At 41.7% G+C, this 70,586-nt stretch overlaps 5 protein-coding genes across 10 annotated transcripts in view; 4 read left to right on the forward strand and 1 right to left on the reverse strand.

Moving 5' to 3' along the window:
* LOC109513952 (alpha-protein kinase 3-like) overlaps positions 1-8,271 on the forward strand; it is a 12,188-nt gene extending 3,917 nt beyond the window's left edge. For both annotated transcript variants that reach the window (XM_019866704.1, XM_019866703.1), the window contains 9 exons: positions 2,095-4,264; positions 4,902-5,049; positions 5,126-5,253; positions 5,342-5,377; positions 5,451-5,725; positions 5,803-5,891; positions 6,260-6,477; positions 6,800-6,848; positions 6,953-8,271. In XM_019866704.1, the coding sequence (XP_019722263.1) occupies positions 2,095-4,264; positions 4,902-5,049; positions 5,126-5,253; positions 5,342-5,377; positions 5,451-5,725; positions 5,803-5,891; positions 6,260-6,477; positions 6,800-6,848; positions 6,953-7,250 (3,411 nt within the window). In that variant the 3' untranslated portion in view covers positions 7,251-8,271. The remainder of the gene's footprint in view (positions 1-2,094; positions 4,265-4,901; positions 5,050-5,125; positions 5,254-5,341; positions 5,378-5,450; positions 5,726-5,802; positions 5,892-6,259; positions 6,478-6,799; positions 6,849-6,952) is intronic.
* A 5,593-nt stretch (positions 8,272-13,864) lies between these two features.
* On the forward strand, positions 13,865-18,076 carry sec11a (SEC11 homolog A, signal peptidase complex subunit). Its single transcript, XM_019866814.1, has 6 exons — positions 13,865-14,053; positions 15,014-15,123; positions 16,086-16,235; positions 16,325-16,444; positions 17,561-17,618; positions 17,698-18,076. The coding sequence occupies exons 1-6, from the start codon at positions 14,003-14,005 to the stop codon at positions 17,746-17,748; spliced, it is 540 nt and encodes a 179-aa protein (XP_019722373.1). The 5' UTR covers positions 13,865-14,002; the 3' UTR covers positions 17,749-18,076.
* A 2,104-nt stretch (positions 18,077-20,180) lies between these two features.
* On the forward strand, positions 20,181-23,153 carry nmbb (neuromedin Bb). Of its 2 annotated transcripts, XM_019866549.1 has the most exons (4): positions 20,181-20,330; positions 20,812-20,897; positions 21,716-21,903; positions 22,423-23,153. In XM_019866549.1, exons 1-4 carry the CDS (start codon positions 20,212-20,214, stop codon positions 22,471-22,473), a joined length of 444 nt encoding a protein of 147 aa, XP_019722108.1. In that variant the 5' UTR covers positions 20,181-20,211; the 3' UTR covers positions 22,474-23,153. The 2 variants fall into 2 exon arrangements, with proteins under 2 accessions (XP_019722108.1, XP_019722109.1); XM_019866550.1 differs by lacking the exon at positions 20,181-20,330 and having other exon boundaries at positions 20,357-20,897.
* Positions 23,154-25,439: 2,286 nt separating this feature from the next.
* LOC109513965 (tetraspanin-3) lies at positions 25,440-29,447 on the forward strand. Its single transcript, XM_019866733.1, has 7 exons — positions 25,440-25,622; positions 27,208-27,399; positions 27,472-27,546; positions 27,724-27,825; positions 28,508-28,660; positions 28,803-28,886; positions 28,975-29,447. The coding sequence occupies exons 1-7, from the start codon at positions 25,560-25,562 to the stop codon at positions 29,065-29,067; spliced, it is 762 nt and encodes a 253-aa protein (XP_019722292.1). The 5' UTR covers positions 25,440-25,559; the 3' UTR covers positions 29,068-29,447.
* Positions 29,448-30,824: 1,377 nt separating this feature from the next.
* On the reverse strand, positions 30,825-37,641 carry LOC109513963 (proline-serine-threonine phosphatase-interacting protein 1-like). Of its 4 annotated transcripts, XM_019866729.1 has the most exons (14): positions 37,455-37,641; positions 36,655-36,755; positions 35,725-35,799; positions 35,600-35,634; positions 35,296-35,402; positions 35,147-35,209; positions 34,477-34,569; positions 33,608-33,653; positions 33,368-33,447; positions 33,106-33,204; positions 32,851-32,947; positions 32,227-32,406; positions 32,044-32,129; positions 30,825-31,758 (listed from the first exon to the last, which is right to left on the reverse strand). In XM_019866729.1, the coding sequence occupies exons 1-14, from the start codon at positions 37,485-37,487 to the stop codon at positions 31,627-31,629; spliced, it is 1,227 nt and encodes a 408-aa protein (XP_019722288.1). In that variant the 5' UTR covers positions 37,488-37,641; the 3' UTR covers positions 30,825-31,626. The 4 variants fall into 4 exon arrangements, with proteins under 4 accessions (XP_019722288.1, XP_019722290.1, XP_019722289.1 ...); XM_019866731.1 differs by lacking the exon at positions 36,655-36,755; XM_019866730.1 differs by lacking the exon at positions 36,655-36,755 and having other exon boundaries at positions 35,725-35,813.
* Between the last annotated feature and the right edge of the window lie 32,945 nt (positions 37,642-70,586).

A 70,586-nucleotide genomic window follows, 5' to 3' on the forward strand; every position in this document is an offset into this window, starting at 1 on the left:
AAGTCATTGGTAGTCCTATAATGACTCAAATTATTCAACCAATCAGTTTTGTATAGCTACACCGTTGCAGGGAGAAGGTACCTCTTATTGTTGACTACACCGGACTGTTTGCTAGACGATTACGCTCACATTCACACCATGACTGATTTCCATTTACCATTATCAGTGTCATGACTTAAAGCAAGAGGATAAATTCCTGTACAGATACTTGTTTTTTTGTTTTTGATTTTTTTTTTTTTTTTTTTATGGTGCAAGTTCACTGTTTACTGGAAGCAGTAGGAAGTTAATAGGTGAGACAGGACTGTACTATTTCACTTTTAAAGTGGTGTGGCGAAATCCCAAAGTGACAAAAAGAAATGGTGCCAAGTCAAAATAAGATCCCAAAACGCACATTTAGCCTGATTCAGACCGAAATGTAATGGATTCTCTATTGGTGTGTGCGTGCCGTCTCTGGAGAAGTCCGGTGTTAGCTTCTTGCATCATTCTTCTACCTAACCAACTAAATGTGTACTTGGAGAAGGGCAAGTGCTTATGCAACCGTGTGCACATTGACTGACATCAGTGAGACAAGACGCAGCTCAACTCAAGTGCCTCTCAAAATGATTGACATGCCATTGTAACCGCACGTTAACGCAAAACAGACATATAGCTTGTGAATAGACCTGAGCTTTTCTAGATGAGATAGAGGGGCAGGTGGTAAAACATGCTATACATTAGTCAGCATTTAAAACAAATAATTGTTTTAGAATACTCTTAAAGGCTCAATTTTTGCCGCACGAAATGAGTGAAGTGAACATTATTAGCCTTGCTTATCGTATCTGCTTTTTATTATGGAATGTCATGTGACTCAGGGAACCTCTTGCTAATTATAAAAGGGAGTACAGCTCATGTTCGGGCGTGATGTGGATTTGACACTGTCTCTACCACAAATCAGAGAGCTGTTACGCTGTACTCATCACCCTGTTGTAACTTAACAGGAACGGGTTTCAAATGTTGCACAAGCAAGATGTTTTGTAATAATGTATCCAAATTCTGTATTTCCTCGATCAATGCTCTCATATAAAACGTGCGATTGTTTGCCACCACTGAGCTACCAGATGGAAAAGTTGCATTTGTGGATCATCTTCACTGTCTCCTCTTACTTTGCCAGCAATAGAATCCAACTGCTGGGCCTATTCTAAATCAGACTATATTTCCATTTCAGTGTTTCTATAAGTTGCTCCTATCACTAGGTCACTTGTGGCCTCTAGTAACACAGTTGAGGTTCACAAGCAGTCCACACAGGATGAGAAGGATTAAAAGTGTCATGTCAGTCTCGATATAATGGTTAAAATCTGAGAACTGCATGAAAAAAAAGATACTCTTCATGAGTATACAGTATCTTAAACAATAAATCTTGCAACCAGTTCAGGGTGTACCCCTCCTACTGCCCAAAGTCAGCTGGGATAGGCTCCAGCATGCTCGCGAGCCTTGTGAGGATAAGCGGTGGTAAGCGGCGTGCACCTTGAACTGGTTGCCAGCCAATCGCAGGGCACACATAAACGAACAATCATTCACACTCACAGTCACGCCAATGGACAATGTGTACATATCAGGGCCTCTTAAATCAGGCTGTCGCCTCTTCAAATAAGTGAGTTGAGTTGAGTAAACAAATGTGAGAATTGTGTTGAAAAAGAATCACATCACTAACAGAACAAACGAAAAGAAACATCTGCATGGTTTTACAGCCATGCAACAAGTGCCATTCTGATTAGCCATCACAGAAGACACATCTTAACTCATTCACTCCCAAAGACGTATTTAGATGTCTTTTCAGTCTGAAAATGGCCAGGCATTTTCAGACCCTTTCAGACTGTTTTCAAGTACAGTCAATATAAAATGAGGAGCTGGGATTAAATGTGTGGCATCTAAAAAGACATCTGAATACATCTTTGGGAGTGAATGAGAAATATTGTAGCTTTTGTACTAATGCTTGTTGCTGGTTACACTGTTGCTGTTGTTGGAATTACACGTTTACCCAAGTCCTGCACAGCCAGGGATAGAGTATCATTAGTATTTACAGCCTGGAAACATGTGCTTGTATTGTCTCCCAAGGTTACACAGGCCCCTACATGGATGAGAGGGAATGATGCACCTGTCAACCCGGAGGCTCCACCTGACCGGCGTTTGGCAGCAGCAGATGCACGACCGCAGCGGAAAATCCCACCGAAAGGAGCCGCTAAAACAGAGGACCCCCGCCTCCGTTTTGTCGCACCTATTGTCAAATCACCACAACACAGACGGCATCATTCCAAGGGATTAAAGGAAAGCCTTGCGGCCCCACAAAAATCGGAACCTCTTTCAATTGCCGAGAGACAAAGCCAACCTGATTTACTTGTAAAATGCGTTGAAGGGATCGGAGTACAAGGTTATAAAAAGGCAGATGAAAATAAGGTGAAGACGTCAAAAGAAAAGACTGTTGAATCTGTGACTGAAACCACTATTAGACCAAAGAGTCAACAACTACAACACACCAGAGATAAAGGCGCTGAAGTCCCGAAACCCATGGTTGTGTCTAATAAGGATAAAAAAACATCCAGTTTAAAACTCAACTCGGAATTACAGTCTAATAAACAAACTAAAGTTGTCATTGCTGACCCATCCAAAAAAACTCCCAGTTTAAATGGACAGCAACCCACAGACGTCCGAGAAATCCCCAAACCTTTGACCAGAGTCGTATCTGTTGCAGAACGTACGAAAGCCCAAATAAGGGCTCATGACACCGCGGTAACAAGTTGTGCTAAAGACATCCCTGCAGATTCCGTAGCACGTCCCACTGCAGCAGACAAACTTCAAAACCTTAGAAATGATGAAAGTAAAATTACAGCTCAAGAGAGAAAGACAGCACCTGATATCATACCCAGGAATCATGTTTTTAGAACTACTCCAAAGGAACATTTTATACAGGAAAGCCATCCAGAAAAGAATAAGATTGCTCCAAAGCCTCCGAGTCCTTGTCCTTCACCTGCCACTGATTCCCTCAGCATAGAATGCCCTCAGGATGTCATCGCCTTGCCCGATGCAGGTTCTTCAACGAACAATGGCTCTAATCCTGTGAATCCTAAAGAGATTGCAACTCAAGGGAGGAAGCCTGTCGATCAAACGTCTCCAAAGGAAAATCTTGTGAAGCAAAATCATCTTGGAAAGACAAGGACTTTCCCGGAGGATCCAAGTATTTGTCCTTTGTCTGTCATTGATCCCCTTAGCATGGAAGGCAAAATAGATGAGACAGACGTACCTGATGCAGGTTCTTTAAATAACTTCTCTTCTGTTCTTGGTAATCCTAGAGAGTTAGAAAATGAACTGAGAAAACAAGTACCTGGTAGCACATCTCCTCAACATGTTGGTGATCAAACCTCTCCAAATGACAATCTTGTAAAGCAAAGTCATCTGGGGAAGCGTAGTACTTTTCAGGAAGATTCTAGTCCCAGCCCTTCATCTGTTATTGATCCCCTCAGTATAAAATGCAATCAAGATGTTGCGGCTATTCCCCGCGCAGGTTCTTCAAAGACTTACCCTTCTGCTCCTGTAAATCCTAAGGGGGAAGCAACTCAAAGACCCACATCAAGAACCAAAAGTGATCCGATTCAAGGCAAAGAATTGGGACTTGATGAAAAGTTCATCCCAGACATTAAATTTGAGGGGATTAATGGAACCACTTCCCAAAGACTGATAATACAACACAGTCCAACCAGTTGTTCACAGAGGGCGTTGAGAATTTCCAGTACAAATGGTGACGATACACAAGAAGACAACCTTCGTATCTATGGGGGGTCAATGGATGAAGACATTCAAGGAATCGATATCTTACCAAATTCAAATCTCAAAGTCAGTCCTTTATTGCAGAAGGGAGAGTGTGATTCGTTGCTTACTCCTGCGACTCCACAAGAATTAGCCTCAGGGGCCCGTTGTAAGATCCTTTCATCCAAGGACAAACTGGAGGAGACCATCTTACCATCTGATCACCAACTTGAGAAGCAAGAGGTTTCTCCCCCAGACGGCACGCTTCCCACCAGTGCCGTGTCAATTGTTTCATCTCCAGACGGTTCCCAACGGTCACCTCTACTTCTTCAGCCCAAGGATGATAGCTCTTCTCCTGTAGAAAAACGTTCGCCACTGCTGGGAAGAAGGAATGTGACCGCTGAATCAAATGCTTCAAGCCAACCACCCAATGAATCCATCCAAAGTGATAAAACTGAGAAGGATAGACGGGACCCATGCAAAGGTAAAGCACCTTTCACATCCAAACTTTTTTTCTTTCCATGTAATCTCTATAGAGTTTTTCCTCATTATGGTTGCAGGTGAGCTGGAGTTGGGTTGTGGTGAGGTGGGATACACACTTGACTGGCCAACAGTCACTCAAAGAACCATTCACAACTATGGAAAATTTAAAGTTGTCAGTAGACCTAAAGTGCATGTTTTTAGAGTGAAGAAAGCCTGGGATGTGTTAACAAGTCATCCGTTGTTCTGCCCACCCATAAAAAGAGAGACGTTGTTGACTTATTGCTGCAATCATTTCAGCTTTTAACAGCCGATTTCCAAGTGGTACTATTCGGTTGAGTTCTGTATGGTATGAATTGTATTGCATTTAACCATGCAGGTTAATGGAACACTCTAAATTGTCTCGAGGTGTGATTGTGAGTGTGAATGGTTGTTTGTCTACGTGTGCCACATGATTGGCCGGCAACCAGTTCAGGGTGTACCCCGCCTCCTGCCCAAAGACAGCTGGGATAGGCTCCAGCATGCCTGCTACCCTCGTGAGGATAAGCAGATTAGAAAATGGATGAATGGATCGTTGTTCTGCGATCAGGAGCCTTATTACAGATACGAACGCGATTCTCATGGTCACGTCTTCATTTTAGCTCCACAGGTTATCCGTAAGATCCGCAGTGAAAGCTTTGCAGATGCCTCGGGGCACCTTAAACTGTGGTGCCAGTTCTTCAATATTCTCACCGACTCGACTATCACTTGGTACAGAAATCAATTGGAGATTGCCCGGATTACAAAAAGGTATGTTCCTAGAATTATTATTTTTTTTTAATAAAATACTGATTGTCCGTATTTGTTTTACCTATTTGTCTCTCAGTGCGGCAGATGAAAGCCAGGTCAATCTGGCTGTTGTTCAAGCATCAAGCAAAGACTCTGGAGTTTACAAATGCACAATCACAAATGACTATGGAAGTGACTCAACCGATTTTCTGCTTGGTCCAGACAGTATGTAGTTACTTGGCACATCAATATATGATGTGTAATTATTAACTTCGACAATACTAAGTGTGTTGTCTCTCCCAATTTGTTTCAGTCTTGGCAGGGATTTCTCTCCGTGAGGACCACAGTGGTAAGATCAGATGTTAACATTCAATACCACCAAAAGATGAATGTATTTCCAACTATTTTGTCCTGTCATCAAGTTGGGGAAGAGATAGAAATGGCGCCATTGGTGTTCAGCAAGGGCGTAGCCGACAGTGGTGTCTTGGGCAGCAAGTTGTTTGGTCGTGTGATGGTGCACAAATCCTGTATTGGCAAAGGCTGTGGCCGCAAGGTGTGGAGGGCTAAAGTCATCTATGGCCTGGAGCCTGTGTTTGAATCCGGTCATACGTGTATCATCAAAGCCCAACGCCACATCGCTTATGGCGGCAAGGAGGAGCACGGCCTCACAGACAGGAACCTGGACTTAGTCAAGCAGGTATGTCTCTCTTCCAAATGGAAATGTTGATGTTGTAGGTGATTCTAACCTGATATTTTCCATTGTTCTGCACACAGGACTGTAAAATTCAGAATCTGGCTCGTGAGTACTGCAAAATTTTCTCCGCAGAGGCAAGAGTTATCGAGAACTTTGGGCCTCCTCTCGAGTGAGTTTGACAATGGGCTCTTATACTTTAAATGCATAAGGCTTGGCACGGTGAGCTAGTGGTTAGCTCATGTGCCTCACAGTCAAGAGGTCCTGGGTCACACGTTTACATGTTCCCCCCATTACTGGAGAAAGGGAGTGTGGGTGTGCTAGTTATTAATCTAAATGTAAAAGGATTGCTTTTAGTCACATTTTCAGCAAGGAGGAGCTTTGATTGTTGAATGAAATTGTTGTCGTCGAACAATTAAAAAGTCAGCTTTCCATGGTATGACCCCTTACCCAACCGAAGTCAACCGCTCTGTTTGGTGGAAATGCGTGATGTCTTTGCTCATTATCACATTCGCTTCACGCTGATCCTTAACAAACCAGGATCATCCCTGTCTACTTGATGTACCGGCCAGCAAACACCATCCCTTATGCCACGGTGGAGGCTGACTTGGCTGGAGTCTATCAGAAATATGTACTGATGGATCATACGGGGAGGATCGAAATGAGAACCACCTCTGAGGTCGAGCTCAAGTGTTGTGCTCTGCAGCACTGGATCTTTCAATGGACCAATGGAAATCTGCTCATCACCCGGCTCGAAGGTAAACTGGGGATTCTTGAGTACCCAAATACAGCTTAAAGCGACTCGTTCTTGGGTGTGATTTGGCTGATGCTGCACAGGAGACAACCCGCAGCAAGAAATCCACTCAAAACACAAACCTATTAGTGTTTCCAAGTTTTCATATAGAAACTACTGCAATAGCATCAGGTCGAAGTTTACAAACACATTTAGTCATCACTGTTTTAGATTTTGAAGGTTGATTTGCACAATAAGTTGCCCCGCTATCTGGTCTGCCACAAAAAGCCTGACAAATGTAAATGAATCTTAGAGAAATGACAAAACTAACCTTTGCTCCTTTTCAGGGGTTGATACAAGGATCACCAACATTGGAATTACAGTCAAATATACAGGGTTGGTATATTGTTCGGGTTTTATTTCAGTGAATGATGTGTGTTAAATTCTTTTCCAGCTAATTTATCTTTTAGACTCACAATCATATTTTCATGTTGCTGCAGACATCAAGGTCTCCAAATGGAAGGCAAGCCTCAAATGTTTGAGGGTTTCGTCTCGCAGCACCAGTGTAACTACTTCTGTGGTCTGCTGGGCCTGAGGTCGCTCAAATTTTTGGACTCTCTAACGGCACCGGCCAAGCCCAAAGGCTCCAGAAGCCCATTGCTGCAGCGCAAGAGTCAAGCTCCTGGCTCCTGCAGCCCACAGGCTGGAAGGAGAGCAACCGGCAGCCCCCGGATGCTCAGAAAAGCTGAGCAAGACGCCGCAAAGAGCCCGAACACTGCTGTTGAAGTCTCATTTTGAAGCATGACAGATCACGACTTTACCAGACACCATTCCATGTCTTTATGTGGATTATTTTTTCAAGACTTAAGTCTCTTACATTTAAGTATTGCAGCGATTAAGTCAATTAATCAACTTGCTGGACTGCTTGACGATACATCAATCTTTTTCTTACCGAGAAATGATTGCATGCTTCCAACTTTATGCAAACAGCCTGAGGAAGCCCCAGACCTCAAGCCCACCCAACAATTTTGGGATGATCTAGAGCAGAGATTTTAATTTGTCGAAATAAAACATATTCCCAGATGATGTCCATATTTTCTTTATTTTTACTTCTTCAAGGTTTCCCAATACTTTTGCGTGGTTAATTTCTGAAATCCTGATATTTAATGTGTGAGAGACCCAACATTAGACCATGTATATGGACATTTTGTTCTTATAATGTTTTATTTTCATCCCTTAATTAAAAGTCAATTTTACAAAGAAGAAGACATACTATTATGGTTATTATTATTATTATTAGTAGTAGTAGTAGTAGTATTAGTAGTAGAATTCGTACTGGTAGTAGCAGCAGCTATGCTAGTTATCTGGTAACTCCACCGCAGTGAAAATGTCTTGCCAGCTCTTCTTGTCATTTCTACAATAGTAGGACTGATTTTAAAAATACTCGTCTCTCTCACTTTGAGCTAAGCACTGTTGCTGGTTGGCGTGAATTGTTTGTTATACTGATAGACGCTCTGTCTTCTTGATTTAGCTTGCTTCCTGATTGGATATCGTCACGTTTCACGTGACAACCACAGAGTCAGTGGCTTGAGGTCCTCTGTAGATTAAAACGACATTCATAAATATTGAACATGTTTACCATTATTAAGATCAAGTCAACTTTTTTACAGCTGGAAGCCAACCATGCGGGAATGTAAACATTGCGTTGTCACATGACACAGATGTACAGTGACACACACACTCATTGTATATTACTGCAGAACCGCGTCATGGTCAATGTAGCTGGTTGTAAAATAAAACAAAGCTGTATGTATAAAGAGAGGTTTTGCGAGTGTGTGTCATGTATTTTATGTTCAAAAAAATAGCATATTTTGTATTCATTCATTATCATGTTGGGAAAAACGTGAATTTTCCAGTTGTCTTATCACATCTTACCCTAGTTTTTTGTACATTTTACTTTTACCCACACTGAAGTTCCTCCTGGTTTTGTGTACTTAAATTCATATGAGGTGACTGGGGTTGAGATACTTAATGTAAATATTTATATATATTGCTCAAGCCTACCCCAGCTCTCTCAGGTGAAAGGTGGGATACACACCAGGGTCTGGTCGTCAGCCAGCTGCAATGCAGTAGGTAACTATTTATTACAGTAAAAAAGTTCAAAAAGCCAAATAAAGTTGAGTTGAGTTTCCAAAAAGCTACATTGCCTTATAACTCATGTGGAATTGAGTCAATATGTACACGTAGTAATCACAGTGAGCTTTACATGATCCAAGTACAGAGTCACAAACACTACAGTCAATACAAGAGCTAGTTCTTACTACTACTACTACGACTTGGTACACTGAAAAAAAATGGGGTGTTGCATTTTTTCAATTTTATTTTGTCAAGTGATTGCACAAAACAAAATCATCTGGATTCAGATACATTTTTTTCCAGTAGCCTATACATCTACTTAAAAATGTAGTCAGTGCTTCGTATCAGTGCCATTCTATTTTTTGTGTGTGTTTTCCATAGCATTTGAATTCAAACCTACAGGCCTGTTGGTGAGCAGAAGGTAAAAAAAAAAATATTCATTCATAAAAAGAAAAAGTGTAATATCATGTCAAGTGGAAGAGCTGAGACATATGCAAATCAGGAATATTTGATAGAAATGAGTCAGAATGAGATATTTTGCATATTGGGTTCCAGATGATAAAGATGCACCAACTTTGTGCCAGTGAGATGTCTTGGCTAAATTTGGAGATCGGCGTGTTGCGTGTTTGTTTACCATGCAAAAGGCTAACCTCATCATGATAATCACTTGTGATTCGTTGGTCATTAGTGAGTCATCCTTTATGTAAGAGCTCCAGTGTGACCACTGGATGTAATCTTGACCAAAAAGAAGTTCACTTGTTAATGATGTCCAGCCGCATGAGTGTCTCATCCTTTAAACATAACAGACTCACATTTGGCACATCAACAAGTTTAATTAGGTCTTTTATTTATGCTTTAGCTGAGTGTTATCTTGTGTCTACTAAAAGACGGACCTGTGTGTCTGACTGCATATGTGACTGAAACCCGATAAGACACTCCTGCCACCTACTGTTTGTTCAGTCATTTGACAAGATGAAAAAAAAATATTGGTGATGGGGCACAAATAAATAAATGTTTATGAAGGAATTAAAAAAACAAAACAAAGAAGTAATGTAACAACTATTGCAGGACAGAAAATTTCATTTAGATCTTTACATTTATTTTGGGGTACTGTTATTCTAACTACAACGGTTTGATTTGCCCTGTCCTTCAACGACATGTTTATCATCAGCTTTTGTAGCATCTAAAAAAAAAAAAAAACCCGCACATCACATACGATACAACCCCAATAATGAATATGTTGTTAAAGGAATACTCTTGACTGTCAATCAAAACTGAGCCCAATGCACATTTTTATGCGTATTTGATCCACAACTGTTTCCCATTCACTCAATTCACAAGATGTATCCGTATTTCCAGTGTCCAGTGTATTTAAACAAGTCCCATTAGTCTGAGTGGAACATTGTCAAACAATGAGACATTGAGACTCATTTTCCCGCATGTCATTACGTAGGAAGCTGTTAGCGAAGCGGAGGAAATTAAAGGGGAAAAAGTTGCTGTGGCACGAGCAGCTCTGGCGGAATGCAATAAAGACATCACTCGGGATAATCTGAAGATTTAGTCTCTATTATAAGAGCAGCAAATGAATGAATTGCCAGTCGTCAGATGAAGACATTCTATGTTTAACAAGGCCTAATGTGGATTCGATCAATCTGAGGTCATCATTTTACACATTTGACAAGTTATGAGGTGGCGAAAATACCCCGAGCTTATTTGCATGTCATTTGAGTCCTCTTTTTTTCAACAGATAACACCAGCAATAGATGCGGGAAGCAGATGTTCCGTTCACAAGATAGTGCCGACTCGTGTGCTATAACGTGAGTCCTCTCGCATTTTGCTGTCTCATTGACCTTAATTAGCACTGGCGCTAGACGTTAGCATTCAGGCGGACGATATGAAAAACATCACATGCGCCTATAAATGCCACAGCCGAGCTGGCATTTCAGCAGTTTTATCCGCAAAAAGTCGCCTTTGTCCACTCTGAATACAAGACAACTTGGAGGCGTAATCGCACATCATTGCCTCAAACGTGAGCGCGTAATCACTAACTGTCCATTCACACCCATGTGCGTGATGAACCTCTTTTAGACAACAGTCATTCACTTTTACATGTCGTAAAAAAAGATTAACATGCATTCATACACTTAGGGAACATTACTGAAATGTATGCTAGCCTCCAGAAGTATTTGAACTGTTTGTGCGTTGTATGTGCAATGGCTAACATTTGCCATCGGCATTCACCCACATAAGCAAAATACGAAAAAAAAGAAAACTTATTATTACAAATGATAGACATGTTTATTTTATTTTTTTGGGAGGGGGGGGGGGGTTCAGCTCGACAATGACCAAAACGTTTTCATAACCTTGCTATGTGCTCAGTGGAGGCTAGTGATGGAGTGCTTAAGCTAACATGACATACTGTAGATGAGATATGCGGCTCATGTGTTTCTTATGTGTATGAAACATGAGAGTCATTTTAACGTAGTGTAAGACATCACAAACCAACTGTGAAATTCTGTTCAGCGATGTGGCGTTCACACGTTCACATGCGGCGGCCCATTGCGGGGAGTCATAGGCGTTATGTCGTAAACGCATATGAAATTAGCTGCGATTAAAGCGCATGGATGCATGAATGAGACTTCAATGGAGATGTGTGATTTTAACTGTTTACAACTTCTGCCAAGGCTGAACAGTCCTATTTGGCGCCAATAGACATGTTACAGTATATCTTCATGGTTGCAACCCCCCCTGCTCCTTAATATGTCTAAAGTGTTTCATTTTTCAGTCATGGAATTCTTCCATTTTACATTTTGCTTTATTCTTTGTTCACACCCAAAATGGAAGGTTAAAAAAAATAGGGACGAAAAAAAGCCAAATTCTTGCAATTTGCAAAACACTAAAATCACCTTTATCCAGATCTGCATCAAATGTAAAAAATTCTTTCATGGACAGATTTGGAGCACACACAAAGAGAATGATGTAGATGTAACTCCTTTCAGTTGTAATAGTATGGCAATGATGCATAAAGTAAGACCTCCCTTGTAGTAAAGGAGAAATGTAAGTTCTATTATCAGATAATGATTTTGAACACAATAAATACTATAACAATGCACAAGCAAAAGAAAAGTTAAAAGCTGTACTCACAAATTAAATGTAATCATTCAATATTACGTGGGGGGGCACATATGGGTCTGAATCATAATTATTGCAAATGTGTCATATTCTTTGTCATGTGCTCTCTCAAGAGCATTTAATTGAAGATAACATGACTAATAGTACAGTAGTAAATAAATCAGGGAAGTGTGTTATTTTAATGACGTCACCTTTATGATTCGGAACAACCTTACAATTTTTCTATTGCATTGTCCTTCCATCCTTTCATTTTGTGTCGAGCTTCTCCTCACTTTACTGAGCAGGAGCAATATCCCAGCAGACCCTGGGTGAGAGGCGGGTCACACCCTGGACTGTTGCCAACCAATCGCAAGTCACATACAGCATTGGCAAACACCCGTTGTTGTCACTCACACATTCATGGACAATATTTACTCTTAATAACCCTAACATGCATGTTTTGGAATATACAGGAAATCCAGATTACCCGAAGAAGAAAAGCAACACAAGCACAGGGGAAACAAAAACTATTGCATTGTCGGTTAACAAATTCAAATGAAAAGATGTAATAGCTAAGTCATTAACTACTTTCTAATGAATTACTTAAAATATGTTTTTGCTATTAGATATAGCATGACACGTGTGTCATACGAGAGCAAGAAAAAAAATGCTGAATCGCCTCAGTGCAATAGAGGAATAAAATCAAAAGCGAGACCGATTAAAGTAACATAAAATCACGTGTATAAACACAAACGGGAGTGCGTGTGACATATTTGACAAACAATGAAAAAGAGCAGCATGATTCCAAACAATGACATTGTAGTCACCTCAAAACTCCCTCCAGGAAATTACGGGTTGTAGTGACTTCTGTGTACATAATTCACCACCAACTGCAAATGTGTGAATGCAATGTTCATATGCTTGTCAGAGAGTTCACGATTATTTGGTAACGGGGTAGAAATAATTGCAGTCCCTTTAAGGACCGCCATTTTAGTCTGCTTGTTTCTATGGAAACTTACTTTCGGCGGGCTTCGTTTGGCACGAGTGTTTTTTTTGTGGTGCAAATAAAAAAAAACACGACACACTCTCTCTCGGAGTGCGCACGTGAGAAATTGTCGCTTTCTTCGAGTTCTACAATTTCCACAGGGTACACCATGTCAACAAGAGAACATAACGTGCCCAACTACATTTGTTTTTCCTTTGGCTGATCAAATGTGTATTAAGGAACATTTATTTTGTGTTCTGTATTTATTACCCACTTTATTAAACTGACATCGACATCATTTCGCTATGGTTGCTTTCAGTGATGGGCAATGTTTGATTTATGATACCAGCTGGCTTATTATAATCAAACATCACAACCTTCGTTATGTTATCGGCTTTGGATCGGGAATGGTTGGGAGTAATATAAATCATTAACTGGTCAATAAGATTTTCTTCCTCAGAACCTTGAATTGTTTTTAAGAGTCAGGTGTACTTGTTAGATTTAGTTAAAGTTGGAGTATTTAAACTGAAAGTAATTCTTCAAAAAAGAAGTGCAAAGTGCTTGCTTCAAGCTGTTCACTGCCATTTCCAGTTAAAGTTTACTGTAAAAGTAAACATCAAACATAATTAACGTTTTGTATTAAACCAAGCCCATATGTTTGCTTTAAGAAAGTCTGCTATTTCAATGCTAACTGTCATGATGACAAAAGACACATTAAAAATTATGTGCCACGTTTGGACATATTTGGTTGGGGGGAGGGGGGCACATAGACCATATTATAGTCAAGAAAATGTTTGATTTGACTCCCCCCTTCAAAAGACTACAAAGTGTTTAGTAAATTAACAACTGTAATTTGTAGCCTTACCTGTAAAACCGAAACATAATAAATCTGATGTTCTTTAATGTAATGCTGCTTAATTTTTCACTTGTGATTGTTCAAAAATATACCATGGAAGAGGACCTTGAAAAATTAATTGCGTATGAAATGCCAATCGCAGTATTGAGGTGGGGAAATTGCAATTCGATTCCTGTGTTTTTCTAACGCGTTCACACAGCCGAGCTGTCTTTGAACCGAGCCTGTGGCAGCTTTTTCAGGTCTCCCCCTCCCCCATCTTGTTCCCGCCCTCGTATCCTGAAGTGACAACTCAACACAGCGTACGCGAGTAGGCGGGACTTCCGTTTGTCGCTAGCACCCGGAAGACGAAGACAGGATGCGAGTTTTTCCAGCGCCTGACGCCGCATCCATATGCTCGCCCCTTAAACACGTTTTCATGTGAATTTCGGTGGGGTTTTTTTTACGCTCTTTTCATTCTGCACGATGTTATCGTTTGATTTCCTCGACGACGTGCGTCGCATGAACAAGCGGCAGGTGGGTGGATTGGCTTCACTTTGATTCTTTGTGTAGGCAAGACTAAGAGACCCTCTGGGCTAACGGTCACTAGCCACCAACACACGAAAAAAAAAAAAAACTCGGTGCTCTTGATATCAAATAAACTGGACATTAAGTAGTGTGATGCTAACATGAAGTTGCCGAGCCGGTTTGAGGAACGGCCCGGTCGCGACTTCCTACAGCATTGTTGAAGCCTCGAAGTTGTCCTTGGTCTTCAGACTCGTCAAAATGTTTGTCATAAAGGAGAGGGGTTCACAAACTTTTAGGGTCCAGCATTTTTTTCTTTCAAAGGAAATAATTTTAACGCCAATTAAACACAACATGTGCAAGGCTAAATGTTATTTTGGATTTTTGTTAACATTTAGCCTAAAAATGCATGAACATTTTGATAGCTTTATTCATCGCGCATGTGATTTAGACTGTCAGAGCAACTGTATTCTCACACATGCACTCTTATTAAGAATTTCAGAATAACCAAGCAGCGGCATTGAGATGGATTTAAAAGAACACCAAAAGCTCAAAATTTCAAACTCTAATTAGTAATTATTCTCATTTCTGTAGTCCCCCAAGAAGGCAGCGTGATTATCTTTGTGTTGATTGATGAACATTTTTGCCATTTCAAACAATGGCACAGACCAAACCAGTAACTGAATCTTCATTTTGTGCCAGCTGACAGTTTCCACGTGAAGACATTTTGATGGACAGGCATACGAACAAATAAAAATACATGATGACAAACAGTTCACCACTGGCTCTGCTTCAACAAGACTGCTCGTATGCTATATTCTGATCTCGAGACATATGCACTGCATCACAGCCAACATGAATGTCATCAGAGACAAACTCGTTTACACAAGACCAATCAGTGCCTACAATTTAGCAATTTGTGTGCATTTCCACTGATCAAATAACGTTGAATGAAAAAAATGTGTGTTGCAGCTCTATTACCAAGTGCTGAACTTTGGCATGATCGTTTCCTCTGCTCTGATGATCTGGAAGGGTCTGATGGTGGTCACCGGCAGCGAAAGTCCCATTGTTGTCGTTCTCAGGTACGTCCGGAAAAGCACCCTCTCAGCTTTTCCCAATGGTCTGGAAAAAGCTTTTTGTCAAGGGAAGCACAGTGTCCTAGGGAGTTGCACGTCTGCCTGATACGTTAGCGGCTGGCTGTTTACTGGCTAGCCAGTCTGCGTTTTGAGTGCCTGGTTGTCAGTTGTGACTGTAGAAGCACTGAATGTGTGTGTGTGTGTGTGTGTGTGTGTGTGTGTGTGTGTGTGTGTGTGTGTTTACTTTTTTAGTGTTTGAAAAATTTTGCAAAAAATTGCAAATTTCCCCAGTGTGGGACAAATAAAGGTTATCTTAAAAGCGGTTGTGTCGATCCCTCACCAATTTTGGGGCCATTCCACCGGTAGGCTATTTTGAATTAGCATCACATGAGCATACCCAGAAAACAGATGAGCCGGGAAGTTTCTAATGCGAGCCCGAGGGCATTTTTGATGTTAGCTTCAGTCGACAGCGTGAAGCCTTTCTACGTAAAATATCAGCCTCCTTGGATAACTGAAAACATTGATCTGTCAGCTTAATTCTTATTCCATCCACGCAGTATTAATCAGAATACTTTTTCTACTAGTCATAATCACCATCAGGTGTTTTTCCAAATTGAGACATTTAGGAAAGGGTAAAAACAATGTGAATGGGGATTAGGATGATTTTTTTCACTTACTCTTAGCTTAAAACCCACGTATTAACCATGTTCCAATGCTGGTTTGACTGATCTCTCCTGGTATTTCTTATTATTTAGTTTACATAGTGGCTCACAAAAGCAGCAAGAAGAAGCAGTGGCATTCTTATGCCGATTCATGCTAATGCGGTTCCTGTTCTCTGTAAAACACTTGAAGGCAGACATTTGACAATGGGCCGGGAGTTCTGTCAAAAAGGAAGCTTTAACAGGACACACATGTCGTGAAGCTGTGAAAAGGATGATGTTAAACACTCTCTTTCCGGCTCATTTCAGTGGCAGTATGGAGCCAGCTTTCCACAGAGGAGACCTTCTCTTCCTCACCAACCGCGTGGAGGACCCCATCCGGGTGGGCGAGATCGTGGTCTTCAGGATAGAAGGCCGGGAGATCCCAATAGTACACAGAGTCTTAAAGATTCATGAAAAGTAAGACTGAATTCAGTTTGAAGTGTGGAATGCCAATTTTCCAATGCGGAAGATAGGGACCAAAATGGTGTCTGCGCTTCTGTTTCCAGGGAAAACGGAGACATTAAGTTCTTGACCAAAGGGGACAATAACGCTGTGGATGACCGAGGTCTATACAAGCAAGGTCAACACTGGTTGGAGAAAAAGGATGTCGTGGGACGAGCGCGGGGGTAACTAAAGCGCATGCGTGCACGTAAACACACACACGCACTTTGATCATTTGTTCCCAAGTGGCTCCGTAAATGGTCTCTGACAGTCTTTGATCAAAATGCACAAATGATAAAGAATTAAGGCACGACGCTCGCATATTCACCTGTGACGCTCGGATTCAAATCTCTTTATTTATGGCAACGCTATCTCCTGCAAATGCTGAGTATGACTTTGGTTGCTATGGCGACTGTTGCTATTTAGTGTTTCCGACTTTGTCACTATACTTAGTGACTTTTTAGAAACCCAGAGCGGCTATTTGACAAAATAAAATATATATATATTGTGGTATTATTGCAGACTCTAGACTGCAAATAAATGGTGCTTGTGCGCAGCCACCACTCGCTAATTTGTAACTCGTGGCACCTTCGTTCTTACTACCTTACTTGGTCGTTTGGCATCCTTGATAGTTGGGCAGACAGCAATGTTATATATTGTGAACAAGCAATTAAAAAGTTGGGGGAAAATGCATAATACATTTTCTTGTGCATATTCCTCATTCCTCGCCTTCACCTTCTCTTAACATTTTGTTTTTGTGCCATACAAAAGCAAAGAAAAAGCAAAATGGTCCTGTACATTGTACACTGTACATTTCATATCAGCACTTCACTGCAAGGTCAACCGCACAAAACGTCTTGAGTCCATCGCTAGATTTGGGGATTAAACGTCCGTGGTCTTCGACAGCTAATTTCCATTGAACAACCTTTGGGGTCAGGGTAGATTCATACTCTGCCTTCTTCATGTGTGTTTTCCATCATGTACAAGAGGGAAATCAAGGGACGCTGGGCACTGAACGTTTCCTTCACGTCATATGTTCACCTCTTGATGAGCCTGACCTTGCTTGCTCATTTTAGATAACCCTCTTATGAGGAATTTCCCAAAGCCTAGTGCACGATGCAAGGCCAAAAGTGATCTTGACCAAGTCAAGCGAGTATTATCATTGATTTATCAAGTGAGACTCCACGTTGAGCTAAAAAAAAGAAAAAACCTGCAGAACTGCAAAAAGACAACTTCCTTACATTACAAATGAATCAATGTGCTATGCTGTGGCGCTGAGTCAGCTGTTGTCTTTTCTCCAGGTTCGTGCCATACATTGGAATCGTCACCATCCTCATGAACGACTACCCCAAGTTCAAAGTAGGTTTGACCACTTTGTGGCCAACTTAATGTAGGGCTCCGTGAAACATTGTAACATGTCTGCCTTGTCCTTGCACAGTATGCCGTTCTCTTCATGCTGGGTCTCTTCGTGTTGATCCACCGGGAGTGAAATCTGCGTCCACGAATGAGAAAAAAAACAACAAAAAAATGAGTCATGATGCCTCCAGCGCAGCAAATGTGTTCCTTTCTGTCCATCTTTTCGTTTTGTACCATTTGTTGGAGCATTTTGTAGAAATGGGAATAGCTTTAAAATATTTTTGTGAGGGAACAAGGCTATTATTAATTATTATTTTCAAGCGGAGCATTCTTAAATAATTTAAGTTTAAGCACTGTTTTTTTTTCTTGTCTACTTACTGTCTTTGGGGAAAAAAAACAGATGTGAAGTATTTTATGACAACTTAATATGAACATTAATTAAATATGGAATCTGGTTACCATCCATATTGATGCATTTTTCTTGATTTTTAAAAAAACTTTTTTTTTTGTTCCTGTTTGTGGAATAGTTTAGAACTTGGTCAAGTGTTGTGATTGATTTTTAATATCTGGCATCGTTTTCTGGCACAGCTCCACAAATATTTTCCTTTTCTATGGCACATTTAGTAGAATTCCATACAACATATTGTGGCGTAATTAGAAAAAAAATGTTTTCCTTTCATTGAAGTGTCAAAAATATATATTTTGGAAATACTTTTTAAAATGTACCCTTGTGCTATTATTTTGTGGAAACATTTTTGCATTCTATGATGATGTACTGTACATGGTTTGAAGACTTGTCATATTTTTAAGCAGTGATGCTCACCTGGTTGCATTACAAACTTAATTCACGGTTTGAAAAAAAAAGAGTTGAACTCAAATTTAAAGGCAACAACCCGAAACATTTTAAGTAAAGCAATTAAACTAACGGTTAAAATGTTTTGCTCCCATGACAATTGACTTTGAAACCATTTCCGAACAAAAAAAGTACCGCTAGTTTGTAAAATGTCCCTTTTATTGAAGCCCATTTTATTTGTTTTCCATTTTTTGCCACATTACCCAGGGGTACAAAACTTTGACGCCAGAAAATCCGGATGTCGTCTCTACACCTGCATCTGCAGATGCTTGCCCCTCAACCCTAAAAAGGACCACCATACACGTTTAAAATAAAAATGAGGATAAGCAGTTCATCAAAACTGGCAACTTGTGGCCGAAGATGACCCGGTGATCCCCACAGTTTCCTAATTGAGCTGACATTCATCTGTGTGTGTGTGTGTGTGTGTGTGTGTGTGTGTGTGTGTGTGTGTGTGTGTGTGTGTGTGTGTCAGCATGTGCGTGAGAGAGAATGGCAAAGGTTATTCAAAAAGCAAGGCGCACAGCCGAAACATGCCGCTTTATCACCTCCAAAGTATCAAAGAGTCCATGCATGTCTTAACAGCTTCTCGTGTCCTTAGAACACCAGCGTGCGGATGAGAGCAGCGTGTTGCAACCACTCCGATGTCATGTGGCTCATTGTCGGAGCCAGTCAGGGACCCTGGCAACAAATGCTCATGCGGTATTGCTCAATATATCACTATTATTATATCTTATTATTATGCAAAAACATGGCAGATTCTGAATCGGCACCAAATATCTAGAAAGTTGCTCTTGGTATCTCTGATTAAACTAATCAGTAAAAGTTAATCGATTGGGTGTTGATTAATCGATGACATTTTGACACTTCTAGTTTTATCCAGACACTTGCTTTACTGATTGTATTGTGCAATTTTATTTTTCATTTTATTTTCATCGCTGGCACCACAGTGACTTTCACTGGGGGAAAGTTAGTTTGAAGTCTTGCCTGACAGTCAAAGGGTTCGAGGTTCGAATCTTAGCGCACATGTTCTCATCATGCTTTCCTCCTGGACCTGCGCTCTCTCCCTTGCCTTCCAAAAACATGCATGTTTTGTTCACAGATGACCGCCTAAATCAGCGGTCCCCAAACTTTTTCCTGTGAGGGCCGCATAAGCTTTGCTTCTGTGATGGGGGGGGGGGCGGGGTCAGTCTGGAACAGAAAAAGGGTGACCGCAAGAGTACGGAAATGTAAAAATGGATTGTTTTCCAGAAACCCACACAAAATGAAGCCGCCTCTTGACAGATGAGACTGACAGACGTTTCTTTGCGCTGAAAGAAACAAAAACAAAAACATCGTTTGTCCACTTTGGGTTAAATACCCCGCATTCTATTTTTCTCTTACCGAACCTTTTCGCCATGATCCCGTTCTCTGAGAGAGGGGCCGGTTTCGGATTTTTTTTTCTGGCGTTGCCAGATAACGGCACAGAAAGATGCACCAAATGTCACCTTATTGTATCTGTGTTTATGAAATAGTTACTAATTAATAGTTAATAATGAAAACGGTTCAGAACTAAGGAACATTTTATTGCAAAAGCCCAACTTTGTGATCAAAGACAAATCCACATCGATGAAAAATAAATCAAAATACTCTGTGGTATTTTCAGGGGGCCGGACCAAATGCGGAGGCGGGCCGGATCCGGCCCGCGGGCCGTAGTTTGGGGACCCCTGGCCTAAATTGTCCAGAGGTCTGAAAACATGAGTGTCGATGCTTGTCTGTGCAACCGGTCCAGTGTGTCCCGTTACTCTTGCTCAAAGTCAGCTGGCTGCGCACCTTCGCCAAACACAACCATGCTGTCACCCGCACAAAGTCAACAACTTCACCAGGTAATCGAGTAAATGTCACTTGATCAGAATATGCTAATCTCCAACAAAACTCAATGCAGCTCCGCTTACCTTGTGCAAAGCCACCGTTGTTGCCCAGCGGACTTATTTTCTGCTTATCTGTTTTCCAGGCTAGCACTGGCTAATTGAACTAAGAAAACATTTCTGAACTAATGAATCTGTCTCGAGTTGTGTCAATGTTGTGATTTTTATAAAAGTGTGGGCTAATAATTAACGATACTGTGTGTGTGTGTGTGTGTGTGTGTATAAATGATTCAGAACACACACAGTGAGTAAAGCGCATCATCAGTGGAGGGGGTGGGGCCTGGCCAGTATGGCCTATAAAAGTGGGAATGATGCTCCCTCAACCACACGCACTCACGCTCACACCGTGTTAGACGTGTACCATGAAGGGTCTGACAGTGAACTTGTGCTGGTGTGGCTTCTTGACTTCCCTTGTCGTCCTCTCTCTCGCTTCTGTCAGCACGGCAGTCAGCTTCGACCTCACCGAGCTGAGGAATAAAGTGTCCAAAATTAAGGTGAATCCCAGAGGGAACCTGTGGGCGACAGGTAAGAGCAATGGTTTATTAATTATGCAGTCACGAAGTTGATTTTGTATAACAGCCAAATCTCATGTAATGTTTCATATTAAGTCAATTCTTTTTTGAAACTCTTTTAACTCCTGTTCTGTACTATAGTTTTACCTGTCAAAGTTAACAAAAAAAATCTTATTGAATTGGCTTTTTATTGACTACTACTGATTTTCTTCAGTTATGAGCATATCCAATAGTCAAAACCTTATGTACTGTACTCATGTTTTACACATTTTACTTAACTTCCTTTTGAATTGACGATTTTTATGAAGCAATATTTTTACAATCCACAATTTTTACAATAACTATTTTTCTGTTGTCGTTCCCTCCCTTTGGAATGACCTTCCGTTAAACAATAGGCAAGCCCCTCGCTCCATCTCTGTCCATCTTTAGAACTTGTCTTAAAGCACATTTTTATTCTCTGGCTTTTGAATCGGCATTGTTTGCACATTTTATTGTGTTTACTGTTTTTCTGTTCTTAATTTGGTGTTTTACGCCAGGAACCACGTTTTTGTTTGGATTTGTGGTTGGTTTTGTTTCTTGTTATATCTTGTTTGCTTGTGGTTCATGTCTTTTTCTGTTTGGTTGGGTTTTTGTGTTCGCCAGTTTTCGTCAGCCCGGTTCCTTGTGTCTTCCAATCACCTTCCTCAGCCACTTGTGTCTCGTCGAGGCATTTCTCGTTTAGTATTTTTGATTCCATATGCCTTGTGTACCTTTTATTTTATATCGGCGGAAAAAAATACATACATAAATGTAGTTCAGCTGTCTAATGATAATGATTTGCGTTTTGTGAAGGGCATTTCATGGGCAAGAAGAGTGTGATGGAAACCCCGCTGCTGTCATCCACTGAGGCCCAGGGGGTGGGAGCCTTGGAGATCTCCCGGACACAGGGACACAGCGGCCTCAGCGAGCTTTTCCGGAACTTCCTCCATGCGGCCATGCAAGCGCAGGTGGACTCGCAAAAGAGCCGCTTGAAAACTGAGGTGAGGTCTGTTGCTCTAAATTATATGATAAAAGGATGCCGCATTTGAACATTTTTTTTTACCTAGAATTTTTGTATTTTCACCTAGAATTACTGTCGTTTTTCCTTTTAATTTTTCATTTTCTTTCAAATATTTTACATTTTATTCCTAGTATTTAGTATTTATTTTTTTTCATATTTTTTTCCGAGCATTTTATGTTTATTTAATTTTGTTTTCCCGATATTTTTGCTTCTGTTGTCCTAATATTTTGGTGTTGTTGTTATTTTTTGTACTCTCCCCTTCTAATCTTCTTCTAATATTTATATACAATATACATATGTTATATTTTTATGCTTCTTTTCTATTAATATTTTTTATTTGTCTATTTTTGTGTTTTTCCTACTCCCTCTGAGTAGGAAGGGAGTAGGAAAAATATTTTTGTGTATTTTTCATCAGCTAGATTTTTGAAAAAAATAAATATTGTAGTATTTTGTGTTTCAAAAGTGCTTGTATGTCCCTGTGCACGTGTGACTGTTACAGGAGGCGGAGATGCTAATGAGGATTTTGGAAATGTACACGCAGAGAAAGTGATCCACCTTGATCGCCATTAAGGGCAGTACATTGCTCACAATGATTGTAATTCACCCTCATTTTTGTGGCATTCACAATCATCAATTTTTTTTTGTTTTGTTTTTGCTGCAATATTTGGTCTTGTTTGCTTATTTGTAGTCAATAAAGTTCACAGTTTCACTGCTGTCACTCCACGCTGACATGCAGCAAATACAAGACCTGCGAAGATTGTGACATCATCCATTGGCTATTGTGTGAGCGATAAAGCTTCTTCCATTTTTCTGCAAAAACACATCCACAATAGAACTTGTATAAATGTGGGCAGATTATATGAATCATGTTTCCACTTGCCTGAAAATGTTGTATGAAATCAATATGGACTTTTAAATGCTTGGTTAAAAAAAGCAATCTGCCCTCACGATCAATAATAGGGAAGGAGCTTACCTTCTAGTTTTAGGCTGAGCAACAAACACTATGTATAACATTATAAAGGGTGGAGCTCGTGCTTGAAAGGTGTGTTATAATTGGGCAGCCAACAGTAAAACCACTTTGTAAAGTCTTTTTTCTATTCACCTGTGTTCATTTTGGAGGATTAAGTTCCTATTTAACTGGCTACTGTAACCATTACGTTCATCTCATTTATATATACACACTATGTGACGGATATTGGGATAAAATGTGGCCAATAAAAACACATGAATGGATAAAAAATACTGCAGTACTTTTTGCTCTCTGTCTCCATTTAAACCCAACATAATGCCTTGTTCTTATTTGACCAAACATAATCTAAAAGAGTCATTTGTCAGGACTAGAACAGGGATTCTCAAACCCAAGTGTGAGGCACAACTCCCTTGTGGCTGGCCACAGGATTTGCGGGGTCGCCTGGCAGCTTTAGAAAAAAAATGTGATTTACATGGTACCAGGAGAAAAAATGCTATTCCTGCAAATATGACTTTTTGTTCACATATTATCTTGCCTATGTCATATTGAAAATGTCATTATTCTCATCAACAAAATGATATATATGATATGACATACAATATTTTGAGAAAAGAAAACGATATCATTTCGATACCATAGAAATCCCTTTTTTGACAGGATAAACAATGTTTTTCAATTCAAGTTGATTGTGATCAAAGAACAGACCTAATTAAACAAGAATATTATCCAAACCATCCATTATCCAAACCACCTATCCTCATGAGGGTCGTGGGCATGCTGGAGTCTAACCTAGTTGCCTTCGGGCAGGCGGCTGGGTACACCTTGATTTTGTTGCCAGCCATTCATAGGGCACACAGACAAAACAACCATTCTCCATCACAATCACACCTAGGGACAATTTAGAGTGTTCCATTAACCTGCCGTGCATGTTTTTGGAATGTGGGAGGAACCCGGAATACCCGGAGAAAACCCACGCAGGAGATCGGAGCCCGGATTCGAAACCTCGACCTCTGTATTGTGAGACGGATGTGTTGTTTCAATCCAACAAACTTTCGTCACAAATAACTGTTTTCCATCAAGGTAGTACATGTGCAAACAGTGCAATTATTAAAAAGATGGAATCCGACAAACCACATTTTAAGCTGTGAAGTTCACAAGGCCCTAAAACTAAAATTTGCAGTCAAGACGCAAAGGAAGTAAACATCTCCTGCTCTAACTGCGGGAGTCTCAAAATTCTCCAATAAAACCAGAAACAAATGCCAGATTTTTTTTCCGAGTTAAAAAAAAAGGTTCAGAGTGGCATCTGAACACTAAGTTGTTAAGGTGGCAACACTGTGTCAATGTATCATTCTATTTCTCTATATCCGTAATCATTTCACTAAATACTGTGGGAACGAAAATGCAGATTTGAGAAGAGAATACGAACTGTGGTACAAATGTAAAAGTTATGTTCTGAACAAGTTTCAAAAAGATGACACAGATACATGGAGAACCGTTTAACTCAGTAAACTATTGCTGGTAATAGTGTGACGCATTAAAGACAGCGCACCAAAAGGATACTAATGTCCATGTTAGCTTGATCTTCTGACAGGATACTACGCGAGTAAATATTTCAAGTCATTCTGAGCATCTGAATAAAAGATTTCAGATTATGAGGATTGTTAAATATGTATTAGCCATGATGACGTAGGGGCTTTGTCCCCATTAAAAAAAACTGAATGTTAAATCATTGAAGAATCAGGCGTGTCAAGTGGTTGTGGTGATATACTACCACCTTCTGACCGCGACAATATTGAATTTAAAAAATGATTTTATATTGCCTGTAATATTTTTTTAAACCATAAACGGATTTGAGTAAACAATGAACATATTACAGTATGTCGAACAATAATACACGTTACATGAGACCTGAAAAAAAATATATATATCAAAGATAGAAAATGCACTGAGAAATCAAAAAGTTCATTTTGGAATATCATAAACATGCACCTCACATGAACGAAAACTTTACATTTGAATAATAAATAAATACAGGTAGATCACCAACTACCCTTTCAAAACTATGAATAAATTTAGTCTTTTTTTCTGGTTGACCCGTAGAATTTGTAGGGTTTATTTAGTGAGTTAATTTTATATCACCAGTAGGCTTTTTATTAGCTAATTAATGTTTACCAGCAACTGACATAAAATGTCAAAGAATAATTGAACATATTTTATGAGATCTGAAAAAAATAACATAAAATGATGAATGATAAATCATGGAGAAAACAAATTAACAATTTTCAGTATTTTGTCTGAACGTATTATATGGCTGACTAACTAATTAAATAACTAATTAACTAACCATTGGTGAGATCACCAACTATCGCAACAAAATTAACCATAAATTTGATATTCCTTCATTTCAAACCCGGGTCGGCCCACTTGGTGTGACATTACATAGCACGTGACCTTTGTGCCGCCACCCCACGCCCCCCTTCACCTAGATGGTCGTGTTTTCATTGGTCCATCCCTTGAGAATCCGCACAGTAGGGCGGAGTCTCCGAAGCCATTTTATCATCAAAACAGTAAAAAAAAAGTGCAGCAGGTGCGTCGCTTTCTCCCCCTCGCACAGAGACAATAGCGATTTACACAACATTTATATTTTTATTTATATCGAGCGAACGATGGGTCAGTGTGGGATTACGTCATCCAAAACCGTCCTGGTTTTCCTCAATCTCATATTTTGGGTAAGCACAATTTGAGCACTTTTGAGCGATGTGCGGTGTCCCTGAGGAGGATGGACCAATGTTATTAGCAAACTAGCGCATTGCGACAGAGATGCACGTTCTCAATTTGGCATATAGCCGCGTTCTATTAGTAAGGAAAATAATTCATAATATAACAGTACATACATCGAACAACGTGAGGAGCGAGGCATAAAATTGCGTTGAGAGCCGCCATGACGTAACGAGACAGCTGTTGACCTGCTGTGCTACTTAAGCTAGGGTGACGCTAGCAGGTCAGCATCCCATAATATAAACACTCACCGGCCCCCTGCACTGACTTGCATCCAGTCCACCTATACAGTGTCAATAATGCTCTGTTTAGGGGTCACGGTTATGTTAAATTAACATGAGCATTTATTATTGTAGAGTTGGCGGTGATGCAGTGCACTGCGTTTGTGCGTAAATCGGGCCGCACTGTAGTGGAGGGACAATTACGGTGTGTATTTGTGTGGAAAATCATTTCTAGAATCAAATACAAAAAAGTAACCGTTACAGTAAGAATGTAGTATACTCTAGATTGCATTTTTACACCAAGCACTCTACATCATGAGGTCTCAATGCGGTTTCTACCTATTTTGTTTCATTTAGGAATGTCACTATCGAAGAGAACACACTATCATTTAAATTATTCCATCTGGTAAAATTTGATTTTGCATTAAAATGTATTTCAAAATCATTTTAACAGTTTATTATGATTCATGTGTTTATTTGGAATTGTTTAATGCCAAATAACATATAAGCAATATCACACTAGAGGGGAGTCTTCTACTGAAAATAATCACTCATGGAAGGATCGTGTCCTGTGAAACTGCGTGGTGGGAGTCAGAACGTCAATGGACGCTACAGCTTCTTGTTGCTTTCAAGCTTAGCTTGTAGCAGACATGTGCATATTTTCAGCATGACGTCTTTGATCCACTGGTGAAAAGGACATTTTAATTCGCTCCTCTTTCATCTATTACTGCTTCAAACAATAAAGTGAATGGAGGGAAAGTCGTTAAGATGGCACGACTGTCTGTTGTATGTGTTGTGTTGTATTATTTTGTAATTTTATGTTAAGTGTTCTTTTGATGGCGGGCGGGCCCCCGCAGTGGTTCCTCTTGTTGTCTTGTTGTCTGTTTAAGAGGGAGGAAATTTCATCTCTGCATTTGACAATAAAGTTGTACTTGACTTGACTTGAACTAACTGTTGGAAGCTGCAATACTAAATCATTCATAATGGAAAAAACTAACCCCTTTATTGCGTTCATCTAATTTTGCGCTTGTGGCATCAACTCAACTGACATTGCAGTAACAAAACATGAATAATACAGTACAAGGCTTGAAATAACTATTTCTTTGTGAAGCAGTTTTGCTCGTCAGTGGCCTCATCTGATGAGCAATTTTCCAATTTTGAGGAGCATGTTTTCACAGTTTATTCCCAGACAAGAATTTTATTCAACACTTTTAAAAAGCAAACTTAATTTCTAAAATGTCTTTACTTTTGTTTTGAGCACATGAGGTTTTGAGATATATGAGAACTAAAGATCCATATAAATATTTTTGTGTAGGCGGCAGCAGGCATTTTGTGCTATATTGGCGCCTACGTGTTCATCACCTATGATGACTACGACCACTTCTTTGAGGACGTTTACACTCTGATCCCAGCCATCGTCATCATCGCCGTGGGCACGCTTCTCTTCGTCATCGGTCTGATTGGCTGCTGTGCCACCATACGCGAAAGCTCCTGCGGCCTGGCCACCGTGAGTGCGCAGCTGCCGCTTCAGTTCGGACTGACGCCAGGATCAATTTTTAACTTTTTTTCCTTTACTCAGTTTGCTGCCATCTTGCTGCTGGTGTTTGTAACAGAATGTGTGGTGGTGGTGCTGGGCTACATCTACAGAGCCAAAGTAAGCTTCTTGCTCGTTTATCAAAGCAGTTTCACTTTGCTTCCACAGTCAGTCCTCGCCTGTTGTGCATGTAAAGTTTGAAATACTCATGTCAAAACTGAAAATCTGGAAATAACCCAAAATACTTCAATTAAAAAAAAAAAGAAGAGGTTGGCTGAGAAAGTATGTGTGTTCCAGGTGGAAGATGAGGTGAACCACTCCATCCAGAAGGTGTACAATGAGTATAACGGCACCAACACGGACGCTCCCAGTCGCGCTATTGACTATGTGCAAAGACAGGTGAGAGGGGTGGGGGGTGATACAAAAAACAAAAATTATCTCTTGTCATTCTAAACTTCGAGCTATGCTATGAGGGGGAAGTGTCTGTTAGGAGGGCGTCCTTTATTGCAACACTAAGATTCGCTTTTGGGTGAAATTTCAGGATTGGCCTATAATGCATTCAAACCTTTACAGGTGAACCTAATGTGACCTTCTCTAACTTTTGAATGCACATGTCCAACGGTTAAATGTTTCAGTACTTTTTACACAAGTTGTTGCTCTCTTACAAGGAGCTTAACAGCAAAATTCAGGCGTTTGATCCTTGAATCTGGAATCTCCTTGTTCAATTAGAGCTGGTCTTTAAAACAGTCGTCCTCACCATGCTGTTCACATTTTGACATCATGAGACCAAAGACGACAACACGGGCCTAATTTCATCTCTATGGACGGGGGAAGGGCTGTTGGAGACTGGTCTACCGCAAATGGAATGGCCTGCGCTTTCTCCAGACCTGAAACCTCTTGAAAACCTGTGGGATCAGATGAGTCGCCATGTAGAGGCTTAAAACACTGCACCCCAGAACCTCAATGACTTGAGCTCTAGTTAACTTTTTAATGTTAGTGTGTTATCATTGACATCCAAGAGATGATGTATCCGTTGACTACTCCACTGATGTCTGAAAATGTTTCCTATCTGTATTTTTAGCTTCACTGCTGCGGTATCCACAACTACTCGGACTGGAGGAATACTCGCTGGTTCAAAGAGTCCAAAAACAACAGTGTCCCTGTCAGCTGCTGCCAACCCAACATCAGCAACTGCACTGGCACCCTCGCCCGACCGGCAGACTTATACCAAGAGGTGCACGCACACGCAACAACAGCGCCAATGATTTTTTTTTTTTAATTTAAATTTATGTTAAACAAACAATTGTGTTCTTTCAAGTTGTTTACACTTACTTTTATTTTATTTTATTATTACTATTATTTTTTTTTTCTTTTAGGGTTGTGAAGCTCTGGTTGTGAAGAAGTTAAAGGAGATCATGATGTATGTCATTTGGGCTGCGCTAACTTTTGCATCAATACAGGTGAGGATGACTCATTTGCAAATTTGTGTTTGAAGTAGAAACCCTTAATCACAAAATTGGACAACACCCCCTGTCTGTGTGCCTGCAGATGCTCGGCATGCTCTGCGCTTGCGTGGTACTCTGTAGGCGGAGTCACGACCCGGCGTACGAACTGCTGGTCACCACTAACAGCTACGCTTGAAGGACTCGCGTGGCCAGCATTGCAAGGCGAGCATCACCATGTCATGCAACCGTAGTTCTATATTTAAGCTTAGGTATATAAACTCAAGCACACCTTGCACAATCCAATGAAGTAGCAAACACTGAAGACGTGATCCCAACACGAGGAACCGCCTATTTATTCTTATTACTGACATGCTTTGTGAGCTTTTTTTTATGTTCTTTTCCTGAATGATTTAAAAAGTTTGGCGTATGAATGGCTATCAGCATTAGTTCGTCGTTTAAAAATAAAATGAGGTCATTCAGTCAGAATAACCAAAAAAATAAATAAATAGGGTTAAGTCATCGTTGGAAATGTATGAGGATGGGGCAAATGAGTACTCTGAGTATGAAATTCAACAACAAAAAAAAACCTTTATACATATGTCATACCAGTCAAAAAAATGCATAATGAATAAGAAAAAATAAAACCCATAGACGCCGCTCCGGAGTATGTCACTTTTTCGGGGAAATTTTGTTGATAAATACCAAGCCCAAAATGAGTAGAGCTCTGACTCTGACCCCAAATCTCTGTGACCTAACGGTGGGTGCATTTGGAAATGCGCTCCCAGCGCGCAGTGTTTCGACTGTTCGGAAACTCAAGAGCGCTGTCTCTAGAAGCAGTGCATTGAAGAGAAACCCTTCGCAATGAAAGAAAATAAGGGGAAAAATTCACATGATTTAATTTAACAAATGTTAACATTTCGGCCAGCAGAGAAGAAAAACAAAACGAAACAAAACACTAAATAAAATGCATCCAGTAGCGAGCCAGTCACCATGAGGGCTAGCACTAGTAGCTAATGTCATTGGTCGAATCTTCTACCTCCTTTGGGACCCACATAGAATCAAAAGTAAACTCACTGAACAAAGCGGAGCGACATTAAATGCAATTTTTCTTTTCCACAATTTGTCGGGTTGAGGGGTGATTGAGATGCCCGTATTCTGAACTGCAGCTTCATTCTTTTGTACAAAATCCTACTAAATATGTGTGAGAATTGGCGGTGTGTGGTGATGTTTTTCCTTATGTGCTACTTTGTACTGTGATTGGAGCTTTGAAGACATTTTGTGGTTGTTTTGATGCAAATCAAACAAAAACCAATAGTGTTATTCCCCCCCCCCCCCCAAAAGTATGATTTAGCAGTGAAGCCGATACTTTATATTTCCCTTTTTGTTTTCATGCTGTGAATTTAGTTCCAAATCCGCTTCACTGTCGAAGCACTGAGCCAGTTGGAGCCCCAATGTTGTAAGTGGGTGTAAAATCAGTATTAAGCCTCCCCTTGTGTTTTCATCTGTTTAGTTTAATCGTCATATGCCCAATAGTAGGAATGACTTGTTTTATATATATATACAGTTATTTTTCTGTGACATTTTGCAATGTATTAATTTACTTGGCGCTATTACGTCAAACCCAAAATATTTTGCTGGAGCCGCAGGAAAAAAAAAAGAGCAACAACAATATTGTGTATAGCTTTGAAGAGGAAACAAATAAAATCGTACATTTCAATTTGACTGCTCCTCATTTATTCTTTTTCATTCATGAGTTGAGACAATGATGGAAATGTTTTTTTGTTTTTTTTTTTAACATGCAAACAATACATTCAGACTTAAAAAATAAAATAAAAATCTGGGGCGCTCTTCCAGACCTAACGTGAAGCAAGCAAGAGGCAAGATTTTTTTGGTTTTTGTCTTTGTAACGTGCTCTTTTCCATCAAGCAGACATTACATTGTTTCGTTGTTTAACTGTTTATTTTGGCTTCAGCTTTACAGTTGCCAGTTTCTGTTGTTCTCGTGGTATCTGCTGCAACCACCAGTTATTTTCTTAGCTGAGTAATAAAACAGGAGACATCGAATTGAAGTGTGGTGTTTGTTTCAGTGGAGGGTGCACTATATACACAGTACAGTATGTGCATACGATACTAAAAAACTGTAAACCTGATGTTTGATTTCTCCCAAATGCTCACAAAAGCTAACTGACTCACCGCGATAGGCATCTAATCTTAAAATTTGGGGGGGGGTACTATGTCACCATGGCAACTGCTGACAATGTGGCATTTTGCAAACCACTGGTGAATCAAAATTGTTTTAGTTCTAGATAAGCTTGGTGCACGTGTTGCTTTTTTTTAAGGACACCTCTCCATGACATTGTATCTTTATTAAAGGAAAAAATGAAATATAGATTCCAACAAATACATTTAACGTTGTTGTTTTTTTTAACTGTACCAGATAATACCTTAAATCCAAACCAAAATTAAATGAGTGCAACAACGCCACCTACTGAAATGGATGTACAACTACACTTTATTCTTGTACGGGCAAAATTTCTCGGGGTCACGTGCCCCCATTGCCCCTTAGGGGCCCGCCCCACTCTATGAGAAGTTTTACGTCCTTTAGAAAGGATTGAAACAGGTGATGACATGGTTAACCAATAAAATGTGAGTACAGTATGTTAATCTGATTCCATTTCCAGTGTACGTGGACTCGCCCCTTTTGGCATGTGACTCACTAGATTTTAATTTCATCTGCCCGTTTACTGTGAGCATATTCAGAGTTTTCCCAGATAGTTCCCAGGCACGATTCCCTCCTGTCCGTTTCTCTCCACGGTCCACCAGCCATCGTCACCGCGCTCTAGGACCTGAACAACGTCGCCTCTTTGGACCGTCAGCTCGTCTTCCACCTGAATAGATCGTACAACAAGCATTATCACAGGTATGTTTAATGCTATCGTGGTTAAGATTTGAGTGACCCAACTTGTATGTTTTTTTTTTTTTTGTCCTTACTAGTAAGACAGAGTAGCACACTAGAAGAACGATTGTGCTTTACTAATAATAGAATACCTGTGAATTATCAGTAACATTTTTCCCACTACTACTTTCCACATACTGTAGTATTACATTTCTGCACACAAAAAACAATACTAGTCAAACATTAGAGACTAGTTCATGAATGCTTTCCAGAGCACCTGTGCAGTGTAGTTGTAAAGCGCAACATAGGCGTCTTCGTCCACAGCTGGCTGCTGGAGGTCCAGCAGGGATGCATACGACCCATCTGAAGACATCACATGAAGCAGAGAAAAAAAAGGCAGCAAAGATGGTGAGCAATTGTCCTTTCATTACATCATAGCTGTAAACGGCACAGGACTGACCTTCCTCACTAGAGGGCAGTACTGAGGGCCGACTGTCAACGTTGATCTTCGTACCAGATTCCAGAAGAGGATTTGAGGTCCTTCTCATGAGGTCTTCTCCGCCCCCTGTTAAGCGTGCTCGGCCATTTCCATGCCTGGACTTGGTCTCCCTCTGGTAATAGCTTTCAAAAACGATGGGCTCTGTGACAAGTACCGGCAAACAAGAAGTTGGTTTTGATGCAGATGGGAATTAAGGGGCATGTACGGGAATTTGTTGTTTACCGCTTGAGTAACTACTACATGAATGGAAGATACGGTACAGTGTTAGGGAGGAGCTGCCGGAATAGTATTTGATGCCCCTCTTGAAAGGGTTTAGAATTACTGTATCTCCATATGCAACAGAATAGAGGCTAAGCACTACTTTTGTCTAACAAATGCTCATGTTTGGGTCTTGTGGGGCGGTGACAGTGAGCCACCATATCTAGCAGGTGGATCTATGGACCTGCTCACTATGGATCTATGGTGTATGGTGTTATACCAAAAACATGCACGTTAGGTTTGTTTTAGACTTTGAATTTTCAATAGGGTGAATGTGAGTGTAAATATTTTTTTTGTCTGTGTCAACAGTACATGGAAGGAAATCACCTGGTGGATGCCAGCCTGTCCTTTTCATCTCTATGAAACAGTTGTTGTCTGTGGTGATGTCACAGTGCTCCAGGTGCTTCCTTACCTCCTCAAAGAACTGAGATGAGATTGTTGAGAGACCGTTCATTGGATATCACAGGTTACAATTATGCAATGCATGCAGAAAAAAAAACATCATAGCAAAGTTGGCCATTAGATTTCTTGAACAGGTTCGAAAAGAGTGGATGGAGTTCAACGGTTTCAGGTAGTGCCTACCTCATCATCTTTGACGCACTGCATGGAGATGTGATTGCAGTGGTCCCACAGGGTGCACCTGAGCAAGCTGATTCGATCGGCCTCCATTTGCTGGAACACCTACAAGACCACGTCTGCATTTTCAGTATCAGGATTTTGTTCCACTTTTCGCTGATTCACTGCACATGACTCGCATTTCCCCACATGAGTCGGAATGGTGTTGAGAAAGAGGAAGTGGTGGGAACTTCCTGCTTGTGACTGTGTGTAAAACTTGTCGAGTTACCTCGCATGTGCTTCTGTGCGTTTCCTCCCAGTCCTGGCGAATACTTTCCAGCTGGTCGATGTTGGTCAAGTACAACTTCTCTGTCAAAAAGTTGGGAAGTCATTTAGAAAGCGTGCACATGTCGGCAGCTTTATGATAAAAGGTACAGGATACAGTTCAGTAACAGGCTCTTTTACTCAGAAATCCTTCGAAATGGTTGTAACTGTAACATTTAAAAAGGCAGATGAGCCAATATTGTACCTGCTTCACATGCTGCCTGTCTGCATTGCTTGGCCCTGTGGCGTACCTGTCAGACATATACAACAACAACAAAACATTTATTTTGCATATACAGGTGCATCTCAAGAAATTAAATGCCATCCAAAAAATTGCTTCAAAATTCATTTTACAAAAATTAGTAGCCAGTCAATCAAAGGGCACACGTAGACGAACAACCATTCACACCTCGGGACAATTTAGAGTGTTCCATTAACTTATCGTGCATGTTTTTGGAATGTGGGAGGAAACTGGAGTACGGGGAGAAAATCCACGTCTGGAATCAAACCGTGGACCTCTGCATCGTTAGGCAGACATGCTAACCCAAACCAGTCGCCCACCGTGGCCCAACAGAATAAATACAATGATTTGTAACCAGTATAGGATGTCACCCGCCCACTGCCCGAAGACAGCTGGGATAGGCTCCTTGTGAGGATAAGTGGATAAGAAAATGGATGGATGGATGGATGGTGCATCGAGTTCAATGAAGTCAAATGCCCATCTCTAGTACGAACACAACATTATCCTGGCTGGTACAACGACATTATAGACTACTCAATGCTAACGTGACATTGCCATAGCAACAACAGAAGCTATTTTTGAAGCTTTAATGGCCTTGTAACATGTTTTTTTACATTATAACGTGCAGCATTAATGTTTCCTTTTTTTCTGGTGCGCTTCCTGCCTGCCCATTGCGCAATGTAATGAATGCAGGCAGTGTGATCTTGTCACTGACCTCAGGTTGGCATCCTTTTAACTCATTCACTGCCAATGACGGCAACAGATGTCAAAGACACCTCTTAACTGGCGGCGAATGAGTTTAATAACAGTACATTGGTACAAAGGGTTATTACCTTTTCACCGTTTTTGCCCACAATGGCAGACTTCTCTGATGTCTGTTCTGCCTCGTCCGCCTCCTTGCATCTTGCCTCGTAGTTTTTCTTTGACTGTGGGTTGGAGAGAGACAAAGATCAACTACAGTGTTTCATTATGAATGATAATAACATGGGCCGATATTAATATTGTTACATTCGATCAACATTTGTGGGTTAAACAATTTGAAGATTCAGCTCCTTGAGGTTTTATTTGATACATGCTTAGACGAAAATCTACAACAAGATTAATTATTGTAAGGCAAGCAATACATTTTTAAATATTAACATTGTAGCGTATGAAATCAGTCACATTTCGTGTTTGGCAACGGCACGTGTGCATGTTCGTGGTGGGGGGGGGCGTCACTTTGGTCAGAGAGAAGAGGTGGCGAGGAGGGAGGAAAGCGAGGCTACATTCAAATCTTGCTAGCAGCTTCAATATCATTATATCATCGTCCATTAAAAGCAAGCCATTATTCTTGTGATGGTTCACATTTATCCTAATTCTGTGACTTGTGTCACAGCACTTTGTTACAGCTGCGTTTTATTTTTTTAACAGTTGAGTTGAGTATCCTTCTACCAGTGCGGCAACAACTATAAATGTGTGACTCCGCATTCACTCCTCGACATGTTGAACGCATCGTGTCATTACCTCCATAGTTTTCCTGAACAACGACACCTTTCTCTTCTGCACTTTCTCCATGATGCTTTCGAACTGGGAGGAAAAAAACACCGTGAGGGGAACGACGACCCCTCGCGTGGGATATTGTCACTTATCCCACGTAGAATTTGGCCACGTACCTTCTTCCTCTGCTCTTTCTGCCGCTCTCTGAACGCCTCCACCTTTTTCACCTCCTCTTTCATTGCCTCCGACAATTGGATGTGAAAGTTTCCCATGTTCTCCATCTCTGCAACCACAAATAACACCCACGGTACAGTATGTAAAGCACTGTGGCTCATTCCATGAGACAGTTTCATCAATCACTGCCATTTGCTATTTATTCTCTCAACTGTAGAGAAAGTCACGTCTTTATCTGAAGTGACGTGCTTATTGGGCAATGTCGGAGATAGACAAGTACTGTATTCTGATAGTAGATGGACTTACGTGTTCTTAGTTGCTCGAAGGAGTTTTTTAGAGTGCTGCATGGGAGTATTGTATGAAGAAATAATTCAGTGGTTTCTCGTGGTATTGTTTTCCTTAATGAGTGGACTCGATGTCGACCTGATTACCTGATCTCTGCGTGCCCTCCAGCCTTGCGGGCTATGGTCATCAGTTCCCGCCCATACTTTTCCTCTGCTGATGCCCTGTGCATGAAACACTACAAAAGTAAACACTTGTGACACTTCATCATTTTGCTACATTCGGAAAGTCACAGCATGATGGCCAAAAAACAAGAGTTGTACCAAAAAAAATGCTGCCATGATAAAGATAATTACGCGCATTTTCATAATGACTTAGAATTTGAGGACTGATCTGAGAATAAACTTTTGGATCAAAGGTGAATGGTGTCACGAAATTGCGGACGTAAGAGCCGGTCAAAAATGTTTTGTATCACAAGAGGTTTCAAAAAATATTTATACCTTTCCAGGCATGAAGCGCCAGCTGCCGCCGAGACGTGCCAATGCAGTATTTTGCATTTTACAATAATAATGAATATTTATGATGTCATATGTACCTGTGACTAAAAAGCAAAGTGTGGAGTTTGTGTTGCACAGAAGCTTTCATTTAAAAATATACATTCTCAAATTTGAAGCATCAAACAGCCAAACCATGCCAATTAAGCATAGATATGTCGTCTGGCAGTCAAACGTAACTATATTTGCAATTGTATATCTATGTGGATGAAAAAGTAAAGCATGGAGAGTCTCAGTGACCATTATGTTACTGTTACTGTAGAATAAACGATGCCATTATTTTTACATTTCCAGCTACCTGGCCCATCATTCCCTTTTTAAAAGTGGAATGTGTCTGGTAAGTACACATGGTTTTGCTTCCCCTCTTTTTGAAGCTCAGTGAGATGAAGTCTGACGTGATGCATGATTCTGAACTGCACAATTTCAGCGATGCTCGAGAGGTTTCACTCTATGTCTATTGCTGTGCATGTTACCGTGTAGTGTGCATGTGCGTAATCATGCACTTTCAGCAGATAAAATCCATACCTCATCTTTAACAGCTCTTCCACATCTTTGCACATTTGTCTACCATCTCGCAGGCGTTGCACCAGAGCTTCGTAGCCAGCGTGGCAGGTAAAATCGGACCCCTGTGAGGAGTGGAGAACGCGTGCGGTTGCGTAAATACACCGGTGCAAGGATGAGCATTGCTCAGCAGCTATTGCCACATGTCCTTAAAGTAATTCTGAATCCACTATTGGGTAAAAAAAAAAAAAAAAAAAAAGCAGAACTTGCATTTTAAAGTAACTTTGAGGGACAGTGCCATACAATACAGCTTTGGTGATGGTGTTTAACCGCAAAGACAAGCAAGCTGAATTTAAACCAGGGATGGGCAAAGTATGGCCTGCAGCCCACAAACAGCCTATTCCATTATATCCAGCCTACTTAGTAGTTTCACAAGACATCACCAACTTATTTGAAAATGAGAGTCAGCTTTTGGGTACTGATCAATGGAAAGGGTTACCGGCCTGATACACACTTCTGAAATGCCAAATTTGATGATATTCATTGCTCAAGACACTGTTCATGTTAATTTCTCACAATAATTGCCAGCGCTGATTTTACTAGGTAGGAAGCAGACAAATATTCATATGCAACACTTTATTTTTTGTGAATTATTTTCAAATGACCACTTCTGCAAAACTTTGAAGAAATCACAATGTCTAATCCCTGGTATATGAGTTATTTTTAGCACAGGCCCATGCGCACTATATTACTGAAGACTACTAACAAATCCTCCATTCAGTTAGCCCAACTCTTCAAGAATGAAACCACAACATGTGACTTACCCAGAAAGCATCTCGAAACATTAAACGTGTCATCGTCTAGTTCCTTAAGAAGTATGAAATGTTCTCCCTTGAAGCTTTTCTCACAAAATAATTAAAATATTCTGTGTAGCTAGTTTGATGATTGTTTGAAGGTCACTGGGCTCTTGGTCAACTTGACTCCCTGACTAGCAGTGAGTCATTTTGAATGAGGAAGAGCTTCTATCCCATGATGTCACTAATCACGTGTTAGGCATGTTTGGCTTCTTTCAGCACCCACTGGGAGGACTGTTTGCAGCCTGTGCAAATATTAACGTTGGTTGAAAATACCTCGTGGCATTGACCCACCCACCACTGTGACCTGTAGTCCCTGCAGTTCTTAACTGGCCTTCGCTTCACTCACGACAAATTCACTGGTCCATGTTTATCTATCAAACACTCACTGGGAAGATCCACACCTATCTTCGTATAACAGATGCCCATTTGTGCTATACAATTGTATGGTTGGGTGCTGGCCGCTAAGCTAGCTGCCAAGGCTTTTAGCTCAGCAGTGGGTGCACTCGACTCTCAACCAGGAGGATGGTGGTCATATCGTTCCACCAGCATAAAAAATCAAATCACATTTATTCGGCCTATTACGATGCTCGAAATTGACTTTTCATGTACTACTGGTTTCTTTGATGGCCACAAGAGGGCGACACAGACCTGACCATGAATTCTTCACGTGAACGTCGGAAGTAGTTGAGTGTCGGGGTTGTAGTGTTGGACGCCAAAGCCCAAATCACTGCACACAATTGGGATGAGCAACACCTTGTGCCTGGGGCGTCTCTTTGGGAGGACATGTTGACACATCACAGAGCACAGTGAAGACTTATATTGATTTTCAAATGGAGGAGAGGAGAGTGTCTCAACAGCTCCGAGATGGCCCATAACTGTGAAAAAGTCCGGGATCTCTCTCTCTCACACACACACACACACACACACACACACACACACACACACACACACACACACACACACACACACACACACACACACACACACACACACACATCTCAGGAAATGTCAATTAAGAAGCAAAAACAGAAGTACAGATCTCTTCTTTTGGTCACCTGCCAATCACAGGGCACCCATACTGTAGAGTGTAGACAAACTCCCTTTCACACTCATATTTACGCCTATAGACAATTTGAGACTTTGGAGACTCATCTCTACTATGAGTAGTTGGAACGCCAAGTTGTATGCAGAAAATTGTGTCAGACTTTGGAGGTTCCACAGTATCCAGCTATACATTTGAAGCGCTGTGTTTAAAGCACACATCCACCATTTTGGGCATAGCTTGTCCTCACAGGCCCGGCTCGTCATTTTGTCGGTTTTCCGTGTGGAAAGTTGTGCTGTGACATGTTGGCTGTTGCCGTGACCCCGTTTGAAGCCTCTAATGGAAGGACAAGCTTTGGGAATCAACTGTGCACACAAGCAGGGCCTTAGTGCACAAACGCACACACAGACACACACACTTCACAGTTGGATCCCCCCCTCACACTCCCTGGAGTGGCAGTTATTGAACTGTGACAAACGAGCCGTGTCAGAGCAGCCCCCCGACCTGGAGAATTGGCTAAATAACCTTTTCATTACCCAGCCACTGGCTGTATAGGAGACCCCTCAAACCATTCCCACATAGAATGGCGCACACACATAAGCAGCCCACTTACCTCAAACAGTGTCACAAGTGCTGCCACATGTCACTGTTGAATTCCCGAGAACTTTGATCCCGCAGGAGGATTTGCATTAAACACCAGCATCATTGTGAAAAGGATATTGCCATTGTGGGTGTAGGAACACTTCAGAAAACCACTGTCACTTAAAATAGTTTGTTGCTGTATCTACAAGTGCAAGTTAAAACTCTACAATGCAAATTGCAAGCATCATAGGCTACCATCTAAGAAGCGTCTTTTTCAAGACATCTTTGCTTATTTCAGCAAGACAGTGCCAAGCCACATTCTGCATACATTTTAAGAGTGGGGCTTCGTATTAAGAGTGTGAATACAAGACTTGCTTGCCAGCAATCCAGACCTGTCTCCCATTGAAAACGTGTGACCCATTATGAAGTGTCCAATAGGACAACATACACCCTGGACTGTTGAGCAACTGAAGTTTTTACCTCAAGCAAAAACGGGAAAGAATTCCACCTACTAAGCTTCAACACTGAGTGTCCTCATTTATCAAGTGCTTTAGCTGAGGTGTGAAAAAATCATAGTGTACATAAACAGAAAAACAGATCGTCACCGTTTTTTTAACGTTAAGTAACAAGCTTGAGTTTTCATGCCAGCGAGCTTTTTCCACTCAATCAGGGGTGCCCACTAAATCGATCGCGATCGACTGAGGACTGGTCCCAAGTCGATCGCGAGGGAACGTCCCCCCCCCTCAAAAAAAAACTCAACCAAAAACATTTGTGTGTCTGTGTACGTGTTATTAAAATGACATATTTTTGTGTTAGTGCACACTGCACCCTGAGCACCCTGTCAGTCTCACTTTCACAAAAAGTATTTAAAAATAAATAAATAAACAAACAAACAGGTCCCTTTAACCAACGGTGGCGTGCGACCTGCATCACCGGAAGTTGTTAGCAGTCAGCAGTCTGGAATCATACTTTGCGATTAGATGTGTTTGTGCTGTATCTTTTATTGTTATTATTTTCATTCAGAGTTTGTTTCATGTACAACTCATCGAGGGCACTGGCAAAGAATTGGAATCTGGAATGCCGGGAGAAGCATTTGAAAACAGCACACGTGAGCGTCCCATGTCTCGCGTCAGGTCTCTCTCGGGTAGGCAGCGATTTGCTTTTCACCAACTCACCAACTTTTTTGGATACTTTATTTTTCTGTTTAGTTCATCTTAGTGACTACTATGGCTATTGCTCATCAGGGCATGCATGTGTAAATGTGGTTGGTTGATCGAGGAGATCTTAGTTCAAAAAACGTTGGGCACCCCAGCTCTAAATGTACTGATAACTCTCGATAGCGCCCTCGCATGATTCTGGAAGATGATTTATGTATAGGTTTGTGCGTGCGTGGATGGGTGTGCCATTATGCTTGTGTGTGTGTGCGAATGCTCGAGTGCATGCGCGTATGCGCTTGCGTATATGACTCGTTTGTGTGTGCTTGTGTTTTTTTTTGTCTATATATAGAGAATGTGTTTACCAGCGCTTGTGTTTTTATGTATCTATCTTTTTCACCCCTGCTCTTTTGTCAAGTGCCACAAGCACGAGCTCAAACGTCACCGCACACTTTCAGGGAACAAGGGGAAGAAGAGGATGAGAGAGTAGAGAAATGATGGGATTTGAACAGAATAACCCTATTGCATTTCGATAAGAAGGCAAGCGAAGGGCGACCTTGGGCATATTAATGAGAACCTGTTAGAAAGTTGAAAGATGGCCGTCTAATGATGTGGTATACTTGACACTGAGGCCATCTGTACTCACCATCATAATACAGTTGAAAGGCAACAGCTGGAGGAGAAAAGACAGAACAAGCCTTGGGGCCGTTTACACCCTTGATCCGGGGTCGGCCTGAAATGAAACAAATTAGCCTTAATCCTCAATTTTAGTGCTGGGAGGGGCGACATAAATCAATTTCATTCTCATGTTTTTGCTTTTGCCACATCCCAACACACCCGGAAATACCTTTTTGATAACTGATAGCACTATGGGTCGTAGTATACGTTCTTCCCCTGACACACACTGCTTTGTGAGCTGACATGGTGTCTGTAAAGATGAAGCTTAACGAGAAAGTGATTCTCCACGTGGAGGTAACTTGTACTCTCTGCACTTCAGCAAAGAAATGCCTCTGCATGACCACAATATGGGGAAATATAGTAATTATATACTGTAGGAATTGTCAGTTATCAGTTGTTGTTGTTCATAGGCTGCCAATGCTATTGTATCTCATTTTGAGGCATTCGAAGTCCCCGAATGTGCACTTGCTTACCACATATCGTATGTTCTTTGCCTGGCCGGCCATCCTGTTTTTCTATCCTCTCCTGGGCATCTTCTTTCCTCTAACTGGTTGCTCTCAGCATCTTCATGTTTGTGCGTGTGAAAGTCTCAGGCGACCAGGCCTTTCCCAACACATGCAGTTCGCGGGTGTGCCTAAATGCACAATTTGTGTGTCTGGATGTGTGTCTGTGAGTGTGTTGTAAAGGCAGTATGGGAAGCTTTGCTAATTTGCTAAATGGATTCATCCATCTGACAGAGGACAAAGATTCTGCTTGGCTTCACTCCTGTGATCCAGCCCACGAGGGGAGTGCGAGTGGGCCCAGTTGAGGGTCACACCGCACGTGGCCGTGAGGTGTGGCTCTGCTCTGCGCACACACACACGCACACACACACAGTCACACACTTTGCTTTGTTGTTTCTCTTCCAAAGCGTTATCATTGATTTCTTGGAGATGTGCTTTGTGCACAAGTGCAATGTGGTCTGTGATTTCATATTCACTTTTCTTTTGTCATCTACCCACCTAAAACATCCAACTTGTCCATTTTAGAAATTGTTTACAGTTTACATAAAAGACATAATTTTTGCATTTGCAGTGAAATTAAGATTTGTTTTCAAAAGTGACGTGCATTTCTGCATTTTTAAAGATGAAATAGTTTAATTGTACACAGTATGACCGTTGCTGCGTCACATGGTATTCATGTTACAAAAATGTATTTGAAAGGTATTGGTTCATCTAATTACATCCTGTATTCTCAGTTGTACTAATTGGCCCTGCATCATTTGGTATTGGATACAAAAACAAAAATCTGCTTTTAGAAAGATAAATCTGTTCGGAATGAGATTGCCAGAGAATGAATTGAACAATCTGCACTGAAAAAAAAACAATGTTCTGTTGAATTTACTAAATTTTATTTCATTAAGTGATGGCACAAAATGAAATAATCTCGATCTGGATACATTTATTTAATTTTTTTTACCATCCATCTCATTTCTATTTCACTTGTCCTCATTCCGAGTACAGGACACTGAAAAAAATGGTGTGGTGAATTTACACAGAGATGGTTGCACACAAAACACTCATCTGGCCATTTTTTTCAAAGTAGATACATAGTCTACTTCAAATATGTATCTGGATCCAGATGCTTTTATTTTGTGCAACCAATAGAAATGGGACAAGCACCATAGAAAATGAATGGATGGATGGTATTTTTTTATAAAGTGGCAGATGACTGAATTCTAATTTCTATTTACTACTAGTTAGCTAGTTTAACAGTGAAATGAAATGAATCTACAAGGTCTTTTTTTGCATCGTATTACAATGCTCACTTTTTTTTTTTTTGACACCTGCAACATCATTCAATGTCAACACTGTTGTACGTCAACTGCAGGTGGGGGTGTTGAGCTTCTGGTTTTCTCCGGTGGCTCCATTCTCCTGCAGCTCGCTCACGCTTTTCCTCTCTGTGCGCATCCTTGTTTTTTTCTGTTCAGTCTCACTCCAACTTGATGAGGCCTTTTGACAGAATTATCACCAAACTGCATGTCCGTCACGCACACACGCATTGCCTCTCGGCCAAAGTCAGCTGGAATAGTCTCAAGCTCACTGGCGACGCTAATGAGAAGCGCAATAGAAAAAAAAAAAAATGGATGCATTTCTTTCCATGCTTTGTGATTTACTCACATTCCTTATCTGTAAACTCAAAGAAAGCATCTGAAGGTGCGTGTACATATGTTTTCTCTCACGATAAAGGCCGATCAATCAATATTTTTGCACCAAAGCCTTCAACTGAGACTGAACCTGTGGCGCAGAGGTAATTTAATGACGCACACGGATGCGTTCTGTGGCAGTGGGTCTTTGATGTTGTTTCTGCAGTGCTTACTTGTTGGCGATTTGTCAGACCTTTTACTGCCGCGTTGAAAAGTGAACAACTCAGGTTTTGCAACATTCAAGATAGACTTTTCACTCTTCATCACACGGGAACATCGCTTTGTAAAAATGTAGAAATATATAACTCGAATACTGTACCGCAGTCTATGCCAAGCCTGGAGAAAATGAATCATATGTGCGAATATATTCAACCCGTTCTTAGCTTGCAGGCCACTTCCTGGTTCAGGGTGGATGACTCACAGCAGGGTGGTGCCATTCTTATTCTGGGGGATGGAAGCTTTCAATAAATTGCATTTGATGTTGAACAATTAATGTGTGTGGACATGGCTGCTTCAGCGCTAAAATTCTGGGTTTGAATTTTGGCTCTGGCTTTTCTGTGTGGAGCTTGGTCTTTCTCCGAGGTAGTCTGGCTTCCTCCCGCATTCCACAAACACACGTTACGTTAATTTACGATTTTAAATTGCCCATAGCTGTGTATATGAGTGTGAATGGCTATGTCTACATGTGTCCTGTGTTTGGGTGGAGACCAGTCTGGGTTCTTGTTTGAAATGTTAAAATGTCAAAAGCTTACTAAAATTGCACAACTCTGCATTAAAACACTTGAGGCTGGGAAGTAAAGCACACATGCATTGTTGGGCGAGCACATGTTACTCTGCTGCATTGCTAATCAATCATCTTGAATCAAGACCTTTGTATTTTGTTAAGTGCTACTGTTTTAGTCAGCCACAGCGTTCAAATGGATGTATCAGTTTAATGCCCATTTGTGAACAATAGCTTTCGACTCAAATACAGTTACTACATGTATTTTATTATTATTATTTTTTTTTCACGAGGCGGGGGAAAAAGGAGTCAGATGCATTTGTTGCTCTTCAGTGGATGATGCACATCGTGATTAATCGTGACTTGATGTCCATTAGAGGGCCAGACATTGTTTCAGTAAAAGCAATGAATATAATTCTCACTATACCACTTTAAATATGGACACGAATCAGAATATTTTCAGGTGGTCACAGAAATGATTTCTTCTTCTTGCGGGCTGCACCTTAAAATCAAATGTCATGCCACATCAGTGTCGCGGAAAAGGCTATGGTTTGGAAGTCAAACACTGTTTTCCTGGGCATCCTTTTCCTCCCTTATCTTGAAAACATGTCTATCCAGGCAAGCGAATCACTTGAGTCCCACAGTCACTAGGAGGCAAACAGTCAGAATCTCAGTCTAATCTCTATTTCCCGACGATTAATTACTGTAAACGTGCGTGTGGCTCCATGCAGGCGTGTTTGTTTATGCAGAGGCTACCGGCCCCCAGGTATCGGCGTTACACTGGTGTTGGTCTGCGTTGCGACTTGCATGATTATCGACCGACGTGTCATGCAGGATAAGGCCCAGTGTGCCTCTGTTGACTGCTTTGCGGTCAGCACTGCAGGGAGGCAGGATTGTGGTTAGACAGCACGCGGCCCAGGATGTGGAAAAGGAGCAGCTGTGTGTGTGTGTGAGTGTGTGTGTGTGTGTGTGTGTGTGTGTGTGTGTGTGTGTGTGTGTGTGTGTGTATACTGTCTGCCTGCACATTGTCTCTATTATTGGGCGGCAGCTCTTGATCAATTACAGTGGAAACTTAAAAGGGTGAACACAATATGTTCCAGGATGAGTTTCAATTGGTTTGGGGGAAAAAAAAAGTCAATTGGAAAAGAAAAGGAAAAATAAATATGATTTGGGTGAGAGCCTAATGAATAGTATAAATTTCGACGTGCCCTTGAAGTAATGGACATTTGAACAGAAATGGTGGAGCAACACAAGTAGACAGCAATAAAATAATACTTTATACTTTCTATTGATGTAAGCACTCTATTTTTTAAAAAGTACAATATTAGTATTGCTTTCGTGCCCTCTGGTGGTATCTTGGTGCTGAGGTATATTGAGAAGCTTCATTTGGACAAAAGTAATCCTTTGATACTATATTGTGAGGCTGAGGTGGAGCACCGTTTTAGTGCACTCTGAATAACCGAACGGCACATTTCTAAACGGAGTGAAAAGGCGCGCCCTCAAAGAATATTTCCAATTACCTCCCCAAAACCTTGTTACTTCATTGTGGGTGCGTTCGAAAATACGCCCCAAGCATGCTGTTTCACTCAGACTGTTTGGAAACTCAGTATGTTCAAATTCAGAGTGCCCCAAAAGACAGAACCCAATACAGGCAGTACAAGATAGTATAGAAATTGTGAATGGAGCGCACTCTGCCTCCGACATCAAACGAGGACGACAAAATGTTGGCTGATTTTTGTTCAAATTTGTCTTAAAACAGCTTAGCTCAACAAGAGTGCCATGTCGCATTGTCATCAAACATTTTGGTGGATTGATGCACCTTTAAAATCCTTGTTGCTGTGGTTCTGAAAAGTGAAAGTTAGTTGGCATGACTACTTCCAGCGAAAGTGCTTGTTTTTGGGTTTTTTTTTTTTTTTTTTTTTAAGAGGAGAGAAGTGGAAGACAAAGAAAAGGGGGGTCATGGCAGAGAACATGAAATTTCCACACAGGAAGGCCTCAGACAAGATTTCAAACAGGACGGACGGTGAGGCAGACGTACCAAGAACTGTACCACAATGTTGCCCATTTTGAATTGCATCATATTCTTTCAGAAATGTAGTATGACTGAAAACTGAAATGAGCCTTGATATGAAGAATTTCCCACCCTTGCCGTAGATGGCATGGCCAGCCATTCTGGTCCTTTTTTTTTTCTCCATACACAGACATTCATTTTTATATATTTTTTTAAGACACTTCAGCTTTTTGGAAACGCCTTAGGCTTAGCATCCGTGCTAAAGGCCCTGCTGCGTGACCGACTATACATCTGCGGTGCAGATGTTTGGATGAATCCATAGTATTTTCCCCCCATATTGGTTGATTGTCTTCTTATTAGCATCCACCTGCGTAGCGCCCACGAGGAGGAGGAGCGTCTGGAGCTTAATGGATGGTTCTCCATAAACGCTTTTGCGATGCCGAGATGCACTTTTGCCATGCTCTGATTCACCTCACTCACTTACCCTCCCCTTGCCTGACGATAGAAGCCTTCTTGAGAGCCTTCATCAATTCTGCATGGGCCCCAGCTACTAAGCACAAACAATATCTGACAGAGGTTTTGCCTCAGGCATGCCCCGAGCGCTCCGAACCTCCTCCTGCCTCTGTCCTCTCCCACTATGTTTGGCAAGCTCCACTGCTTTCCCAAGGAACGGGGGACATCACATTCGACATCAAGTGGAGTGTTTGATGTGATGTATTTAACCTCGGCTGCGCTTGATTCTTGTCAGGACAAGACGCTATCGATTCTTTTGCCTTTTATTGTTATGGAGCATGCACGCAACGCTAAGCTTTCCTATTTTGTGATATCGAGATTGAGTGATTTCGGTCTGGATTCCCTGAAATCAATCTGAGCAGCCAAGGGGACACCGGTCTTACTTTTTTTGTTCCAATTTCAAAATTGTTTCTCCTATTGGAAATAACAGAACTAGAAACAATATCTTTCAGTGTCCAGTTGCCGCCTTCATAAAAGCTTCAGAAACTGTCGTGGCATTTTTTTAAAGCAACATCCTTTTACCATCATTGCATTCTTCTTTTTTTCGATAGACAGGTGTATTTCAATAAATTAGAGAAAGATTTTTTTAGTCATGTAATTAAAAAGTGAATGTAGAATAATATGTAGATATATCACAAGACACAGAGTGAAATATTTCACACTTTTGTATCATTTGAATAATTATAGCTTACAGTTGCGGCATGGTAATTGACTGGTTAACATGTCCGCTTCACGGTACAGAGGTGTAGGGTTCGATTCCGGCTGCGGGCTTCCTTTGAGAAGTTTGCATATTCTCCCCGTGCCTGCGTGGGTTTTCTCCGGGTACGCCGGTTTCCTCCCACATTCCAAAAACATGCACAGTAGGTTAAATGAACACTCTAAATTGGCTCTAGGTGTGAGTGTGAGCGTGAATGGTTGTTCGTCTATGTGTTCCCTGTGATTGGCTGACAACCAGTTCAGGGTGTCCCCCACCTACTGCCTGAAGATAGGTGGGGTAGACTCCAGCAAACCCACGTTGCTTGTCAGGATAAGCGGTTCGGAGAATGAATAAATTGTTAGCTTATAGCCCAAACTGTCCCTTGGGGAAATAAAAAAAGAGATTTGACATCCGACTACAATAATATTACCACAATAGCTGCGACCATATTTGCCTGGATAAATTAACAACAAAACTCAGCATATGTGCATTACAATTTGCCGCTTCACTCCAAAAACACACTACAGAGATCGTAGATATGGTAGCTGTACTGAAACATTTTTTTTTTCTTAAAAACAGGAATGGAGATCGAGTGACGACACTAATAGTGGATTTAAGATGATGTAAATAAAACAAGGCTAAAATTGGACTCGCTTTTTCTGAGTCAAACATACAAGACAGCTGCGCGGAACGTCCCCGGAGTAAATGACAATGTGTCAGCTGTCATGTCTTAATTTGTGATTCCGATCGATGGTATCATTGATTGGTTCAGCAACTTATGGCATTATACCCCAATCACAATATTTGCATAAAAGCCAAAATATCTACCTGGTGATTCCCTCGAGCCGATAAGATCCGTGAAAACTCTCCTCTCTGCCAAAGTGCTGCTTGTTGTGAAGTGAGGTGAGAGTACTTCACTGCCACCCGGGAAGCCCAACAACGGCACGTCCCATGAAAAAAATTGCAAGTCGGATGACTTTTAAGTCAAGGTATGACCGCACCTACTTTCACGCTCATCAAAGTTTGCCGTTAATCAGCATGTTACATCAATCACAAAAACATTTGTCACAGTTGATTTACTTACTGGTGCCCACCGGGTCCTCTAGTGGAACGGGAGTAACTTTACCTTCCAACCTCTCCTGTTTTTTACATTGAGCGTAAGCGCTGCCTTGATTGCGGGAAGTTGAAGTCGGAGCAACAATAGCGACCTCCTCGTTTCAAGCTGTTATGATCTTTTAATGGTCTTCCATTACACCGTCGTTATATCCTAAAAGCCGGCAGCCACTGTTTCGGGGCCTCGCCTTTCATATCGCTTTCATTAAAAGGCTCGCAGTGGCCGACGAGTCATTTGCTGAGAGCTTGTGTAAACGCGTGTGTGTTTATGTGTGTGTTTATAAAAGACAATGGCTGAGATGCAGTGTATTTTTATCTGGATCATCGATCTGTTTCATCCCCCTCCACCTCCTGCTTTTCTGGCTGTGGAAGCCGTGACCTTCAGTGTGGGAGATAGCACTCAGGTGCACACACACGCGTGCACGCACGCACACACACACACGCACACACACAAATACATACACGCTTGCATACGACTGCATGATGAAACACAATTTTTTTTTTTTTAAAAGAGGCGTAATTGCTCCTTGGCAGTTTCTTCTGTTTTGATTCTGTCATCATATGTACAGATCTAAAACATGCTCACGCAAACGTGCTCCATGCGTGACACGTCCCATGAGTATGCCGGCGACGCAAAAGTTGAGATGTGCTCTCTAACACAGCTTTAGATTTAGATTTGTCAACAGTGTTGGCGTTCATGAAGTGTTTTGCATGCATAGTAAGTTTGGCTATTGAAAAGTGGGAGCAAAAACAAAAGTGTCTTTTTTTTTTTTTCTTCTTTCGAGCACAGAGGAAGTTATGTGAAGTCTGCTGACTCGTAAAAGCTGTAAACCTCCACAGTCAGCAAAAGCGTGACTTGTTATCATAAGTCAAGTGCTCTACTTTTGGCCTCTTGGATATCTCAAGGGCATTTTTCTCAGACTCAAAAAGTCCCCACATTTTACAGGTGGGCTCGTCCTGGAGATGGGTGGCTTTATTTAGCAGCGTGACAAGATTTGACACGCTGTCAAAATGCTGAGTTTGGTTGCAATGATCGCCTCAACCTGAGTATAACAACGCCCTAGGAATGTTGAAAATTAGTCCAGAAAATGTGATTTGTGTGTGTGTGTGTGTGTGTGTGTGTGTGTGTGTGTGTGTGTGTGTGTGTGTGTGTGTGTTTGAAAGCAATGGCCTTTTTTCTGAATGTTTTTGTGTGATGTCACCATTAGGAAATCTGTATTTTGAATACATTTTTGAATTGCCAAATTTGCCACAAATCAGGTGCAACAGGCTTCAGTTAATGAGGATAAGTACGATAGAAAATGGACGCTCAGTTGTACAGTTAATGGTTTTATATTGTCAATATTTTGGAGTCATTTGTAACATGATGGAAGAATAAACGTTTTAGAAATCATATCAAATTTTAGCCAGCTTCCTGAAATTTGGTTTTCAATCTTCGAGGTTTTACTTGTTCACAATTTGTAGTACAGTACTGTGTTACGGTTCCCGGCACATACCTGGCACACACACGGACAAATGGGAATCATCTTTGTGGTCAGAACCATCTCAGACTACGGAGGTTTCGTCTACAGTAAATCAGCTCTGCTGAAAGTGGTCCGTCTGCGAGGGTTTTTGTGTCGGAGTGTGTGAAAGATATTGTGTGTCGAACTGCGTCTGTGTGAAGGGGAGAAGCCCGTTTGTGTGTGTGTGTGTGTGTGTGTGTGTGTGTGTGTGTGTGTGTGTGTGTGTGTGTGTGTGTGTGTGTGTGTGTGTGTGCTGAGCACCGAGCTCAACTGTGGGGCCATGGATTGATGTACACTGCCTCCCCCTCGAGGCCCAGATCGGCAGGGTTGTGTGTCCGTAGGACAAAGGCATGGCGGCATCCGTCCTGCTCCACGGGCCAGTAACTAGAATTAATTACAAACCAATCGAATCGGCTGCAGCCAATTGGCAAACTAATTGGTAATTTCAGCTGCCCATCCAGTCACCGATGGGTATCTCGCTGAGGCTGATGTGGTTGTGGGAGAAGAGTTGTCACTTGGTGCCTTGTTGTCATCGAAAAGCAGAAGATTCAGGCTTTAGTTCAACAGGAATTGGTGAAGCCATTCAGTATGTTTAGATCTCGTTAGAGTTAAAAAAATTGAGTTAGTATGACTTAAACTCAACTTTTAAGAGCTGTAGATTATTTTAAATGATAATAATGTGTGAAGGTCACTGTTTTTGCCAGTATTTCAAGTCAACTCGCATCGCCTCTCGTCGGCGACAGCCAACTGGCGTCGAGAATGTAAATTCCGCATCACACGCAAGCGCCGCACAAGCTGAAACTCACGTTGACTCATGAGCATGAACATTAACCGAAACAAACATTACATAAATTTAAATAAGTTCGGAGTCAGCTCTTAATGCTTTGTAGTTAAATTTGACACAAATAACAAATGCACATTGTCACCTACTGTATATATTCAGTTCGTTGAGTGTGGAACTCCACTGACCACCAGAGTGATTGAAATTGTAATATTACTGTCTGTCGAAAGATTGTCGTTGATTCACCCTCTGTCACTAACCTCGATGTGGGCAAATGACTTGAAAGTTAGGGGGCGCCGACCCGTTTATGCTCCACCGGACTTTGTGCTTGTGTTGCTGATGTTGTAAAAAGTGTTTGCAAGTGAGGTTCATGTTACGGCCGCGAGACATTCCCCACAAATAGGCCCATTACTAAATACTGATGCCCCCCAATTCCTCCAGGCCGATCAAGGATCCGCCTTTTCTTTTGGTAGCTTCGGGAAGGGGACAAGTAACCTTTTGCCTCCTTACGACCTCCGGTGTCATCCTCATCTTCCTCAAAATGTCGAGTGGCTCTCTCTGTTTCAGCGAGCCGTCATCATGTCTGGCTCGCGCCCGTTTGGGAGGAAGTGTGCGCGGAAGACTGAAAGGCCTGTCAAGGTGCCAGGTTTCTGGAGGGGCATCAATCTCTCAATTATGCCTGAAATAACCAGGCCTCACCTGACACTTCCTATGTTGCAAGATACGAGAAAGAGGATGAGCGTAAAAAGGTTCAAATGAAACCCGCTTGAAGTTAAATGTGTTGCGTATGTGTGTGCGGGCGTATATTTGTGTGGGCATGTTCCACTTCCACAGAGGTTGTGATTAATGAAGGAGAAATTGTCGGATTGGCAACATCTGAAACCATACTTTGAAATGGGGATATAATGAGTCTACAATTCAAATGCCATTTTTTTGTGATTTAAAACTATGAGACTAAAATAAGTAATTTCAGAATGTGTTCTACTAAAAAATGTGACCTATTACTTCTCTATCTATCTATCTATCTATCTATCTATCTACCAAAAATGTGACCTATTACTTCTCTATCTATCTAGCTATCTAGCTAGCTAGCTAGCTATGATACCTTTTAGCAGGTTTGCAAGATAATTTGGTTTGAAAATGCCCAGCATGCCCTTTTTAACCTATTTTAGTTCGCCAAAAATGGCTGGCACATGCGACGGGCGGATTTCTCGTTTATATCCGATATGTAAAAAAGTCTGCTGAGCCCATGGGAGCGGTGTACACACCTACTGTGTATTACCTTCTTTCGTATCACACTTACCAGAGGCGAGGAACGACTTCCCTGGCTAAAAAGTATATACAGTATATATCATGTGTGGCGAATGCTGGTGTTAGCTTTGTTTCACCATAAAGTAGGGCACCACAATTGGTGTAAACAAGTAGTATTTACCAGATATGCCATTAATCTTGCACCTAACTAACAAACAAACAAAAAAACATAAACTAATAAGAAACAAACTGAAACTAAGCATTTCCCCAAAACTCAAATTATTAAAAAAAAAACCCGAAAAAATCCATTAAAAAAAACTAATTAAAATTAAGGAATTTGAAAAAAAAATGTTACAGTGAAATAAAAACGAAACTATCACAACTCTGCTTGTACGACGTATGTATGCATATTCTCGTTGCCTTTTGGCTGTTACAACGTAGCGTTATGTGAATTGGAGTAGAGTGGGTGGGCACTTGAATAATGAGTAGTGTGTCTATGTGTCTATGTGGCAACGAAATGTCTTTTGCATTTCAAAGGCTATAGCATGGAAAAGACAAACCTCATAGATGTCAACCTTAAACCACATCACAGACTCATTCCAACCCACGTTATGCATAAAACAGGAGAAAAAAAAACCTGAGAGTCAGCCCGCACTTGCCAGCATTTAAAGTGCCTCAAGGGGATGAGCAGTGTTGTGTTTGCCCCAATTTACCATTTTGGAAAAAGGGGCCCAAAGTTCAACCTTGGTTCCAAAGTATCAAAACAGGTTTTACCCCAAGTGAATGGGAGACGTGGGAGGAAGCCAGAGTACAGTATCTGGGAAAAAACCCACACAAGCACGGAGAGAACATGCAAACACCACACAAGATTTCAGAAGCCGGGATTCGAACACCAACCTCAGAACTGTGGGGCTTTTGTGTGAAGCCCTTGTTGACTCTGCCACCGGTTCTCCCCATTCATTTCTCAATTAAATACCTAATTTGAATATATTGAAGTTTTTTCAAACACATCTTCTGTCCCTGGTGTATTAGTCCCGCTGAAGATGGCCTTTGAAAATAATAATTCTACCTTCTTACCACTTTTAGAATGCCTTAGAGACAATATATCAAGTGTATAGTTGGGCCAGACATATAGTTGAGCTTTGGATGAAAACCCATGACCGTTTTGTCTCTCCCTCATATGTACGTGCACACGTACTGTGAACTGCTTCATAAACAAGACTGCTCAAAGGGCTAAGTAGTATTTTAAGGTAATTCTGCCATTTATTGGCTTAAACAGAATGAGCAGTACACCAATAAATTGATTAAGTCATCAAAGTGCAAGCTTTTAAGTAGGTGGCCCCTCCCCAAATCGGTGCTTTTAGCACTAACCAAACATTGATTGCGCTCACAAGCGCTTGGCATCACGTCTGGCCTTTTTGCTTCCCATAAGAGCAATAACTCAGTTTACAAATGTAAAATGTATTTTACATGAGCTGCTGTGTAGTAATGTTGAGAATCCCTGCGGGGAGAAAGCAGGAACTCTCTCACTCACATTCGCAATAGTGCCAACTACGCCGCTCGTGAATGAGTCTCATCTTGATGGAGTTGGATTCTTCGGAAACACATTTTCAATGTTTCTACATTTTCTCCACTTTTGGAAATACTAACCCCAAAGCCTCCTGGATTTGCAATGCTTGACAAACCGGACCTTTTTGTGAAATTCACAAAATTAGCACGCACATCAATGACTCCGGTGTCAGGGTGCATTTTCTTGAGCTGAGAGCAGCGCCGAGATCGAGAGTTTCCACCAATTAAGTTAACACTGCTGATCTGTGCAGGATAAACAGGAATCACAAACCAGATTAAAGGCACATTCCCTTCTCAGATGCCCCGCCTGTGCTGTTAGGATCTCCCAGTTAGGCCGCCAGAGCGAGATGGATGATCGATGGCTTGGCCAAAAATCGTTTGTTTAATCGCATTTGTAGGGATTTTCTCTCCTTTGGAAACAGTGGACGGCCGGGTGGGGGTGGGGGGTTAGTGTGATGGGAGTCTGCTGAAACATTGGTTCAATATGGACATTATTCTGAAACCTGACACCACAGGAAACAGATATTGACCATGATGACCATTTACTCACTCTCTGGGTGGTGTGTGGGGGGGCCAAGCAAGATCTTCTATAAAGATGCTGAGATGAGGAACGGGTGCACAACTACATTCGAAGCCTCAGTCAATCTGATAATGTGCTGTAGTATAGCTATTCACTCATATTCATTTCGAAAGACCCTGTGAAGTAAAGTCAACAGTTTGTTTCTAAGTATACATTAGGGTGGTCCATTTTGGAAAAGTTTGTCGGATTCGTCGGGCCGGGTCGGAAATCTTGTCGATACTATGACACAAGGATGTGTGCAAAATTTTATTCCGATCGGATAATTTTATCCCGTCCCGCAGAGTGACCAAAGTTTCCCCTATGGAAAGAATGTTACGGGGCTGAATGGTAGTACGGTTTCTCCCGTACAGTAAGGATTTTGTTTTGCTCAGTTCGCACTTGCAATAATTCAAAGACGGAAGACAGGAACGCATGTATTGCAAAAAAGGCAACCGTGGTTATCCTTCAACACTGGTGAGATTGTTGGTCCATGTTAACTGGTCCATCTGTCTATCTGTCCATCTGTCTATAATGTCCATCAACACTAGTGACACTGTTAGACCGCAAAAAAAAAACGAAATCCGCCGTGCGTGCCATCCCATGCCTACTTCGCGCACGGGTGCAACGCCCGGTGTCGCTCCACGACCTGCAGAAGGTGCTGTCGCTGTTCCTCGTCGCGCGTAAAGGCGCCGCAGAACGCGCTGATGAGGGCGACGCCCCTCTCCGCAAAGTCGTTCACCACCCGTAGGTGACGAGCGCGCCGACGAGCCGTGGTGATGTTCGATGTCGAAAAGCGTCCTCAGCTCAGCGTCCAGTAAGAATTCCGGCGATTCTCGACTTCAATTGAAAGATATTAGCTCGCCAGTAGGTGACCGTTGTGTGTTAGGCGTGCGTTTGAGTTTGTCTCCGGCTGCTGAGAGCAGCGATGGAATGGTTAGTTAGTCAGGAGGTGATCGTTCGGGCAACATTCAGCCCAGCCAGTGTCACGCATGGCAAAATACACGGTTAAAATACACATGTTCACCCTATTGAGACCAGTTGTTATGGTGGAAACTTTGGCCGCTTTGCGGGACGGGAAAATATCATCAGATCGGAATGAAATTTTGCACAGAACCTTGTACCATAGTATCGACAAGAATTCCGACCCGGCCCGACGAATCCGACAAACTTTTTTTTTTGCCATGAAAATGTGGACCACCCTAGTATACATGGTTGAAAATATTTCCTGAAAACATGTGAAAAGACTTGTGTACAGTAGCGCTAGTACTGAATTGTGACATTATAGCCTTAAAGCGGGCCTTTGCCTCATCCACTATACAGTGTAAGAACTTCTTTCGCATCGGTGATAAATTAGGTGCACTTGCTATGTACTAGCTATAGCTAGATATATATAGCTAGCTACTAGCTAGCTAGCTAGCTATCCCTACAACCCGACAATGCTTTATTCCTTTGGGGTGGCCACTTTAAAGCTCCTTGTTAGCCGTTAATGCACGCACGTCAGGGAGAGAAACACTGAAGAGCGAGAAGGGGTTTAAAAAAGTAAGCAGAGACAGCCAGAGATTGGACCAGGCCTTTGCGCTGGTGTGGCTGCTTAAGAGCAGGTATTCCCATCCAGCGTGCCGTGAGAGATCATCAGATCAGATGTGCCACGGGAAATGATTGAATGTTAATTATTTGAAAGAAAATGTATATATTTTCTATCAACAAAAAATGTTTTGTTAATTGATATGTGCCAAGCACATATGGTAACAGGCAGAACAATCAAATGCTCTTTCACTAGATGACAGCGGGTACATAATTCACTTTTTGTGGATGGAAGATTTTGAGCAGCTCTAAATTGAAAAATGCGCAGCTAAATCATGTGATGGGTATCGGACCATCGGAATCAGCAGCATGAAGCGTTCTTCGTGTCCTGCACGTCCTGCATGTCTGTTATACAGATCAATGCTGGATGGAATTCCCTAAATGGGCCAGGACAAATACGATATAGTACTTTTTTTTATATGAATACATAATATATGACTGAAAACAAAAATAACAAATGCATATTCCAACTGTAGCTAACAAAGCTTTGGTTTGATCAACCCACACTGACACGCGGATGTCATTCTGCAGTTCATACTCTATGTATTATTCATAGAAAAAAAAAAGTATGTCCTTTTTGCTTCCACCCGTCCCGTTTAGGGAATTCCATCCAGCATCGATCTGAATAACGGACATGCAGGATGTCAAAGACACGAAGAACAAAGCAGGGAATTCTAGAGGATTTGTCTCGGTTAAGACTGTAAAACGTTTAGATTTGAAGACCTGATGGCGGTGATGTTCGAGTCAGAAAGAGCGTCTATGTGAGAGAATGATATCAACAGTGCAAATCAATAAAGTGTGTGTGCGCGCGTGTGTTTGTGTGTGTGTGTGTGTGTGTGTGTGTGTGTGTGTGTGTGTGTGTGTGTGTGTTTGTGCGCGCGTGTGTTTGGTGGTGGAGGTGGAGGGTGGGGAGGCATGTTTGTCCTGTTTGGGTTCTTCATTTGGCTCACGTCTCCTCCTGAAAGCTGAGAGTGTCTGTGTGTGGTCTGAGAGTCGCCATAGAAGACAAGAATGGCTCTGAATGGGGGTTTCCCAGGGTCAATGTTCCCTCTAAGGTGCGCGCGTGAGCAATTGCGCACTTCTCTCACCCTCTCAGCGCAGCTGGCGCGCACCACTCACACACTACATTTCTTCACTCGTTCCGTCATTTTCATCCCACTTCAATCTGCAAACAGGACACCAGACTATTTCCACTTCCATTACAGTTTCAGTAGTGTGACCGAGGGTGTGCATTCACTTGTTCTATGATAGTTTGATGCATACATCATTTTTGTAACCTCTGCAGCAGGGCGTGTGTGTGCTCTGCCTTTGAAATATTTTCAATCTGCGGTGGTGGTGATGTAAAATCTGTTTAAGGTTAAACTAATTATAGTATTTTTAATCAAACCATATAAGTTTGCGTTGCCTCATTTCAGAAGCTAATGTATCATCTAAACCTAAATTCAACATTTATTATGATTGTGTAAATTGCTCAAGTCAAATCTCAGTTTTTCTGATGTACATTTGTAATTTGTTTGAAAACAATTACCCACTGGTGAAATTTAAGACACTGCAAAGCACTGCTTGAGCACTCCACTGGTTGCTTTGGCCAATTATGACTTGTAAATGATAGCATCTTTTAAAACGTATGGTAAATGGAGTCTCACGGCGAAGCGTTTATAAGCAAACATCCTACCCGCTCCACCGGAGGGTTTCTTAACACAGAGATATTTTAGACCGAGTTGGGTGAGGGATGAGGTTCGCGCAAGTTGGGATAGTAGGAGGAGTGATGGGGTGCGCTATCTCTCACAGGAGACGGTGACGCCTAAACAAATTCGATAAACTAACCTTGTTACCCCCAAGGCACATGGCGCTGGCCTCCATGCTACCCCATTCACCCTCTGTATGAGTCCAGCTTGTGCATAATAGACACACTGATGTATGCACAAAGAAAGCCACAAAGCAGAATAAAGAATGAGTGGTTGTGAATGGATGGCAGTGTGCACTTAGATCAGGGCTGCAACCGGTCTTCGCCCCGAGTAGCCACAGATGATGAATTGACAGGACCTTGTAGCAGTAGCTGACAGGTTCTGGACAGCAGCAGAGAACCACGGGGAGGTTTTGACTGCAGAAAGAAATGGTCTCCAGGAGGGAGAGAGAGAGAGAGAGAGAGGCGAGGAGAGCGAGGACTCCGTAGGGAAGGTGATGAAGCATCCGGCTCAGGTTTCCTGTCTCTGATGTAAGACCAACCTGGATCGATGACTCCACTGGGGCCCGTCGAGCACGCTCCAACCCGCCTGCTCTCTGATACTCTCGCCATCCCTTTGTCTTTCTTCTTATCTCCTTTTCTTCTCCTCTAACTGCTGTGATCCATCACGCTCTCCCTCTGCTCTGTCCATCCGTCTCACAGTCCTCCTCGGCTATCATTGGTCACCGTCAAAACGAATTGAGCCCAGAAAGATAGATAGATGGATAGAGTAAATAGGTAGGATGGACTGGCTGTAGATAGAGAGACGTGCATAAGAAGGCAGGTCGCAACATTCGGTTGGTAGGTGGGTCGGCTGTGCAAACACACTAGTTGGGCATATAGGACCGGCAGATGGGGAGATGTTTTAGAACCGCAGACAGAGAGGAAGGTAGGAACGATAGAGAGATGAACAGGTGGGGAGGAACCTCGGACAGGCACAGCATGCACTCAAGGTTGATGAGCAGTTGAGGCAGATAGATAGACAGCTAGATAGGTTGGTGGGTTGGTCTGATCGTAGAAAGGGTTCTGTCAGTCGTCAGAACCCTTTCTACGATGGAACTTTCCTGTACGACTGAGAGCCTCCACAAGCATGGGTTGGTCTGACTAAAAAATACCTCGTAGGTTGGGCCATTGGATATATGGGGGGAAAAAAAACGTACAGACATGTGTGTCGGTAAGTTAAACAGGCAGTTTGATAAAAAGATGGACCGGTTGGTAAAACACATGAGCAGATGAGTAGCTAGTATTTACAAATGGGTTGACAAGTATGGAGGGAGATTCTTGGTTGGTTTGAAGGCCTGACAGGCACATGTGTATTGAGGATCAATTGCCAGATGGGTTGGAGGAAAAAATACACCCACAAACAGTAATGTAACTTTGTTTGACAAAAAGATAGAAAGACAAAGGTTGGTTGGTAAGACCTGAAGATGATGGGTTGGTAAGATTTGCGGACAGATGGACTGACGGTTCGTGCCTCCTGTTGGTTTTTCAGGAGAAGAATCTTGAGGGTTAAAATAAAACAGACACTTAGACTGTGTATGACTGGCTGCCATTTGTATTGAGACAAATGGCTTTTTAATAGCCTTCAGGGATTGATGCTAATCTAAGGAGTCTGCTCTGCCTCTTTGCGATCAGTGTGGGTTTGGACACCCAATCTGTTGTCCAGGCCCAGAAGCCTTAAGTCAAGTGCCTTCTCACTCATAAGTACCACCCAAGCGCAATACACTTCTAAGGTGGTGCAAAATAAGTGGAAGCAATGTTTACACCAAACAGATTGAGCGCAAGGAATCAAGACCCCTGCGGATTTTGATTTCTGATGCAATATACTTGAGGTAAGAGATCAAGTTTCGAATGACCCGGACATGCTCCATGGTTGGCCACTATTTTGAGTCAGTCTCCATCAAAATTTCAGGGACTACTGCTCTATATCACAGCAAGAATGGCTGAACTGATTTTGAAATATTTCATCAGGTGGGTTTTGCCACTAAACACATTCAGTCAATGCCCTCAAAAGGTCACGGTGCTGAAGGAGGGCAGTTTCTCCTCATTAGGACCTGTTGCAGCCGGTTGGTAGACACCAGACGAGAGGAATATTGTAGTCTAAGCAAGGAAGGGAGGGGATGGGGAGGGCGGGCGAAAATTTGGGGTTGTCACCAGATCAACTCCACTCTCTTCTGTCAACACAAGGATAAGCGTTTCACAATCAAACCGACACAGCTCTGGCAGCAAGCCTCCGAAACACCTTTGGAATTTTCCATAACCACATAATAACGTGTTAAAAGTAATTTAGAAGTCCTGACTTGAAAAACCACCCCGCTATTGCTACTGCTCTGTGCAATTTCTCAAATTTGAGAAATTGTGAAACATTCCTTGCTAATGAAGTCTAACAATACCAAATTAGTGGTTTGTAAAGTGATATGATACCAGGAAGGAAAATCCCAGGAAGAAAGAGCCAAAGTGCAGTGTCGTCCCAACTGACTTAGCCACTCTAACACTTCTAAACCACTGTGATGTAGTTCTAAAGTTTCCCCAGCAGCAGTGATGATACGAGGCTTGGCGGGCTGCAGCATGATGAGATGGCCTATCTTTTACCCTCGGTCTGCACGGAGGGCCTGAGCCAAAGCATTGTGACAGGTAACATAACCATAACTGACACGACAGTGCTGATAGCCCCGTGAGGGAGCAGTCAGAGCCCATCTAGAGCAGAGACCCGCTCCCTTGAGTTTGTGGTCTAGGTTCATATCCTCAACTCCAACCCTCATTCCCCCTCTCTCACACACACCATGTGGTGTGTATCTAGCCTGCAATGACATAAATATTTGAACAAAAAAAAAAATGTGAAAAAATAAAAAATAAAGCTTGGATAAAACTCTGGGAAATAATTCATACCATCTGCTATCAAACATATGCTATGTTCCAGAGGACTTCCTGGTGCAGCATGTACTGTATCATAGAAAGACACTGGAAGAGATTTATTGGCCTATGCGTGCTGTTCAATGCACTAAATTAGTTGTATCCAAACTATGGACCAGGGGCAATTTGCGGCACACGCTCCATGTTGGTGGTGCTGGTGGCATTTGTAATAATAATATAAATAATAATATGAATAACTCGGAAATTCCACTGCAAATTTTGATCGGGCCTGCTGACTCTTGTAAGTCCTAAAGCTACAGAAATATTTGAAATGTTGTTCTCAATTAAATGTCATAGGAAAGACAGTAGCGGTGCAAGTGGTAAACAGGGTTTTCGACCTTAACTACTCAAAACACTATAACACATTTTTTTGCGCGTTACTGTAAATACATAAAAAGTGAAGTATGTCAGTGGCCCTTGCGTGCTTCAATCTTTCTATGTGCCTTTGAAGAAAAAAAGTTGGTAGACCTTTACCTCTAAACAAATAGTCCAATGCCCAAGTGTGTGAAGAAACCGAAAGAGACAAAAAGACGAGTGTGTGGACTTTTCACCTTAGGCAACAGGCTGCTTGGCGATCGCTTGACATACTCGTGGCTCAAACACCCTCAGAGGGGCGGGTGCATCAATTCAAGAGTGAAAGCAGCATAGGGAGGAGCGACGAGGGAGTCAGCCGTATTGGCGTGAGAAGCGGCGGAGCAGTGGTGAAGCGGAGGCCATCCAGAAGCTTGAGTGGCGGATAATTGGGGGGGAGAGGCTTACACAGCGCTCATTCAACAGCAAGCTGGCTCTGGTGGATGCCGGACTCGCTGCTATTGAGGACCGTGGACAAGTAGGCCTTCTTTTTCTTGGGGCCCCACTAAGTTATTGAATCTTCACGTGTGCAATAATAATACCAGAATTGGCATCATCAGTGATGTCAACACCATTCAGAAATCATCACAGGTGAAACGCTACTGGCTATTTTGCAACTCTTCTTCCAAAAATCAGACCGCCACACTGAGCTGTGAGGCGTCGACATACCTCAGTGTACCTCTTTTTTAGCTCTTACTAGAGTACAGTCTAGTATACAGTGTGTAATAATTATTGGAACAAATTCATTGACCAATGCTCCATAATTTCCTTTGGGAAATTACTTTAAATTAGCTATCCTTCAACATCTAAGGGGTTCTTCTTTCTCTGCACATTCAGTGGACAATACATAAGGTACCACCTGCTCTCTGCACTTTGTCCTGAAACCCTGATATTTATTCTCACCTTATATCTCCCCTCTTTACCTCGCAATGGATGCTGAAAGTAAACAAATTCGGTCCTTTTCAGAAACACACACACACACACACACACACACACACACACACACACACACACACACACACACACACACACAGAGGCTGGGTCGGGGTAGCAGCTCTGCCAGGCAGAAATATCTCGGTTGCTAATGCGTTCCAGTCAGCAGAGCGAGGCCAGTGGAGCAGATAATCACATCATGTGAGTGAGACCTGCACAGATGGCGATGCTGCTGATAAGACCACTGTTGCGTCATGTACAGTATGTATGGACACACTATTTGTTCAGTCTGCGTCAATATTTTCATGCTCCCTCTGCTGGTATTCATATGCAAAGTGTGTGTGAAATATATGCTGGCATGTTTATCAGAGAGTAGCTTTACTGGTAAATGTGTTCCACTCCATCCATACGAAAAACATCTTTATTGATCTGAGTAATCATTGTACTGAGCTTGGGTGATGACCTAAGCAACACTTAGCAAGCGCTTGAGGTATATCTGGTGAAAATCAAGGGCTTGCTGTGATGGCAGACCAGTCACTGCAGGTGCTGTCGTTGATTTGTCAAGGTCAAAGTTATTCTCAGTGAGAATTCTTGTGGGTTTATTCTATTTTGAACTCAAAATCCATTTCGATATATATTGACTTTTATTTATTTTGCGAAAGCCAAAAGCTTTTTAAAACCTCACTTTCAACCCATTAGCGTCATGATAGGTGATAAACAAGGTTCTGCTAAAAGTTCAATAGTTTTGCATTGAGAAAAGGAACAATGGCTCGTTATAAAATTACTGTCATGTCACGCAATGTCATGCAACACGTTTCCTTATTCATTCATGATAATTTCATGATAAGTGGATGGACGGATGTATCACACACTTTTATTTGGGGCCTGTGAGTGTTGTTTCCTCCTTTAAATGCACTCGGACAGGTAACGTGCTGACCTTTTATTACAACTTCTTTATTTTATTTTGTAAGCTAACTCGGTTAGCTAAATAGCCTCTCACGGACAGAGTGTATAATGACAGGTCGATTCTCTTCTTAGTGCAACGGAAGAGACCAAAAACTACCAGATGACGTTGCTTGATTGTAGCATGTGCTTTAAAATACAGATTTATTTCTGTGTGGCGTGATAATTGTAGCAAAGTGCCCGATAGATAATGATTAGCAAGAATTACTATATTAAAAAAACAAAAAAAAAATCTTCTCAATTTGCTGACGTGCTGAAAGAGTTTAGTCGAAGATGCATAAAGATGGATACTTTTAATGGAATAATTAAGCACTAATAATGTGCTTTGGCTGTCATTTCCATCTGAAACACGTCCGTAGTAATTTAATCAGTCAAATGCATTCCATGTACACATTGTGGGTTACATAATAATCCGGAGCAGCGAGCGAGTGATATATAGTTAAATATATTGGATTTTGGCATACGCATATTTAAATGTGTATTTGAATACATTCAAGACAACGCGGAGCAGTCAGGATGATAAATGAGTTGACGTTTACAAGTATGGAGGAGAGACAAGGGGCTACAAATCAAAACATGCAAGCCAGTAAAATGGAATGGGTGACAGAATGAATGTCACTGGGCATTTTGTTGATTAAAGCCATCCCGGACACAGACGAGGGAGACGGAGAGACAAAGAGAAGCATGAAGGGGGAAGAGGAGAGATGGTATGGTTAAAAAAAATCACCTGACAGTGAAATATTGTTGGACAGCATAAGCTGAGAGAGGCGAGGAGAGCGCAATAGAAAAACCTGCGAGGATCAAATCTTGTTAACACTGTGGCATGACCTTGGCCTGCAGCCGACACCGGAGATCATCTCGGGGTCACAGGCACTGAGCCACTCTGTTTAATTGACATTAGCCACCACTTCGGAGAGGGGTCACGCCGCTCGTGATGTGGACGTTCACCTTCTTGACTTTTATTTTTGAAAAATTGCAACCGGAGAACAAAAGGCCCATGCATAAAAAAAAAAAGAAAAAAGAAAACAAACACCCAACAAAAAAAAATGTGCATAGATTCAGTTAAAAGGGCTGAGTTTGAGTAAGGGAACCATATTCGGCCACTTCAGTAGATATTCAAAATGGATTCTGCATGCCTCACAATGAGACAATATAGTCACTTGATGGGAAATGCTCGTCTTAACTGATGGAGTCCACACAGGGTTCTCAGTTTACGAGGGTCCCGACCGAAGTTACGAATGGGGTACAATGAACTTCGTGGTTTGTGCAGCGGCGTAAGAATAGGTCATAACATCGAGGCCTGCTCAGTTACTGCGATACTATTTTTCATTGAATCCTTCATGATGGCTCAGAAGTGTTTCTCATACTATTTACTGCATTTTTGACTTTATATAAACGATACAAATTCAGTTTGCTGTTACCGTAAGAACGAACATCCATCTTCATGATCAGTTGAATCTCCGAAAAAAAAAAAATCGGACACTGTCATCCGCGCTTCAGTATTTATTCTGATATCCAAAGTAAGGATGTCCACAAAGACGGAAGAATGATGTTATTGACTGTCGTCAGTTGTGGTCATCGTCAGAAGAAATGACATCACAACAAGAGTGCCTGATCGGGAAAGTTTACTCAGATGCCACACAAGTGTTGTTTATGACTTTGTCATGTGGTTGCGTCGGCTAATGTTTCACAGTATGACTAAGACTGCGCATGTGTCCGCGCAATAAAGCAGGCTGTCTGGTGAAGGTCTTATTGACCGAATGTGAGTCAGAACGCCGTTTGTCTCTCTGATCAGAGTCTGCGGCAAAGATTCCTGGAAACTCAACATCTTTGAAGATTGCGCATTTATAGGAAATGACTTATCTAAGCGCAAGCAGGAGAGATGGGCCATGTGTAGATATTACATCCAGTTTCAGAGTTAAAACCAATTTCAACTCTGCAGTCCCATCACTTCAAATTATGTCAGTCTGTTGCCAGTGCTGGACAACTTTACAGATGAAAGAGTTAAGAATACACTTTGCGGAGAATGGATTCTTGATTAAGTTGGTCTTGGAACAACGGAGGCAACATAAGTGCACTACTTGGTCGCAACTGACTCCCAACAAGTGTGCTGCTGAGGACGTAATTTATTTGAATGTATTTCTCTCATTATTGCTATTTTTGAATACTGTCTTGTTCTTCCCTTATTTGCTTTTATCTTATCGTGTCTTGTTTATCCGGCCCTACAATTTACCCGCAAATGCCGCAAGTACGAATGCATGTTGGGAAGCACCATTTTTGTCTCTTGTGTCAGTCACTATGGAAGCACCACTTGGTGGTGATGACACTCAGTACAATCATCATAGACTTGGAAGTAATTTATTGCCTCTTTGGAGGGCGAGCAACATTTGTAAGTGGACATGCTATTGCACTAATGTCAAACTCAAGGCCCGGGGGCCAGATCCGGCCCACCACAACCTTTCATGTGGCCCGCAAAAGCAAATCAAAGATGTCAACTTTCATGATGCTTGCTAAATTCTCGTTTGTAATAAAGAATAATAATACTGTAAGCATTTTCTTGTTACCAAACACCTCATTACAGTAACTTAAACAATAGGTGAATAAACCGTTATTCTTGACTTCTTTATATAGTTTCAGTGGTAACCGTCCTCCAAGGGAAACTATAACTAAAATCAGGCCCGCGACAAAAAAGCTTGAGCACCCTGTGCTATTTTACAGTAAAACCCTCTTCATTTCTTCCCTATCCCGGCGTGCAGTAAGCAGATCTCACCGCTCGCTGAATAAACATACTGAGCTTTCCTGACAATCGTCGCTGGAATATGCCTGACCCTTGGCCTCGCTGGCGCTCCTCGGCGTGGAGCCCTCTCCGCTGCCTAATCTCTTATGTCTTCCACCAAGCTCCACTCTAATTCATTACTTCCTCCCCTCGGTTAGCCGACCAGGTCATGACCACGCAGGACCTTGTTAAGATCCCAGCCCGGGTTTGATCTAAGGTACACCGGTTGCTGTTGAGAATGAGACATGAGGGCAATTAGGGACTTCTTTTAAAAAAAAAAAAAAGAAAAGAAAAAAAAAGGTAGAACACAGCTTGTCCTATGATGCGTGTTGCTTTCCAATTTGGTCTTATTTGAAAAAACTTTTTTTCCCCTATAGGAAAGAATGAAAATGTTATTTATTTACGACACTAATAGAAACATTTGGTGTGTTATTTTAAAAGGGAGAAAACGTTTTTCATTGCTTGGGAGTACAAATCTATGACGGTATCAATAATCAGAATCACCTTTATTGGCCAAGTATTTCTAAACCTACAAGGGATTTGTCTCCGGTAGTTGGAGCCACACTAGTATTACTCTAACAAGCGTCTGTAACAAAAAGTATATTTAGGACGTAGTGCATCGTATTTGACTCATCACTGAGGTTGGATGATGAAGAGTCATGTCGATGGGGGTGATAAAAGCGAAGGTAACAATAGCTGGTACTCAAGATATGTGTGAGTTATGATGTCATAGGCAAGGTTCCCGGTTTATTAGGGAGAAGGAGGCAATGCTGAGGAAAAGTCTTGAGTGGAGTGAACTTGAATAAAGATGACAATGGCCAATTGTTTGGTTGAAACCAGAACGGGTATTTAGCATAGTTCAAAGCTACTATAAAAAGTGACACTCAGCTATTCTTTTATGCCCATGCGTAACATCTGCATTTCAGATGTTAAATCTCCTCGTTGTGCTCTGTGAAGTCATCTGTAGGGAGGTAAGGTGTAAAGTTGACAGACTTATAGCCAGGTTGGCCTTTTGTGTGTCAAAATCTTCAATTGATTTGCAAAAATGGTCCCCTGATACATAGTCATGGTGATGTGTTGGATTACACTCATTTATTGTGGATGTTTTTTTTTTAAACTCTATCAAGTACAGACATGACATAATAAGAAATGAGATCAGTTCTTAATTAATTTGGAGATTAATATCGTGTTTGATGGTCCTTATGCCTGCGTTGTGTTATGTGTGATCATAAAAAATATGATGTAAATCTTACAATAAATTTAAAACATTATTAAAGTGTCCTCAAAATTGGGGAAAAAAAAGGAAACAAAAGCACAGACTATAAACTTCCTTTATATATGTGATTGAAAAAAATGTTTTGCCAAGCTAACGGCTGCAAAATTGGCAAAAGCCGAGTCAAGAAGACTCGGCTAGACTTTATTACATAAATGGACCTTAATAACACACAGAGCCAAAATAGGTAAATGTAAAATTTACATCTCAGTCTCATTCCAGCTCTAATTGTGTGCTTTGCCATTGCCTTCCTACTTCCTTTCTATTTTTTCCCCCAAAAAACAAACAAAAGCGTGTTATTTAAACTGAAAGTCTGCTTAATAAAAAAGTGTCGTCAAAGTATAAGGAAGCCTTGTGACAACTGCAGCTGTTGTGAAGTGTGTGACGTCAACAAAATTTGATTGTAGTGTCTGGCATTGTGTTGTATCGAATACAATCAAACTTTTCACAACGCTGCACAGTGAAACGTAAGTTGAAGATCCATTTGACATTTTTTCAGGTTAAATAAAAGTCAAGGTTGCCAAAGTCAGCCAGGTCAGCGGTGAAGCTGTTGGTAATGCAATGAGCTCCGGTTAATGACAGCATGCCCCATTATTTCATCTCAAGTTTCATAGTTTTAATCAAGTTGCGGGCATTTACTGCACGGTGGCTACCTTGGAGTCCCTTTTGGGCAAATCGCATTCTGTCCCACCCGGTGGCTTTGGCCGTTGCTTACACATCATTTGTTATGCGGTATTTCACTCGGAGGCTGCCAGAGGCCTGAGCGGCGCCTTCCATAACTCTTGGAGTCGTGAAAGATTTTTAATTAAAATGAAGACAGCTGGCTGAACTGTGCGGACGTCACAAATAGTTTTGCCCATCGAGGTCTCGGGGGCATCAGATTGCAGGCAATTTCGTCTTGTTTGAAGAACTTGTTAATCACGTCCACTTCTTAATTCAATTATCAACAGGCGCAGATTGATGCATCTACGGTTAGCGAGAAACAGAGAATTCAATCGCTCTCCATCGGCTTATGGCGTGTCATTTATCCACTTCCTGTATTATATATTGATAGGCTGCTGACCCCGTGCATTTACTGTATTGGATTTTTTTACTACTCACCTTTGAACCTCTGCTGAAGAATAACCACTGACCCCACAATGTGAACACCGGGGTCCCGAATGTGTTTGCGCCTGTATGACTTCATTCATATTCCACACATGCTTTTTGCAAGCGCGTCAAACTCGATTTGCATTGTCAAGAGTCAGAGTGAGGGTATCGGGGTTGGGTTGGTTTGATGTAGTTTTGGAGTGGTAGAGGTCTTCCGGGGCTGAGAGCAGGAGCTGGAGAGTTGGAAGGTCACGTTCATAAATTGTTGCCAGTGTGCCGGGGCTTAATTGAAAAGGCTGCAGAAGGAATGGGAGCCTGTGATCTGAGGCCCCGCGCTCCTCCCTAGTGACCCCCCGGGCCTTCACTCATCACACCGCGCATCTGTCTCGCTGTCTGTCCGAGTAGAGGGAAAGTTTACGTATGCTTTCACATATTCTGCGCATGTGTTTTAAGAAGGTATTCATTTTCCAACAGTCACATTTCTTGGATGAAATGATGTTGTGATGTCATCCTGTAGTTGCGGCACAATCTGTGTTGAAATGTCAAAAAAAGAAGAAAATTCAGAGAGAGTATTCCGCCGCTGAACGGCACAATCATTATTACCCTTACCAGATTTTTGAGCTGACTTTAACACTCTTTCACTCTTTCGGAGTGGCAGTGATTACGTTTTACCATGTGCCGATTAACTTCTTTTTACAGTTCTCTGACTGCTGCCTTTAGCAAGCTTCCCCCCCGTGCTACCCGTGATGGTCAATCAAAATTTTATGATGGCGACAGTTTGACCCTGGAACTGATAATTCCAATTTATTATGTGCAGAGGTAGTTCAATTCCAGCTCCGGCCTCCCTGTGTGGAGCTAGCATGTTCTGCCCGGGCCTGCGTGGGTTTTCTCCGGGTACTCTGGTTTCCTCCCACATTCCAAAAACATAAAATTTAGCAGATCAGAAAATGGAGATGGAAGGAAGTTTATTACGGTGTTAAATTCTCATTTTACTTTTATATCTGTTAAAATAATATCCTCTCGATAAATTCATCATATATGATGGCAACAGTTATGAGCCTGGAACAAATGAATTCTAGTTCCCTTAATTTGAACAACCAGCCTGAGGAACAGATTGTGTTACAGAAATGTCTTCAGCTAATTATGCTAGCAAAACAAATCTTCCCTAAAGTGAAGGGGGAGTAGGTTCCTTTGTGAGACACTGAAGGCTAAAGAATGAGACAATTAGTCATAAGTCAAGGATACAACAGCCTGGTGGAACCTAATACATTCTTCCATAAGTACAGTGTCAATATGTCACTTCATTGATTATGATCTCACCCCATCAATCTTTCAGCTACTGCTTGAGATAACCACATTCCTGTGTTGACATAGCAACAGCTCATTTATAAAGCTGGAATCCCCACCTTGTCGTCCCTGATGGAAATTTGTCCGGGAAACAAAACAATCATAAGTATGAATGAAGGCGCGCTGTGAAACTCTATATTTTACGTGTCTTCACGTTCCACGCAGTGACACGAAGTCGCCACCTTTTGAAGAGGAGCGGTGAGCCGAGCGGCCACTCGACAAGAAAGCGGGGGGAATCTGTCATATCACACGGGGAGGAAACCCATCCAGGGTTGCTATTGTGCCTCACAATAGGCAGGCCGTGCTTTGACATGTCATTTTGACACGTTTGGGCATTGTGACACAGATTGTTTTGCTGTTGCCATCGGTGGGAGTGAGGAAGGAAACTGCTCCTCGTGTTACGCTGAGCCGGACCTCAAAGAGATGAAAACTGAAAGCGATCTTATACCAAATCACCAGCACCTCTGTTGGTTGCTGTCAAGTGTTGTACTCCATTTTGCTTTGACCACTGTGCTGTGGCGCATTGCTGTGTTGTGAGAGCTCATCAGGTTTGATATTTTTCTATGACTCTTACCCTCATGAGGTTCTGGTTGAGCTGGACCCTATCTCAGCCGAATTTAGGAAATTCACACAATTTAGAGTCTTCAGTGACATTTTTGGAATGTGGAAGCCAAAGTACCTGGAGAAAACCTAGGCAAGCATGGGGAGAAAACACAAACTCCAGACAGGAAGGAATCCCTAATGACAAAACTCCCAATTGCGAGGCAGTCATGTGAACCATATGCAAATATTTATTTACTGCAAACAAGGTGCTTGGCAGCGACAAACAGTGACGGAACAATGAAATGCTCTTCCACCACCTGGACGCAGAAGCAAGTAACCTGCATATGCACCTGTTTCTATTCATACAACAGCTCAACATTTTGTTTAGCGGGCCCAAATTTAACACAGAGTAACTACATTTGCATGCAAATTCAGATAAGATCACCAATATACATTCAGATATGACTGAGAACAGTTCACAATGAAATATGGAAACATTTTTGAACAGTAAACACAGTTTGGTAGGTTAAAGAGAAGCAAAGACAGAAAGAGTGCCTGTTCTTTCAACTGGGGAAAAGCTGCAGCTCATGGTCCAAACTTTACTTTCATCAAGAGTCAAACATGACGTACAGAATCCTTAAAAATGAATTGACAGATTGATTATAATGGCATCAGTCATCATAGATATTTGACATTCCATGTAAGAAATGGGGCAGAACCTTAGCAACGTCAAACGTTGAACCTCCCAAGCTAAATAATGAGAAGCAGAATTGGACTGGAACAAGCACCATCCCCGTTTTCCACTGTTGACCTGCTGATTTCAGGTTAGAAGTCATTTGTAAAGCCGTTAATCAATTAATCCGACAAACGCTCATTTCATGCCGTCCAATGAGGCAGCTGTTTGACAGCACCTGACAACTTATTCATTCGCGGCCATAATCAGGCTCCCATATGTTGGAGGGTCTTCACACTTTCAAAGCACTTGGCAACCATCTCATCTCACCACCCCTTGTCAATATGTCAGCCATCTGTTTGAAGACAATGCACACCACGGGGAGGGGGCTCACCACTGTTTTATGACTGCGAGGTGTGAACACTCTCCTCCATCTCCGCTTCCTCGTTCCACGCGTGGTGTCCCGTCACCCGCTGTGTCCACCTGAGGTCCCAGGACAGCAGTTACAGGGGTTGGCTGCATCGCGCGAGCCTGCCGGCCGCCGCTTCTAAAAGGTGTAACAGAAACAAT

Source organism: Hippocampus comes, unplaced genomic scaffold (assembly GCF_001891065.2).
Source record: "Hippocampus comes isolate QL1 unplaced genomic scaffold, H_comes_QL1_v1.1 scaffold82, whole genome shotgun sequence".
Lineage (NCBI taxonomy): Eukaryota > Metazoa > Chordata > Actinopteri > Syngnathiformes > Syngnathidae > Hippocampus > Hippocampus comes.

Coding starts and splice junctions, on each gene's coding strand:
- LOC109513965 (XM_019866733.1), top strand. CDS start 25,560: ATGGGTCAGTGTGGGATTACGTCATCCAAAACCGTCCTGGTTTTCCTC. Junction 27,400..27,471: donor GCTCCTGCGGCCTGGCCACC/GTGAGTGCGCAG, acceptor TCCTTTACTCAG/TTTGCTGCCATCTTGCTGCT. Junction 28,661..28,802: donor CGGCAGACTTATACCAAGAG/GTGCACGCACAC, acceptor TTTTTCTTTTAG/GGTTGTGAAGCTCTGGTTGT.
- sec11a (XM_019866814.1), top strand. CDS start 14,003: ATGTTATCGTTTGATTTCCTCGACGACGTGCGTCGCATGAACAAGCGG. Junction 16,445..17,560: donor GTCGTGGGACGAGCGCGGGG/GTAACTAAAGCG, acceptor TCTTTTCTCCAG/GTTCGTGCCATACATTGGAA. Junction 17,619..17,697: donor ACGACTACCCCAAGTTCAAA/GTAGGTTTGACC, acceptor GTCCTTGCACAG/TATGCCGTTCTCTTCATGCT.
- nmbb (XM_019866549.1), top strand. CDS start 20,212: ATGCTTGTCTGTGCAACCGGTCCAGTGTGTCCCGTTACTCTTGCTCAA. Junction 20,331..20,811: donor AAAGTCAACAACTTCACCAG/GTAATCGAGTAA, acceptor CGCTTCTGTCAG/CACGGCAGTCAGCTTCGACC. Junction 20,898..21,715: donor AGGGAACCTGTGGGCGACAG/GTAAGAGCAATG, acceptor CGTTTTGTGAAG/GGCATTTCATGGGCAAGAAG.
- LOC109513963 (XM_019866729.1), bottom strand. CDS start 37,487: ATGACACGTTTAATGTTTCGAGATGCTTTCTGG. Junction 36,756..37,454: donor TGTTTCGAGATGCTTTCTGG/GTAAGTCACATG, acceptor CACTCCTCACAG/GGGTCCGATTTTACCTGCCA. Junction 31,759..32,043: donor TTTACAACTACACTGCACAG/GTGCTCTGGAAA, acceptor CGATCTATTCAG/GTGGAAGACGAGCTGACGGT.